Genomic DNA, 72,089 nt, shown 5'->3' on the forward strand with positions numbered 1-72,089 from the left:
TAAATGTCTAGGCATCTTCCTGCAACTTGGAAGAAACTAGAAATTGATTTGATGTGAATAGCTCTTTTTGGATAACAGCTTGTCTCTTTCTGGGTCATCACAAACTCTCCTCACAGGGAAATTCAATGAGCAATACTGGATCTCAAAATGTCATTTCAATTAATAAGATAAAGTATCTCAACCACAGCTCCACCATTCTATCCCATAATTTTAATTTTATGCTGTTTTTATTAGCAGAAATCAAGACTTCTTAGTTTATAACAATCTTTAAAAGATCAAATAGTAAAAGAGTACTTACACGTTTATCAAAAAATGAAGGATATCTGATATAAGTAGACTCGAAGTCCCATGGAAACAAAACCGAATGTGGTGCATCTATGGAATTCCAACATTTATTCCCTATCCGTGAATATAGTTTTGGTTATAGAACTACACCTTTCGAACTCCATCATCACTCACTCAAGTGTGACAGAAGATCTGAGGTCTTAACCTCTGTTTGAAAATTTGGTCCTAAAACCCGCTCTTTAGAAATAAAAGCTTGCTCATAAATTGTGTTATTTGCTTTATCTTTCTTATTAGGGAGTTTTATTTACACTAAAATCTATGTTGTTTCTATACTGATCATAGGGAAAGGAGGATTCCTTTAAGGTCGTCCATAAATAATTATTGCTTAAGCAATGTATTGTAAAATTAAACTACAGACCCTTTGATATATAATGTCCCAGTATCCACCCATCAAAGGAAGACTGACTACCTTGCCCCTGAACTTTGAGTTCAATCATTTAACTTGCTTTGATAAACAGAAAATTACAAGACTTTCCATAGAGATTTGAGATGGCTTCGATACTGGGGATGTATTGAGCTTGACTTGAACTGTTTACTACTGTAACTTTCCCACAATGATGATCTTTTTAAAATTACTTATTTTCCAATTTATGTCATTAAATATTTCAAAAACAAATCATTTCATGAGATAGATGAAGACATAGATGATGATGATAATAATGACGGCAGGTGAAAGGGAGAATGCTATTTGATAAATGTGATTTCACTCTTGTTTCTACGTACTGGAGTTCAGGGTGATGAGAGAACACTATTATTCCTCCTCATGGCCTCATGATTTTTCTATTACTCTCAGCATCAGGCCTAGACAAACACCCTCACATGGCATTTCATCAAGAATAATGTAAAACCAACATATTTTCATGATTTATTTGCTTTTTTTCCTTTTACTACATTTTAAAAATTAATAAGAAAAGTGACCTTTAACAATTAGGATTCTATTTTGGGGATTTTGCACATTTTTTAATACGAACATGGACACATACTCTATGTAATAATACAGTGTATCAACTTTATTTCATCTTTTAATAGCATCATTAGCAAGCCAAATTCTTGCAAATGCTTTTTCCCATTCTTAGTTTTGGTGACTAAATCTGGATTATTTTACTACAGCAGTCAAAGTAGCATTATATAAGCAAAGATATATGCTCAAAGATCATGCTAAATGTTTCATACCCTTACAAATTTGCCTTTCTATGATTTTTTTTTCTAATGCAGAGCCAAAAATTTTATAGTAACAAAATACTTTACCCAACACACCAGTGTACACAGGAATGGTATTGTGAAATTAGAATGCTAACAATATGAATATAAACATTTCATTTAGAGACACATTTTTTAATATATTTAATTTAATATATTTAATATCCATCATACAATAATTTATTGGAAATTCATGAATTTCTGACACTTTCAAATGTGGATCATAAGTTATTTAATTGTAAATAAGGAAAAAGCTGTCTATCAATCATAAATATTCAAACTTTGATGTTTCAAATTCAAATTAGCCTTAAGAAGGTGGATTTACAGTTCTTGCTTATCTCTTTTGTTTTAACTAATGTAATAAAAGTTTTGGGCCAGGTGTGGTGGCTTGCACCTGTAATCCCAGCATTTTGGGAGGCTGAGGCAGGAGGATTCCCTGAGCACAGGAGTTCAAGACCAGCCTGGGTAACATGGCAAAACACTGTCTCTAAAAATAATAGGAAAAAAATAGCAAGGTGTGGTGGTTCACGCCTGTTGTCCTAGCTACTCAGGAGTCTGAGATGGGAGAATCACTTGAGCCAAGGTGGCAGAGGTTGCATTGAGCTGAGAGTGTGCTTGTGCACTCCAGCCTGGGCTACAGAGTGAGACCCCGTCTCAAAATAAAAAAAGAAAAGTTTTAAATTTTAACTTGCATTTCTTAGTACCATAATGCTCTATTCTCCTTTATTCAGCATAAACTCTAATTACAATGGTATCTATGAGAAGATGTTATGTCACCCTAACTTTATACTTAGAAATGTACTTTATATTTCTGCTTTTTAAACATTTTTATTGTGGAGCATAACATACATACAGAGAGTAATAACACCTAATAAACAGAAAAAGAAAAAATTACAACATTAACATTGATGTTACCACACCTTTGTCAGAAAATTGAATTTGCCAGCCATCCAGATAATCCCAATATATGTCTTCTTGTTGGTATTTTCTGCTCTCCTGACTATCCCAATTGTTATGATGATCACTCATATTTCACTGTAGAGTTTTATCAACAGTGTAATAAATTACAATGTATTAAAAATAATGTTTTCCAAACTTTATGGAAATGAGATTATACTAAATGCATTTTTCCATCTTGGTAATTCCTCTCACATCTGTATTATTTTCTAGGTAGCTCAAATGTGTTCATTTTCCTTGTATTCTTCTGTTGTGAACATGCCAGTCTTGTTTATTAATTTTGTTCACTGTATAGTATTCAATTGTATAAGATATGCCACTACTACTTTATCCATTTGTAGGACTGATAGACATTTGGAGGACTTCTCAACTTTAGCTATTAAAACTCAGTGACATGCGTGTGTATGTATGTGTATTCTGATAAGAGTGAAAATACTGCGTCTTAGGATGTGACCCTTTATCTTAATCAGATAATGCCATACTCAGCTGAAATGAAGGCACAGATTTATAATTTTGGGAGTAGTGTATGAAAATTCTCATTTTTTCATATCCTTTCCAAAATAAGTAATGTCAGGCTAATATTTACACTTTTGTATTTGTATAAAATATTATTAAACAATAGTTTCCAAACCCTTTTCTATTCTTATTCAGAATGTATTTTTACTTCAAAAAATTACATTAATCTTTTTCATTCTATGACTGTTATTTCATATACACTTATTAATAATGCCTTATATATTACACATATTTATTTATATTTCATTACAAATTTGTCTAACCTTTTTTCTTCAAGTTTCAAATACTCTCTTGTTATAAGCAAGTGTAATTATACTGGAGATATTTCTGTTAATCAATCATTATGTCAAATGAATTTGAAAAAATATAATTAGTTAACAGCATACTGTAAGGGAAATTTCAGGATTGTTTAACAACTGTTAAAATGACTCAAAGAAAAAAAACATGTTGAAATATAAAAATAGTGTACAAGCTTAATGTAGGTGTCCATGGGAAAATACAAATATATTATTGTTGTTAGTAAAAAAATGATTGGTAATAAATTTATCATATCTGAATTTTTTTAAAGTCAGGCCTGATATCACTGGTCAAGATTCCCCTTAAAGTCCTGACCTTAACTTCTGTGTGTACCTGATTCCTGAATATGCAGTAATATTCTCGTTCCTTTTAAATTCTGTGACCAATGTCAAACAGGAAAACATCTCAATATGCTAATGGTTGAAATCAATGCTGTCTTTATGGAAAACATGATAATTTCCAAAACAGCTCAAATTAACTCTTATTCAAACACAATGTCCTTGCTGTAAGATAAAATTTTCCATATAGGTGTTGAAGTGAAAGGTGAATGCTCATCTACTAGCATGCCAAGGAAGAGTTTTTTAATTGTTCTGCAATTTTTTCCTTGTTTAACTTCTCCATAATTTGTGTTCAGCAACTTCAGTTGTTAGAGAAATTTTATAGCCCATTACATACATGACACATTGGTTGTATAACCCAGTAAAGGGAGCTTGGGAACAACTAGGATCATCACCAAAGTAGATTTAATTTTTCAATGCCAGTAATATGTTGAGTGAATCCCAACTTTTCCTAGCAAAAGCATTCAAGATTTTCTTAGGAACCTCTGAGAGGCCCATAATTCTTAAAGCCTGGTTGCTATGAATACTTTTGTATAATTTATTGTTAACAAGCTCGTTATCACAAACACACTCACACACATATACACCCCCTCATGGATAGAAGGAATTGTTGTTCTATAATTTCTAAAATGGAAAATTAATTTCAGGGAGATCAACCAGGTAGACATAGCCCTATTTTCCCATTTGGGCTTTTCAACCCATTTTCAATATTTATCAAACTTCTCTCTCATGTTGAAGCCTTTGAATAAGATTTTCTCTTGAGTCTACTTAATTTTTAAATACTAATTTTTTATTTAAAATACTCAGCAATTGTGTAACTATTGTGGGCTACTTGAAAAACACATGCTTCTTGCATGTTCAACTTTGTATTTTCAGTACAACTTTGTATTTTTCTCTTACTCTATGTTCTCTCCTCTAATCTTACAGAACTCCAGAAGTATGTTATATATTCTGACTGTAGCATGAATGTTACCCTCTAGTCTTATGTTTTCCATCTCTTTCTCTCTATTCTTCGTTCTTTGTAGCTATCTTCCAATTCACTAATTATCTCTTCTACTCCATCTAACTGATTAACTCTGTCTATAGATTCTTAATATGGATAATTCATTATTTTAGTCTTACTCTTTTAGTGTTCAGAATAATCTTTTATTCTCTTTCCATAAATTATTTTCTACAGGGAAACTGAACAAACTAATCTTAACACCGTGTTCTTTTTAAATATGTTTTTGATTTTTGGGTTTTTTTTTTTTTGTTTTAGTATGTTAGTAATGAAAATAGTAACAAATTTCTTCTTTTCCCAACACTTTGTTCAGAGAATAGAATAGAAGCTTCATCTTGGAATTTACCTTCAATTTGAAAGAAACTGGAAATTAAGTTGATGTTAGTAGGTTTTTTTGGGATAGTAGTTTGTCTGTTGTTTAATGTAGGTGTCTGTTGCTAGGTCCACACCACAAAATCTCCTCCCAAGGAAACTCAATGAGCAGCACTCGATCTGAAAATATCACTGCAATAGATAAATTATAGTTCATCAACCACAGCTACATCATTGTATTCCAGGAATTAATTTTCACTTTGCTTATGTTGTAAAAATGGGACTCTGTGCTTTTGAACTCCAGCATTACCTAGATGCAATAGAGAAGATGTGGACTTACATCTTTTATTTATTTAGCCCCAAAATCCTATCTTTAGAAACAAGAGCTTGATCATGAAATTGTTTATTTATTTTTCTTATTAAGCAATTTTATTTATACTAAAATCAAAATCTTTTTATACTGTTCCGGTGATTGGTTTAATATCATCTATAATTGTTTTCTTAAGCAATGTGTTTTAAACTACACTACACTTAACTTTCTAAATCTAAATGTATTCAGCTTGACTTGAACCTTGCTGTTTACTAATGTAACTTTCCCACAGTGATATCCCTTAGAAATTACATAGACTTTGCCCAAATTATATATGTAAACATTTCCAATATAAATCATTTAATAAGATAGATGTAACTGTAGATGATGATAATAATCATGATGATGTCAGCTAAAAGGGAGAATGTTGTTTAATAAATGTGTCTTTTCAAAGTACTAGAGTTAAGGGTGGTGGGAGAATACTATTATTCTTTCTCATGGATTTATGATTTATGATTTATTTTATTTTATTTTATTTTTAACATGGAGTTTCACTCATGTCACCCAGGCTGGAGTGCAATGGCGCGATCTCGGCTCATTGCAACTTCTACCTCTCGGGTTCAATCAATTTTCCTTCCTCAGCCCCCATATAGGTGGGATTACATTTGCCCACCACCATGCCCAGCTAATTTTTGTATTTTTAGTAGAGATGCAGTTGCACTATATTGGCCAGGCTGGTCTGGAACTCCTGACCTCAGGTGATCCACCAGCCTCGGCCTCCCAGAGTGCTGGGATTAGAGGCATGAGCCACCATGCCCTGCACAATTCTTATATTATTCTCAGCATCAGGCCTAGACAAATATCTTCACATAGTATTTCATCAGAAATAACATAAAACCAACATATTTCCAATGTTGTTCTTGCTATTATTTTTTCTTTTACCACATTCTAAAAATTATAGTAAAAGTGACCTCCAGCAAATAATACTATTTTTGGGGGGGCTGTTTAACTTTGTTCTAGTTTCATATTAACTTACACAAATACTCCGTGCAATTAGAGAGTGAATAAGCTTCATTTCATCTTTTAATAGCGTCATTAACAAGTGACATTCTCTCTACTGCTTATTTACATTCTCAGCTACTGTTACAAAATCTGGGTGATTTTATTATAGCAGTCAAAGTAGTTACACTACATACGTTTTATGCCTTAACAAAATTATCTTTCTACTAATTCTTTTCTAATATTCAAAAAATTTGTAGCATCAAAATATTTTTCCTTACACATGTGTACACATGCATGGTATTATAACATTTGAATGGTAAAAATATGTGTATAATTACTTCATTTAGGGATAAATTTAGAAAATTGTCCTTTATATTTAATATCTATATTACTAAAATGCATTGGAAATTCACTAATTTCTGCCACTTTGAAATGTTGTTATCATAAATATTTAAACTGAAAATAAGAAAAAAGGTATCTAGTAAAATACAGATGTGCAAAATCTAATGTTTCAAAGTAAGAATAACATTAAGAATGTGGAGGTAGACTTCCTTCTTATCTTTTCCTTTTTTAAATTAATTTAAAGAAAAGTTTAAAATTTTATCTTGGATTTATTACTATCATAATGCTCTATTCTTCTTTATTCAGCAAAAATTCTAATTACCATGGTATCTATAAGAATATGTTTCTTCAGCCTATTTTATATTCATTCATTTATTATATGTTTCTGCTTTTTAAGTGTTTTCATTACTGTCAAACATAACATATATATAAAGTAATAAAACCTAGATGTACAGCAAAGAAAAAAATTATAGCATTAAGAGTCATGTTACCACATCTTGGTCATGAAGTAGAGTTTGCCAGCAATCCAGACACTCCCCATATATGCTTCCTGTTGACATCATTTCCCTTTTGTTTCCTCCATCCCTATTGTCTCAATTGTTATGATAATCACTCATATGCCTCACTTTCGAACTTCGACAATGAAATAAATTGCAGTTCATTAAAAATATATCTTTGTAAACTTTATATAAATGGAATTATACTGAATCTTTTTTCCATCTTAATATCTCATATCTATGTAGTTCAAGTTTGTTCATTTTCCTTTTTATTAATATTCTTTGCAAATGTCTCTCTAGTTGATTCATTTTGATTGCTGTATCGTATTCTATTGTACAAGTATGCTGTAATTCATTTATCCATTTTATCACCGATGGACTTCTAAACTTTAGCTATTGGAACTCAGTGATATGCACATGTGTGTATATGTATTCTGATAAGAGTGCAATACTGAATATTCAGATGTGATCCACCATCTTAATCAGATAATGCCAAACTCAAAGTAATTACACTGATTTACAATTCTAGGATTACAATGCTAGAACTGTAATGTATGAAAATTCCCATTACTACATATGTTTCCAAAATAAGTAACATCAGACTGCATTTTACACTTTTATATTTATTTAAAATATTATTAAACCTAACATTTTATAAGCCTTTTTCTATTATAATTGAGAATGGATCCTTAATTTAAAAATTGTTACTCTTTTTATGACCATGATTTCATGCACATTTATTAATAATGAGTTATATATTTTACATATTCATTCATATTCCTTTATTCGTTTTTCTAATTTTTTTCTTAAATTTTTAAATACTCTTTTGTAATGAACGAGTGTAGTTATACTACACGTATTTCCTTTAACTAAACATTATGTCAAATGACTTTGAGAAATATGGTTAACAGCATACTGTAAGGTAAATTTCAGCATTGCTTAACAACTCCTTAAAAAGATTCAAAGAAAATAATATGTTGAAATATCAAAATAGTCTATAAGCCTAAAGAAGGTATCCAGGGGAAAATATGAATTTAACCATTACTGTTATGGAAAAAAATGAGTAGTAGTAAACATACCATGTCCAAATTTTTTAAGGCAGGCCTAATATCAATGGACAAGATTCCCTTTAAGGTCTTGACCTTAAACTCTGTGTGCACCTGATTTCTGATTGTGCAGTAATGTTCTTGTTCCTTTTAAATTCTCTGACTAATGTCAAGCAGGAAAGCGCCAGGGCATGCTGTTGAATGAGTTCAAGGCTGTCTTAATGGAAAACATGATAATTTCAAAAGCAGCTCAAATTAACTCCTACTCAAATACTATGTCCTTGTTATATGATAAAATTTTTCATACTGATGTTGATGTGAAAGCTGAATTCTCATTTGCCAGCATGCAAATCAAGTCATACACTTATTCATCATTTTGCAATTTTTTCCTTGTTTAATCTTTTCATAACTTGTGTTCAGTAATGTCAATTGTTGGGGAAATTTTCCAAACTAATACATAAATCATGCATTGGATTCCTACACTGTTACATGTACCTTGGTCAAAACTAGAATCATGACCACTGTTGATCCATTTTTTCAATGCCAGATTTATGGAGAGTGAATCCCAACTTTTCCTACAAAAAGCATGCAAGGTGTTCTTGGGAAACCCAAGAAGGCCAATATTCCTTAAAATCTAGTTGCTGCTAACTAATAATAATTGGATAACTTATTGTTAACATGCTCATTAACACCAACACATTCACACACACACATACATACTTCTCATGGCTTGGAAAAATTACTGTCCTGTAATTTGTAAAATGAAAAATTCATTTTCTTACTTGGGCTTTTCAGCCCATTTTCAATGTTTATCAAACTTAACCTCTCATAGTTAGGCCTCTGACTAAGTTATTCTCTTGAGCCTAATACTTACATATTAATTATTTAATTAAAATATTCAACAATTTTATAACTATTCCTTGAGCACTTAAAAAAGATGTTTTCCATAGAAGAGTCTACACTTCCCTATGTATGAATATTCAGTTTTATTTTTCTCTATTTAATTTATTTTTGATTACTTAATGGTCTACAATGAATAGATGTTAAAATCAGTCTCCCATCCTGGATTTTATTTCTTTTCAGTGTTTATAGTATAAAGGTTTCTAAGAGACTCCATTTTCCTACTAATCCTTGAGTCAGTATAATCACTTATAAAAAGCAGGCACGGTGGCTCATGCCTGTAATCCAAGCACTTTGGGATGCCGAGGCAGGTGGATTAGCTGAGGTCAGGATTTCGAGACCAGCATGGCCAACATGGTGAAATCTGCCTGTCTCCACTAAAAATACAAATATCAACCAGGTGTGGTGGCACCCGCCTATAATCCCGGCTACTCGGTGGCTGCAGCAAAAGAATTGTTTGAAACGAGAAGGCAGAGGGTATAGTTAGTCAAGATCATGCCACTGCACTCTAGCCTGAGAGAAAGAGTGAGACTCCATCTCAAAATAACAACAACAACAAAAAGGAGATGATAATAAAACTTTCTTTGGTTAGTTTTCCTTGGAGTTAATATACTATTTCTATACTACTTTCAATCTTACCTGTCTGCTATAGGCAGGAACCAAAGATTGTTAATTACTGATTTGATCCTGTTTTTCTTGATATTTAACATATCAGTGAGAATTTACACTTTTTTTTTTTCTTCTGAAACAGAGTCGCCCTCTGCTACCCAAACCGGAGTACAGTGGCAGGATCATAACCCACTGTAGCCTTGAACACCTGGGCTCAAGCAATCCTCCTGCCTCAGTTTCCCAAGTTTTTGGAGCTATAGACAAGCACCTCCATGCCTGCTAATTTTTTAATTTTTCATAGAGACGGAGTTTCCATATGCTGCACAGGGAATTCCTGCTCTCAAGGGATCCTCCCACCTTGGCCTCCCAAAGTACTAGGACTACAGGTATGAGCCATCACATCCAGGCCGCAGTAGGAGTTTTGAAGGTCAGATGCTACCTAGAGCTTCATTTGGCTCACGTCCATCCCAAGGTGGATCTAATCAGTTTGTAATAATAACTCTTCCTGAATGTGTAATTGAAATGGATATATATGGCAGCTGGCAGAACTATCACATTCTTCCTGAACTATAGAGTAAGGGACATTATTATAGCAGGACCAAGGGGAAGCCTCTGAAATTCTCTAACGGCAACACAGTGTATAAAGTATAATACCCGCATTCTGTAAGGAATGGAATTGGTCACTGCCATGACAAAAAGCTTGAAAGTAACAGGGGATGGTAGTCTCTTTAAATTCCTATTCAGTTAAGCAGTCTGGCCTCTACCAAAGCAAGGTGGGTTATAGAATGAATGCAGATTATGATAAACTTAAATCAGCACTTACAAAAGGTTTCCAGGATGTGCTATCCTCACTGAGCAGAGCAGAGCTACTGGTACTTCTTACGGGGCTCATGATTTGGTGAATGTTTCTTAATCTACACTCATTATGAGGGAAAATAAAAAAAGTTTGCCTTGTAAGAATAATAGCACTGCTTCCCTGTTTTATGTCAGGGCCATGTCTCTTCTGTTCTCAGTTCAATTTACATTTCTTTAAAACATCGTGCTAATTTAACATACGAATAATATAACAGACCAGGCCCTGTGGCACATAACTCTAATCCCAACAACTTAGGAGGCCAAAACGGGCAGATCACTTGAGCCCAGGATTTTGAGACAAGCCTGGGTAACACGGTGACATCCAGCCCAACAAAAAATACAAGAAATAGCCAGGCATGGTGTTGTGCCCCTACAGTCCCAGTTGCTAGGAATGCCGAAGCAGGAGAATCACTTGAGCCCAGAAGATTGAGGCTGCAATGAGCTGTGATCTTGTCACTGCACTCCAGCCTTGGGGACAGAATGTGACCCTGTCTCAAAATAATAGCAATAATAATAATAATATATTAGTTAGTACAATAATCAGGAAGTGGTAAGTTTCTTAAATATAGTAAAATACTATAACATTGAGCAGAAGTAAAATACCAGAAGGAAAGAGAGAAATTGGAGAAGATTCAGGGACATAAACACAGGTGATGTTTTAAGGTTTTCAGCGTCCCTAGTCCACAAGTTGAAACAACCTTTTTTAAAGAAAAAGGCATGTTGCTCTCTCCATATATTTCCTATCCTTACAAAAGAGGCACAATGTTTTGGGAGCCTATTGGGATTTTGGAGTCAACATATTCTACGTTTGAGAATATTGCTTTGACTCATGAACAAAGTTTCTAAAGGTTACTGGTCTCAGGTGGAGGCCAGAACTAAAGAGGGCTCTACAGCAGATATAGGCTCTGGTCCAAGCTGCTCCGGCTACTGGGCCAGATGATCCAGCAGAATTCAAAGCTGCTAGAGGCATGCAGAGTGGACATTATAGGACTCTGTGCATGTCTCTGACAAGCCTGTAGGAGAGGGGAGAGCAAATTCCTGTGGAATTAGAGCAAAACCATTCCCTCTTCAGCGGAGGAGTATCCTCTGCCTGACAAACAAAACAGTAAATGCAGAACATTAATCCAAGCATAGAGTTCATCTAAGCACAAGCCCCTCTAGGCACAAAACTCTGTGCAGCTCTGCAAGTCATGTGCTCCTAAAGCCAGCCATGACTGGAGGGCATGAGCACATCTGAGTGGCAAAAGGATCAGACTGCACTGGACACAGACATGTGCTTTCTTAGATTCCCTTCACTATCTCCTATTCCCCAGACCAGCACCTTGCCTGCTCCAGATCATCATTCCATTTGGAACTTGAATGCATGAGGTCTGACTTTCGTAACCTCCACCAAGGGACTAGATGATATAAGACAGAACAACAGAGCAGGTAGTTCGGCCTCAGGGGTACCATGGCCAATGGGAAATACAAGACTAATGACAGCTGAGCAGATACATTCTCCCTCCTCTTTCTCTTCCATGGACTAATGCTGGCTGTGGTTTCCCCTTGTAGCCCTTCTGGAAAAGTGCTGGGAGCCAAGTGCACGCATCTAATGACCACCGTGCTGTCTCTCTCACCTGACTATGAAGTGGCTGCCAGCAAAGTCACACCAGACATCACGACACATTGTTTCACGTTTGTTCCTGTCTCAATTTCCACATGTTCTTGCCATTTTTGTCTTGAACTTGCCTTCCAAATAAATATCATCACTTTAATATCAGGTATTACATTAAAAACACTTTAGTAAAGTAGCTGGTTACTAACTCAATTTTTAGAAAGGAAATGCCATTTTTATATGATAATCAACTATAAAATATCATACTACAAATATATAATTCACAATAGAAAAAATACATATGAAAATAGACCAAAGTACTTTATATGCTTTTTAAAAATATTGTAATAGGTGCCATCTAATTTTGATGTTCTACCTTTTCTCCTATTTAGACACCTGATACAGCTGCATCAAGACTATATTATTGTGATATTTCTCCTAAAATTGTGGAATAGCCAAACTTTTCCTCTGAGGAATCATTTTGCTGAATAAGCCTGCAACCTCAACCTGAGACCAGAACAGGGGAATTCATGCAACTGCTGATATTGTGATGAGTTTCCTTTTCTTTGGTTTACCACATCAACTCATCCACTTTATCCACCCATTTATTTGCTCATTAAAATATCATTTTTGACCACCTATTCTTTGTGCTGGGTTTTAGGTACTGGGAGTCAACAGAAAGCAAGACAGAAACAATTTCTTCTTTTTTGGCTCTTACATTGTTCTGAGGAAGACGCGTGATTTTAAAAAATACATAAATCAGGTGTGGGGATGATTTATCTTAAGGTTTAAAAAAACATCGTTAAAATATTATAATACCAAGAATTAATACACTCATGTAGAATTTATCTGTGAACGAGACTGCACATTTCCTTCTTATAACACAGCTTCCTGTTAGCAAATATGTCAACACACTTCCATTTCATCACTGACAACAAACTTACAATGTTAAGGAACATCCTATAATTAATACATAGATTTCATAGATGCTATTTTAACACTTACAAAAAGTTTCACTGAATTATTTTCTATAATTTCTATACTATTTTCACATTGATAATTTTTTTTAGAAAAGAGAAGATTGCAGTTCTCTTATCTGAAGTTTAGAAGGAATTTGATAAATTGAAGATAAGGATATCATTAGCAATTCAGGGGCTTAGAAGTGCTTTAGAAAAAATAGTAAAATAATTTACATCAGAGCTCAATTTCAAAAAAAGCTTTTCCTTAATTCAAAAGCTGGAAGAAATGACTTTTCTAACTGCATATGAAAGCTGATAATAGCAATCAAGATCATGATCATGATTTTTCATCCCTCTTATAGAAGACTTTTTTTTCCTAAGCTATTCACATACTTGTATTAAATCTTATATTCCTCAGTACTGTTTATGGTAGACATAGATGAAATTTACTCTACATATGCTTGTCACTCAAATTTTATTGTGTGCATTGTTTTCTAACAACAATTCTGTTTGCTTTTTACTAAACATAAAATAGGAATTCATAATGGAATAAAACCCCAAAGATACATCCTCATTATTGAGATAGAATTGAATGACATTATTATCCAAAAAGTTACAGGTTAAAACAACGAATTCTAAGCACACTGTGGTATATTTGTGTGGTTCAAATAACAATAAAAAGAGCAATATTTTTCCCGAGATAAGTTGTCAGTTCTTAGTAATTATAAATAGACATAAATTCTTCAAATGAAATAAAAACTACAGGCATAAAATAAACATGGCTTCATAATTCTGAGGAATTTTTGTCGTACTTTCTATAATTTGGCAGTTCTTTTGAAAAAACAATAAAAGCATGTTATTGTCAATGTTCTTCAGTTTTTCATACACACGTAAATACACACACACACACATATATGCTTTTCTAGACTAACATTAGGTAAAAGACTTTTCTAGGTATACATTTGGAAATTATTCATATACATACATTACAGAAAATCCAGTAAGAAATAGAAAATGTTTCATACACCACCAGTTTGTTTTCTGCTAGAAGACACACAATGCCCCTCTCGTGAATCTACAGAGATGAAGGCTTCTGTCCTTTCACCCAGTACCTCACATTCCACAAAGTTGAAAGAAAAATCTGCTTTAGCTTCTTGTTTCCCCAAATCACGATGAATGGGTGGGTGGAAGGATAGCTGATTACAGTAGCTTGGCAGAACATGAAGAGAGGTTTGTTTTCCAGCCTGTCAAAATTCCAAACTGATAGCATTATGGCCAGAAAGTAAATGGCACATAACAGGAGAAAGGAGGTCACAGTTTGCAAAGCTTTTATGTGGACCTTGGTGCTGGGATCTTGAGATCCTTTGCCATGGACCTGCATCTTCTTGAGATGTTTACACAGAGAACAGATTAACAGCAGAAAAGATATCAGGGTCAGAGTGATGGGTACAAAGTTTGCTAGTATGGTTACAGTCATATTTGAAAAGTACATTGCACTCCTCAATTTGATCTTCCATGTCATGTTTGCTTCATATACTTTTGTCTGTACAATCTGATTCATGTTTATGACAAAAAGATGACAANGTCCATAAATAATTATTTGCTTAGGCAATGTATTCTAAAATAAACTACACTTAATTTCTAAACCTAAATGTATTGAGCTCGACTTGAACTTTGCTGTTTACTATTGTAACCTTCTCACAATGATGATCTTTTTAAAATTCCTTATTTTCCATATTACGTATTTAAATATTTCAAAAACAAATCATTCCATGATATAGATGAAGATATACATGATGACGATGAGAATGATGATGGCAGGTGAAAGGGAGAATGCTATTTGATAAATGTGATTTCAGTCTTGTTTCTAAGTACTGGAGTTCAGGGTGATGAGAGAACACTATTATTCCTCCTCATGGCCTCATGATACTTCTGTAATTCTCAGCATCAGGCCTAGACAAATGTCCTCACATGGTATTTCATCAAGAATAATGTAAAACCAGCATATTTTCAATGATTTATTTGCTTCTTTTTTTTTTTTTTTTCTTTTACTACATTTTAAAAGTTGATAACAAAAGTGACCTCCAACAATTAGGATTCTATTTTGGGGATCTGGAGCATTTTTCTATGTGAACATGGATGAATACTCTATGCAATAATACAGTATATCAAGTTTATTTCATCTTTTAATGGCATCGTTAGCAAGTCAAATTCTTGCAAATGCTTTTTCACATTCTTAGCTATGGTGACTAAATCTGGATTATTTTACTATAGCAGTCAATGTGGCATTACAGATGCACAAATATACTCAAAGATCATGCTAAATATTTTTATACCTTAAGAAATTTGCCTTTCTATGATATTTTTTCTTTAATGCAGAGACAAAAAATGTATAGTAACAAAAAATTTTACCCAACGCAGGAATAGTATTGTGAAATTAGAATGCTAACAATATGAATATAAATATTTCATTTAGAGACACATTTTTGAAGATATTTATTTAATATCATCATATTATTATTTATGGTAAATTCATGAATTTCTGACACTTTCAAATGTGTATCACAAATAATTAAATTGGAAATAAGAGAAAAGGTGTCTATCAGTCATAAATATTCAAATTTTGTTGTTTCAAACTCATATTAACACTAAGATGGTGGATTTATAGTTCTTTCTTATCTCTTCTTTTGTTTTAATTAATTAAAGTAATGTTTTGGTACAGGTGTGGTGGTTCACACCTGTAATCCCAGCATTTTTGGTGGGTGAGCCAGGTGGACTGCCTGAGCACAGGAGTTCAAGACCTGCCTAGGCAACATGGCAAAACCATGTCTCTACAAAAAAAAAAACTAGAAAAAATTAGCAGGGCGTGGTGGTGAACGCCAGTTGCCCTAGCTACTCTGGAGGCTGAGATGGCAGAATGACTTGAGCCAAGGTGGCAGAGGTTGCATTTAGCTGAGATTGTACTTCTGCACTCCAGCCTGGACAACACGGCGAGATCCTGTCTCAAAATTAAAAAAGAAAAGTTTTAAATTTTAACTTGGATTTCTTAGTACCATAATGCTCTATGCTCCTTTATGGTATCTATGAGATACCATATCTGATTACAATGGTATCTATGAGAATTTACTGTATCACCCTAATTTTGTACTTAGAAATGTACTTTATGTTTCTGCATTTTTTAACTTTTTTTTAATATATACTTTAAGTTCTAGGGTACATGTGCACAATGTGCATGTTTGTTACATATGTATACATATGCCATGTTGGTGTGCTGCACTCATTAACTCATCATTTCCATTAGGTATATCTCCTAATGCTCTCCCTCCTGCTTCCCCCCACCCCACAATAGGCTCCAGTGTGTGATGTTCCCCTTCCTGTGTCCAAGTGATCTCATTGTTCAATTCCTACCTATCAGTGAGAACATGTGGTGTTTGGTTTTCTGTTCTTGCGATAGTTTGCTGAGAATGATGGCTTCCAGCTGCATCCATGTCCCTGCAAAGGACACGAACTCATCATTTTTTATGGCTGCATAGTATTCCATGGTGTATATGTGTCACATTTTCTTAATCCAGTCTGTCACTGATGGACATTTGAGTTGATTCCAAGTCTTTGCTATTGTGAATAGTGCTGCAATAAACATACGTGTTCATGTGCCTTTATAGCAGCATGATTTATAATCCTTTGGATATATACCCAGTAATGGGATGGCTGGGTCAAATGGTATTTCTAGTTCTAGATCCTTGAGGAATCACCACACTGTTTTCCACAATGGTTGAACTAGTTTACAGTCCCACCAACAGTGTAAAAGTGTTCCTATTTCTCCACATCATCTCCAGCACCTGTTGTTTCCTGATTTTTTCATGATTGCCATTCTAGCTGGAGTGAGATGGTATCTCATTGTAGTTTGAATTGCATTTCTCTGATGGTGAGTGATGATGAGCACTTTTTCATGCGTTTGTTGGCTGTATGAATGTCTTCTTTTGAGAAATGTCTGTTAATATCCTTTGCCCACTTTTTGATGGGGTTGTTTGTTTTTTTCTTGTAAATTTGTTTGAGTTCTTTGTAGGTTCTGGATATTAGCCCTTTGTTAGATGAGTAGATCCCATTCTGTAGGTTGACTGTTCACTCTGATGGTAGTTTCTTTTGCTGTGCAGAAGTTCTTTAGTTTAATTATATCCCATTTGTCAATTATGGCTTTTGTTGCCATTGCTTTTGGTGTTTTAGACATGAAGTTTTTAACATTTTTTATTGTGGAGTATAACATACATATACAGAGTAATAATATCTAATAAAAAGTAAGAAAAAATTATAAGGTTAACATCTATGTTACCACACCTTGGTAAGGAAATAGAATTTGCCATTGTATATTTAGAAAACCCCATTGTGTCAGCCCAAAATCTCCTTAGCTGATAAACAACTTCAGCAAAGTGTGAGCATACAAAATCAATGTGCAAAAATCACAAGCACTTCTACACACCAATAACAGACAAGCACAGAGCCAAATCATTAGTGCACTCCCATTCACAATTGCTTCAAAGAGAATAAAATACCTAGGAATCCAACTTTCAAGGGATGTGAAGGACCTCTTCAAGGAGAACTACAAACCACTGCTCAATGAAATAAAAGAGGACACAAACAAATGGAAAAACATTCCATGCTGATGGTTAGGAAGAATCAATATCATGAAAATGGCCATACTGCTCAAGGTAATTCATAGATTCAATGTCATCCCCATCAAGCTACCAATGACTTTCTTCACAGAATTGGAAAAAACTACTTTAAAGTTCAGATGGAACCAAAAAAGAGCCCGCATTGCAAAGACAAACCTAAGCAAAAAGAACAAAGCTGGAGGTGTCATGCTACCTTACTTCAAGCTATACTACAAGGCTATAGTAACCAAAACAGCATGGTACTTGTACCAAAACAGAAATATAGACCAGTGGAACAGAACAGAGCCCTCAGAAATAATAAAACACATCTACAACCATCTGATCTTTGACAACCCTGGCAAAAACTAGAAATGGGGAAAGGATTCTCTATTTAATAAATGGTGCTGGGGAAACTGACTAGTCATATGTAGAAAGCTTACACCTTATACAAAAATTAATTCAAATGGATTAAAGACTTAAATGTTAGACCTAAAACCATAGAAACCCTAGAGGTAAACCTAGGAAATACCATTCAGGACCTAGGCATGTGCAAGGACTTCATGACTAAAACACCGAAAGCAATGGCAACAAAAACTAAAATTGACAAATGGGATCTAATTAAACTAAAGAGGTTCTGCACAGCAAAAGAAACTAATATCAGAGTGAACAGGCAACCTACAGAATGGGAGAAAATTTTTGCAATCTACCCATCTGACAAAGGGCTGATATCCAGAATCTACAAATAACTTAAGCAAATTTACAAGAAAAAAAATCAAACAACCACATCAAAAAGTGGGCAACGGTGGTTGTTTATTGTATTTTAACGCCTAAAGGAATTCCTCAAACAAAATTGGTGGTAAGCTGTTGTGAGGTGCTTGAATATGTAATATTTTCTCTCTACAGTCCACTAAATTACTTTTTCTAGTAACCAGTTTCCTGGTTCTAATCATATAATCACATGTGTTTTGATGGGCTTGTGCAACCTAACTAGGCTACCCTATTGCTGTACCACCACCACCACCAGTCCCCATTCCAACTTTATTCAGTGCTTTTGATGTGGGCACTAGGATGTTCCAGATTCAGTTTATTTAGATATTTGATTCAATGATGACCAACACAGTCAAAGATACTTCACACAGATAAGATCCAAATAAAAGGGTGAAAAAAAATAGAATTTCCAGCAATCCAGATACTCCCGATATAAGTCTTCTTGTTGATATTTTACTCCCTCCTGACTATCCCAATTGTTTTAATGATCACTCATATGTTTCACTGTAGAGATTTATCACCAAGGTAAAAAATTACAATGTATTAAAAATAATGTTTTTCAACATTATGTAAATGAGATTATACTAAATGTATTTTCCATCTTGATAATTCCTCTCACATCTGCGAGTATTATTATCTATGTAGCTCCAATTTGTTCATTTTCTTTGTTGTATTATTCTGTTGTAAACATGTCAGTCTCGTTTGTTAATTTTGATTGCTGTATAGTATTCCTTTGTATAAGTATGCCACAATTTGTTTATCCATTGGGAGGATTTATAGACATTTGGAGGACTTCTCAACTTTAGCTATTGAAACTCAGTGATATGCATGTGTATGTATATGTATTCTGATAAGAGTGAAAATACTGGATCTTAGGATGTAATCCTTCATCTTAATCAGATAATACCATACTCGACTGAAATGATGGCACAGACTTATAATTTCAGGAGTAGTGTATGAAAATTCCCATTGTGTCATATCCTTTCCAAAATAAGTAATGTCAGGCTAATATATACCTTTTTGTATTTATAGAAAATATTGTTAAACAATATTTTCCAAGCCCTTTTCTATTCTTATTCAAAATATATTTTTACTTCAATAAATTACATTAATCTTTTTCCATTCTATGACTGTTATTTCATATACACCTATTAATAATGCTTTATGAATGTGAATATGTCAACACACTTCCATTTCATCACTGACAACAAGCTTACAACGTTAGGGCACATCCTATAATTAACACATATATTTCATAGATGCTATTTTAACACTTACAAAAAGTTTCACTGAATTATTTTCCATAATTTCTATACTATTTTCACATTGACAGTATTTTTTAGAAAAGGGAAGATTGGAGTTCTCTTATCTGAAGTTTAGAAGGAATTTGATAAATGGAAGATAAGGATATCATTAGCAATTCAGGGGCTTAGAAGCGCCTTAGAAAAAATGCTAAAATAATTTACATCAGAGCTGAATTCCAAAAAAAGCTTTTCTATAATTCAAAAGCTGGAAGAAATGACTTTTTTAACTGCATATGAAAGCCGATAATCACAAGATCATGATCATGATTTTTCATCCCTCTTATAGAAGACATTTTTTTTTCTAAGCTATTCACATACTTGTATTAAATCTTATATTCTTCAGTACTGTTTATGGTAGACATAGATGAAATTTACTTCACATATGCTTCTCACTCAAATTTTATTGTGTGCATTGTTTTCTAACAACAATTCTATTTGCATTTTACTAAACATAAAATAGGAATTCATATTGGAATAAAACCCCGAAGATACATCCTCATTATTGATTTAGAATTGAATGACATTATTTATCCAAAAAGTTATAGGTTAAAACAACAAATTCTAAGCATACTGTGGTATATTTGTGTGGTTCAAATAACAACAAAAAGAGAAATATTTTCCCTGAGATAAGCTGTTAGTTCTTAATAATTATAAATAGACATAAATTCTTCAAATGAAATAAAAAATACATGCATAAAATAAACATGGCTTCATAATTCTGAGGAATTATTTTCTATAGTTTGGCATTTTTTGTGAAAAAACAATAAAAAGCATGTTATTGTCAATGTTCTTCAGTGTTTCATACACACATAAATACACACACACACATATATACTTTTCCAGACTAACATTAGGTAAAAGACTTTTCTAGGTATATATTTGGAAATTATTTACATATATATATTACAGAAAACCCAGTGGCAAATATAAAATGTTTCATACACCTCCATTTAGTTTTCTGCTAGAAGACATACAATGCCCCTCTTGTGAATCTATGGAGATGAAGCCTTCTGTCCTTTCACCCAGTACTTTACATTCCTTAAAACTGAAAGAAAAGTCTGCTTTAGTGTCTTGTTTCCCCAAATCAGGATGAATAGGTGGGTTGAAGGATAGCTGAATTTAATAGCTTGGCAGAACATGAAGAAAGGTTTCTTTTCCAGCCTCCCAGAATTCCAAACTGATAGGATTATGGACAGAAAGTAAATGGCACATACCAGGAGAAAGGAGGTCACAATTTGCAAAGCTTTTGTGTGGACCTTGGTGCTGGGATCTTGAGATCCTTTGCCATGGACCCGCATCTTCTTGAGATGTTTACACAGAGAACAGATTAACAACAGAAAAGATATCAGGGTCAGAGTGAGGGGTACAAAGTTTGCTAGCATGGTTACAGTTGTATTTGAAAGGTACATTGCACTCTTCAATTTGATCTTCCAAGTCACGTTTCCTTCATATTCTTTTGTCTGTACAGTCTGATTCATGTTCATCACAAAAAGTTGACAAACCAAAAACAGCAAAGGCCCTAACAGTGTCACCAGAATGACACTCTTTACTCTCCTATTTAAGTGAAGAAAAATCAGGTTGGAGAAAGTGGCAATTCTGAGCAAATAAAACATGCTGAGGCTAGTAGCAAGCCAGTTGCTGAAATGGTTGGTCACTACCCAGACATGATAAGCAGTACTTCTTTTTTTTTTTTTTTTTTTTTTTTTTTTTTTTTTTTTTTTTTTTTTTTGTTTTTTTTTTTTTTTTTTTTTTTTTTTTTTTTTTTTTTTTTTTTTTTTGAGACGGAGTCTCGCTCTGTCGCCCAGGCTGGAGTGCAGTGGCGGGATCTCAGCTCACTGCAAGCTCCGCCTCCCGGGTTCACGCCATTCTCCTGCCTCAGCCTCCAGAGTAGCTGGGACTACAGGCGCCCGCCACCTCGCCCGGCTAGTTTTTTGTATTTTTTAGTAGAGACGGGGTTTCACCGGGTTAGCCAGGATGGTCTCGATCTCCTGACCTTGTGATCCGCCCGTCTCGGCCTCCCAAAGTGCTGGGATTACAGGCTTGAGCCACCGCGCCCGGCCGATAAGCAGTACTTCTTACTTCTACACTATGAAAAGCTAGATTAAACTCAGTTGCATACCAATGTAGTGATAATACCCAGAGAAAACCAACTCTGGAGACCGCCAGAGCAGTGAGAATTTGGTCAGCAAAGGAGATTTTTTGTCTTTTCACCCACTCAATGGAATGTACCAATGCTATGAAGCCATTAGCAAAATTTCCAATAACAAATATAACCCCTACTAGAATGGAAAAAGTGATGGACAGAAAAGTTATCATATCTGAACAGACAAAGAGAAATTTTTTAAATGCTAGTGTAATATCACTGGTTGTGATTGCTTGAATATCCTGACCTTAAATTCTATATACGCCTGATTTGTGTATGTGCTATGACATTCTTTTTACTTTTTATTGTTGTGACCAGTGTAAAGCCAGAAATCACCATAGCATGCTAATGGATGAGTTCGATGCTCTCTTTATGGAAAACATTCTTGTTTTCAAAACAACTCAAATTAACTCATTCATTCACTGTCTGTTCTTGTTATAAGCTGGAATTATTCATACTGAAGTTGACATGAAACCTGAATTCTCATGTACTAGTATGCAAACAAGGACATACTAACTTTCAGTGTTTGCAATTTTTCCTTCTGTAACCTCTCCATCATTTGTCTTTAACGACTTTAGTTGTTAGGGAAGTTTTATAACCCAATACAGAGATCCTATATTAAATGTCTAAATTCTTAAAGGGAGCTTGGTCATAACTAAGATCATCACCTATACAGTCTTTTTTAAACACCAGATTTAAATACACAGAATCCATCCTTCTTTTATCAAAAGCATCTAAGATTTACTTGAGAACCACAGGCAGGCCAGTACTCCATAAGATCTGGTTGCTGCTAATACTTTTGTGTGACTTCATTATTCTCAAGCTCATAAATACACACACAAACAAACACATGTGCCCTCCACCTATGAATGGAATGAATTATTGTCTCATAATTTCCAAAATAAAGAAATGAGTTTCCAAGAGGTTGTCCAGCTGAAATTAGTTCTATTTTCTCACTCAGGGTTTTCAGCCCATGAACAATATTTATTTATCAAACATATCTCTAATTCTTAGACCTTTGGTAAAGTTTCTTTCAAGTCTAATGTTTAAATATTTATTATTTAATTAAAATATTCAGCAATTTTATAAATATTCCTGACTACCAGACTCTTTGATATATAATCTTTCAGCATCCTCCCATCACAGGAAGACTGACTACCTTTCCCCTGAACTTGGAGTTCAACCATATAACTTACTTTGATGAACAGAAAATTACTACACTTTGCATAAAGATTTGAGATGGCTTCCGTACTGCGGATTATTCCTTTTTCCATTTACCATGAGACTATCACCTGGCTAGTACACTGTTCCCAGAAGGAGAATGAGAAGTTAATGAAGGCAGATTGTCCTCACCTGATCCAGATGAAATTGGCCAAACTCTAACGACCTCCAAGAGGCAGAATTTGGCCCACCACAAATCACCAGAGACATCCACCAAACCCGGCTAAGAAAAATGAAATCCAAAACTTGTGACATATAAATAGCTAATGTAGTTTTGGAGGTTTTCCTCATGCAGTAAAACATTAACTGATAAAAGAACTCTGTTAAACCAAGAGTGTGGGAAATATGAACAACCTTGTTGTGTCAGGAATTCGGGAGCCAATCGAAAAAATCGATGGTGAATGGCAAAGGTTTATTCCTGTGAGGTGGATAATTAAGGCTAGAAGAAATCCTTTGGAAAAATCTGGAGGTGACAGATAACATCATCTCAAATTTCCTCATGTTGCAACTAAATAAGAAAGTTCTTACTTCAACTCTCTTAGAGTTATTTAAGAATGTATACAAATAGTTTATTTTTTCCCTCAGTATGTAATGAGATGAGTAATAGTAAATTTCTATGAGATATTTCTCCTAATTAAAAATTTTTATATTAAAATTATAATACACACTTAGAAATGAACCAAAACAAAAATGGGAAATACTGCAGTGTATCATAAACACTCAAGTAACCATGATACAGGGCAAGACAAGGAACACCGAAAACAGCCTAGGTCCAACTCCATGCCACTTCCCAGGCCCGTAACCCCTTGTTCACGTCTCTGGAGATAATCAATATCCATAATTTATTATGATAGTTTTCTTGATTTTCGTTATACTTTACCAATTAGTTGTGCAACCCTAAACTGCATAGCTTGGTCTGGCCTGCTTTGAACTGTCTGTAGGTGCAGTCCTCATGCTCTTCTTGTTTGTGGCTTCTTGGACTCAACATTATGTTTCTGAAATTTAGTCACATAGTTGCATGTATATGTGATTTTTTTTCACTTCTCTATGTTGTTCTGTTGTATGGATTTACTGTAATGATTGATCTATCCTTAATATATATTTGGCCAGCTTTTTTTTTGAACAGTTATGAATAATTCTACTAGAGCATTCTCTCATATATCATTTGATACAATTTCTTTGTATATATACCTTTGGGTAGAATTACAGGGTCATTGTTCAAAATCTCCTCATAGACATAGAAAAGCTCAAAAAAGATTTTAAGTAAAGTTACTCCTGTCACCTCGACCTCCAGTCTATTTTTTGCCATTTGCATATACCTTGTCAATTACATAATTACCCCAAGAAGACATTATTATTTTTTACAGTAAACATTCATTTAGAATTATGCATATATTTACCACTTTCATTAATTTGCATTCCTTCACGTATGTTCAACTTAATATTTTCAATAAGTCCCTTTACTGGCCAGGCAGCGTCGCTCACACCCATAATCCCAATATTTTGTAAGGCTGGGGCAGGAGCACCCAGGAGTTCAAGACCAGTCTGTGCAACACAGCGAAACTCCCTCTACAATGAATGAAAGTTAGCCAGGCATCTTGAAGCTACTCACAAGGCTGAGGTGGGAGGATGGTTTGAGTCCAGGAGTTCCAGACTGCAGTAAGCCATGATCCTACCACTGAACTCCAGCCTGGACAACAGAGTAAGACTCCAACTCTACATACAATAATATTAAAAATAACAATTTTTCTATTATCTGAAAAAAATCATTTTAAGTTTCTGTTTATCAAGGTCTATTCTACTTTTGAAAAACACTGAAAACATGATTCCATTGAACTCTAGCTTGATTTTGGTCTGTTGAAAATCAGACTGTCATTTAGACAGTTATTTCCTTTAATGTAATCTATCTCTTCCTCTAGTTACTTTTCAGATTTTCTATTGGTATTTGATGTCCTGTCATTTTATGTTAATTTGGTTTTAGTTACCTTGTCTGAAGCTTGATGGTTCCTAAAATATATGAACTGATACTTTTTGTCACTTTTTAAAAAATCTCCACATTGCTTCTGCCCCATTTTCTCTCTTCTAATCTTCCAGAACTGCAGAAGTATGTTACACGTTCTGACTGAGCTCAATGTCTCTGACCCTCTAGCCTTATATTTTGTATCTCTTGGTCTCTTTGTGCTTCATTCTAGGAAGCTTTCTTCCAATTCACTCATTATTTCTTCTCTTACATTTAACTGGTTGTTAAATATCAATATTTAACAATTGAGAATTGGACTCCCAATATTGATTACTCTTTTTTTATCATTGTTTTAGCGGTAGAAATAAACTTTTGTTCTCCTTGTATAAATCATTTTTTAATGGAGAAACTAAACAAAGTATTCCTAACACAAATTCTCAAAAAAATAGTTTTATAAATTTTTAGTACACCGGACATGAAAATGGCAACGATTTTCTACTTTTTGTAATACTTAGGTCACAGAAGAGATTAAAATCATGGTCTGGGCATTCTCCTGCAACTTGGAAGAAACTCGAAATTGATTTCATGTTAGTAGTTTTTTGTTTTTTGGTTTTTTTTTTGGATAGTAGCTTGTCTGTTGCTGGGTCATCACCACAAACTCTCCTCCCAGGGAAATTTAATGAGCAGTACTTGATCTGAAAATGTCATTACAATTAATAAAATATAGTATCTCAACCACAGCTCCACCATTCTATTCTGTGATTTAAATTTTACTCTATTTCTATTAGCAGAAATCAAGACTTCTTCATTTAAAATAATCTTTAAAATATCAAAAATTAAAACAGTACTTACAAGTGTATCAAAGATTGAAGGACTTTAAGTTCCATGGAAACAAAACTGAACTGGTGCTTCTAAGGAATTCCACCATTTATTCCCCACCCGTAAATATAGTTTTCATTATAGAAATATAACCTCCAAACTCCATCATCACTCACTCAAATGTGACAGAAGATCTGAGATATTACCTCTGTTTGAAAATTTGGTCCTAAAATACTCTTTTTAGAAACAAAAGGTTACTCATAAATTGTGTTTCTATCGTGATCATAGTGAAACAAGGATTATTTTAAACCCAGCTTCATTGGAATGAGTTCATAAGCCAGTAGTTGATGAGGTTTCATAATTGATAAATACTTATAAACCAAGAACAAAACGGAGCTGAAAAGCTCATTCCTAAGGTCAGCCTTTGAAGTGGAAAATCAAAGAACCTCAACCAGTTGTCAGGACACAGCCAATTCCAAGAACAAGAATTCAATAATTGAAGGGAAGCTTAAGTCCCCTAAATAAAGGATGCTGAAAATTCACTACAAGGATATTCAGGGTGTATTCATATGGTGCTTCCTCAAAGACCTGTAGCCATTTCCCAGATAACAGTACCCAGGGAAAGGACGCACACCCACACCATCTGAGACTTTTAGGTATAGGACTGTTACAGTAGGTAGATAGTCAGGCATGAGCGGGGCAGAAGACGGTTCTCACCACCCACCAGGAATGTCAGGCGACCATCAGGTGATGGCCTGGCAGTTGTCACACTGCCTCTCTAAAAATAATAATTGGTCACAGGCACCAGGGAGAGACAATTTCACAATAAATAAAAGTGCTTAAAATTGGTAGTCAGCAGCTCAGGAACAGGGCGAGTAGGCTGAGGCATGCGTGTTGAGAGAGAAAATGGTGGAATATGACCTTCTGTGGGCATTCCACCAAAAACGGGAAGAATGCCTCAGGCAGGCATGCGTACAACTCCAGTAAACACACTGTGCACGCTCACCTCTCCAGTGTTAGCAGGCCACCACGCATGTGAGCAGCCCACCCTAAGAGGCTGAATCATGGAAAAAGGAACACAAGACCCTAAGGGAAGAATCATGGGAAAAGGAACACAAGACCCCAGAGGTATACCAACATATAAAACCCCAAGTCAAAAGGCCTAACACTGCACTTGACCTCGAAAGTGCCCACTGTGGTCTCCTCCAAGTGTGCTTTCCTTTCTTTCCTGCTCTCTTTTTAGTAAACTTCCATTCCTCCTCAGAAACTTCCTTCAGTCTCTTCTAACTTATGCCCCTCAGTTGAATTCCTTCTTCTGAGGAGGCAAGACTTGAGGTTGCTGCAGACTCATATGAAATTGCCACCAGTAAACCAGATATTGGCCCCCCCCAGCAGAGCCTGAACTAACACTAATGTCTGGGTACCCAAAAGACACTGTGGTCCATGAGATCGAGTGGGAGATTTTCTTTTTAATTTTCTTTTGTTTTTTTGTGTTATTTGCATCTGGGTTTTTTCAGAGACTCAGTCTCAATCCGTCACCCAGGCTGTATGTAGTACAGTGGCATGATCATTACTCAGTACAGCCTTGAGTAATGATTTTACTCAGTAAAGCCTGGGTTTGTAACAGATTGCCCCATTTTTTTCTAAGAAAAAGAGTATGAGTTACTATTTTTTATTATTATTTTATCTTCTCTTCTCTCCTCCTTCCCTTTGTTCCCTGTATCCTGCTTAGCCCTTTATAAATGCCAATGTAACCTTTCACCCCCACTCACTGGACATTCCCTGCAGGGCACATTTCTCTAACTATGTGCTGCAAGACAGATCTCCCCTGAGAATTGACAGTCAATTTGCAGACCAAAGCACACCCACCACAGAACTTTTACCTCCAGGAAGTGGAGCTGGAAATTCCAGGCTCTGCTCCACTCCAGGAATTGCCTGAGGACTTTCATCCAACAGGAAGGCATATGAAAACCATACCCACTTGGCCACTTTTGTAATGTATTTCTGCAAAAGAAGGCACCAATTCAACTCCCTGGTAGTGTAGGGGTTCAGTCAGAATGGTAGGGAAAATTATAAAATAAAACAAAAACCTTCTTGGAAGACCAAGAGGTTGTTACATAGCTTCAGATAGCTTGGCTGAAGGCAGCCAGAGTCTCTTTGCAGGAGCCAGAGAACTTAGGGCACAGATACAAAGGAATGTAGAGTAGTTTATCTAAAGAGCTTGTTTACTGAGATAGTCCTAAAACTAACCTTTCATCACTCACAGGCAATATTGCTCTCCTGCGAAAAGGTGACCAGGGTGATTACCCTCTAATTGTGTTGACTCAAAGCTTTTGTCATTTAATGTGTGCTAAACAAATGCCAAGAAAGGCCAGCAAGTCTGGACCAAGACTGACAGCACTCTCCTGAGAGTCTGTAAGTGGCCAGGAGGCTGGGCCGGGCTGACAAGCCAAATATATGTGTCAGTGTATGTTATTCCTCTGTCATTGAGTCAGGGTCTGCAGGACAGACCCCCCGCATGGTAGATAAGGCACCAAGCTTGCAGGAGGACCCTCTACCCTTGCTCAATATCCCCCCTTACCTTATAAAAGTGTCTGCTTTCTGCTCCAAAGGTGAAGTGGTACACTTAAAGGCAGGACTCCTCGTGCCCCTTCCCCAAGCTAGGTTTGGAATAAATTTATTACTTTTGTACCAGGCCTCACTCTTGTTAACTGGACTCTGGATGCAGCCAGCAACTGACTTGCATATTGGTTATAAGTTCAAGGGAGTCTCCTGCCTCAGCCTCCTGGGTAACTGGGACTACAGGTGAGCACCACCATGCCAAAATAAGTTTTGTTGTTGTTTTTTCTTTTTCTTTTCTTTCTTTCTTTTTTTTTTGTTTCAGTTTTTGTAGAGACAGGCTCTCACCATGTAGCCCAGGGTGGTCTGGAACTCCTGGCGTCAAGAGATATTCCCAACTGTGCCTCCCAAAGTGTGGGAATTGCAGGCATGAGTCATCATACCCACCCTGCACTGGGAGTTTTTGAAGGTCAGATGCTACTTAGAGTTTTGGCTCATGTCCATCCCAAGGGGGATCTAATCAGTTTTCCATTATTACCTCTTCCTGAAGGTGTAATTGAAATGGACACACGTGGCAGCTGGCAGGATTCTCACTTTCTTCCTGACCTGTACAGTAAGGGACATTATTAGAGCAAGACCAAGGGGAAACCTGTGAAATTCTCCACTGCAACAATGATTGAAAAGTAATAATCACATTCTCCAAGGTATGGAATTGATCACTACTGTGACAAAACACTTGAAAGTTTTGTCACAGGGGATGGTAGTCTTTTTATATCCCTATCCGCCTAACCTAACTGACCTCTACCAAAATCAGACACATTATAAAATGAGGTCAGAATTCCGTAAATTTAAATCACTATTTACAAATGCTCTCTAGGATGTGGTATCTTCCCTGAGCAGAGCAGAGCTTCTGGCAGTTTGCATGTGGCTCTTGATTTAGTGAATATTTCTTATTTTACACCCATGGGTGGGTCAGGAGATTATAACAATTGGCCTCTGTGTGTTAAGAATAAAAGCGCTGCTTCACTGTTTTATGTCAAGGCGATGTCACTTCTGCTCTCACTTTAATTTACATTTTGCAAAACATCATGTTATTCTATTAATAATGTTACGGTAATTGGTGCAATAACCAGGAAATGGAACGTTCCCTATAGTAAAATACTTGAACATTAAATAGAAATACAATACCAGAAGAGAGATACACCTGACAATATTTAGAGATCTGAAACACATATTTTTTTTAGGGGTCCCAAATTCCTGGTCCACATGCCAAAAAATCCATTTATTTATTTATTTATTTATTTATTTTTGAGACAGAGTCTCCCTCTGTTACCCAGGCTGGAATGCACTGGAGCAATCTTGGCTCACTGCAACCTTCGCCTCCTGGGTTCAATCAGTTCAAATCCTTCAACTTCCTGAGTAACTGTGTTTACAGGCTTTTGCTACCATGCCTGGCAATTTTTTTTTTTTAATTTAAGTAAAGATGGGGTTTCACCATGTTGTCCAGACTGATCTCAAACTCACGGCCCCAAGTGATCTGCCCACCTTGGTCTCCCAAAGTGCTGGGATTACAGGCATGAGCCACCATGACCAACAGAAACATCCTTTTTAAAGTAAGTGGTCTGTTGCCTTATATGTACTTCCTATGACTAAAAGAGAAGCACAGTGTTTATCGAGCCTCTTGGGGTTTTGGTGTCCACAAACACCACAGTAGAGGATATTGCTCCGACACGTTAATAAAGTCCTTTTTATATCCCTATTCACTTAACCTACCTAGCCTCTGACAAAAAGAGATGGGTTACAGAATGAATGTAAAGACTACTGGTTTCAAGTGAAATCCAGAACATGAGATATCTCTACAGCAGATAAAGGCTCTGGCCCAACCTGCTCTACCCATTGTGTCAGATGATCCAGCAGAATTCAAAGCTACTAGAGGCATGCATTGTGGGCATTACAGGATTCTGTGCATGTCTCCATCAAGCCCGTAGGAGAAGAGAAAGCAAATACCTAGGGAATTAGTGCAGAACTATTCCCTCTTCAGCAGAGGAGTATCCGCTGTCTGAAAAGCAAAAATGCAAGTACAGAGCATTAATCCAACCAAAAAGCCCCTCAAACACAAGATTCCATGCAACTGCACAAGTCATATGCTTGTAAATCCAGCCACAATTGGAGGGCGTCAGCACATCTGAGTGGCACAAGGAGGGGACTGTATTATACACAAACATGTGCTTTCTCAGATTTCCTTGAATGTCTCCTGAGGGAAAGATGTATGATAAACAAAATGTGTGTATATATATATATACACACACACACACACATACACACACATATCAGATGTGGATCTGATTTGTGCCGGCTTTTTGGTCCTGGGAGTCAAGAGAAAGCAAGACAGATATGACCTCTTTTTATGGTGATTATATTGTACTAGGGAAGATGTATGATAAACAAAATGTGTGTGTGTGTGTATATATATATAGATATATAGATATATATCTCAGATGTGGAGTTATTTTAAATTTTACATAATAATGTTAAAATGTCATGACACCAAGAATTAACAGTCACACAGAATTTAGTTGTTCAACAAGGCTGTATATTTCCTTCTTATAATAGTACTTAGTATCAATAGATATGTCAACACACTTTGTGTTATTTCACCATTTAAACAATTATAATAAAACAAATAATTAATACATTTCCTATAATCAATATATAGATTTCATATATTTTTAACATTTAGAGAAAGTTTAACATTTAACATTTGAAGAAAGTTTCATTCAATTATCATCTATAGTTTCTATACTCTCTTTTGGTTGGGACTTTATAAGACAGAGAATATTTGAGTTTTTTTGAGGAATATTAGGAATGGAGGATAAAGGAGAAAATTGGAAATTCAGGGGCTCAGAGGTGGCTAAGAAGAATAAACGGAAATACTTTACATCAGATGTCAACTTCAAAAAAGGTATCCTTTAATTCAAAAAGTGGAAGAAATGACTTTTCTAACTACACATAAAAAAATTATAACAGCACTGAAATGACCATCATCATGTTTCTTCACTCCTATTACAAAAATGATTTTTATTCTAGGCTATTCACATACTGGTATTAAATCTAGTATTCCTCTGTACTGTTTTTGGTATACTTGTACAAAACTTACTCTACATATGTTTCTTACTCAAATTTTGTTGTGTGCATCATTAGCTAACAATTTGCTTTCTACTAAACATAAAATAAGATTTCCTAATGAAATAAAACCTACCCCAAAGATACATTCTCATCATTGATTTAGAATTGCATGTCTTTACCATCCAAAAAATTAGGGGTTCACCAATGATAGTTAAGTACATATATGTGGTACAAACTGCAATGGAAAACAGCATTAATTTCCTCATAAAAGCTGTAAGTTCCTAATTATAAATAGAGATAATAATTTCTTCAAAGGAAATATTATACAATGAGCTATAATAAAATATACATACAATATATATGTGAAATATACTCAGCTTCATAATTTATGGTCAGTGTTGTTATTTAAACATGCACACATATACACCCTTATATATATATGTAAGACTTTTTTAGGTATTTTTTTTTTGAAATTACTCAAATACATACACTATGGAACAATCAATAGAAATATAAAATGTTCCACACACCGTCAGTTTGTTTACTGCTAGAAGACACATGATGCTCCCCTTGTGAATCTATGGAGTTGAGGGTTTCTGTCCTTTCACTCAGCATGTCACCTGCCACAAAACTGAAAGAAAAGTCTGTTTTAGTTTCCTATTTCCCATAATCAGGATGAAGGAGTGGAATGAAGGATACATGATTGCAAGAGTTTGGCAAAGCAGAAATACAAGTTTGCTCTGCTGTTTCCAAGGACTCCAGGTTAAACTGATTAGACACAGAAAGTAAATGGCAAACAACATGAGGAAGGAGATCACAGTTTGCAGAGATTTTATGTGGACCTTGGTGCTGAGATCTTGAGATCCTTTGCCATGGAGCTGCATCTTCTTGAGATGTTTACACAGAGAACAGATTAACAGCAGAAAACATATTAGGGTCAGAGTGAAGGGTATGAGGTTTGCTAGCGTGCTTATAGTCAAGTTTGAAAGGTGTATTGCATTCTTCAATTTGATCTTCCAAGTCACATTTCCTTCATATTCTTTTGTCCACACACCCTCATCCGTGGTTACCACAGCAAGATTACAAATCAAAAATACCAAGGGCCCCAACAGCATCACCCGAACAACACTCTTAATTCTCTTCTGTAGGTGGAGAAAAATAAGGTTGGAGAAATTGGCAATCTTGAGCAAATAAAATATGCTGAGGCTAGCAGCAAGCCAGATGCTGAAATGGTTGATTATTGCCGAGATATTAGAAGCAAAAATTCTTACTTCTGAACTACATAAAGCCGAATTAAACATAGTTACATACCAATATAATAATATGGCCCAGAGTAAACCAATTCTGTAGATCACGAGAGCAGTGAGAATTTGGTCAACTAAGGAAATCTTTCTTGTCTTAACCCAGTCAATGACATTTACTAGAGCTATGAAGCCATTGGCAAAATTTCCAAGAACAAATGCAAACACTAACAGAATTGATAAAATGATGAACAGAAAATACATCATGTTAGATGTTAGACCAAAAAAATTGCAGGCTTAATAACACTGGTTCTGATTCCTTTAATATCCAGACTTTAACTTCAATAAATACTTGATTACTAACTGTGCAATAACATTGGGCCTTTAAATTCTGTGACTAATGTCAACAGGAAAGCACCAGCATATACTAATGGATGAGTTCAAAGCTGTCTTTATAGAAATAGAAAATATTGTTATTCTCAAAACAGCTCAAATTCACTCCTCTTAATATACTATGTGTCCCTGCTACATGCTGAATTTTTTATACTGATGTTGAAGTGGAAAGTGAATTTTCATGTGTCAGTATGCAAATAAAGGCATATTCTTTTTCATTGTTTTGCAATTTTTTGCCTTGTTTAACCTCTCCATAATTTGTATGCAGCATCTTCAGTTGTTTCATAGGGAAATTTTAAAACCACATACATATATCATACAGTAAATGTCTAAATCATTAAAGGAGCTTGGTCATAACTAGGATCATACCAATATGGATTTATTTTTATGCCAGACTTAAATACCAGATTCTAAACCTTTTATCAAAATCATCTAAGGTTATCTTGGAAAGCCCTGGGAGGCCAATACAACTTCAAATCTGGTTTCTGATAACCAATAAATTTATATGACACCATTATTAATAAACTCATAAACATATAGATGCACATACACTCACACCCTTAGAGGATGGAAAGAATTATTTTCTTATAATTCCCCAAACGGAAAACGAGTTTCCAGGAGGTCATCCAGGTGGAATTAGTCCTATTTTCCCACTCACGGCTGTCAGACAATGAATAATATTTATCAAGCATGTTTCTCATGCTTAGGTCTTTGGTATAATTACACTCAACTCTGTTTTGTTTAAATATTAATTATTTAATTAAAATGTTCAGCAATTTTGTAAATATTTCAAAGTACCCTACACTTTGTCATATAACCTTGCACTACCCTCCCACCACAGGCAGGGTGACTACCTTGACCTTGGACTCCGCATTCCCTCCTGTAATTTGCTTCAGTCAACAGGAAATTAGTAGACTTTACACAGAGATTTAAGACGGCTTCCATACTGGAGTTTCTTGCTCTTTTCCGTTTACCATGAGGACATCATTTGGCTAGTACACTGTTCCCAGAAGAAGAATGAGAAACTAATGGAGTCAGAATGCCACTGCCTTTTCTAGCCTAAATCAGCTGAACTAGCTTCAAGATGCAGTACATGACCCATCTCCAGTAACCAGAGCCATCCACCAAACCTAGCTTAGAAAAATGAAATCCGGAGACGTGTGAGGTACAAACATTTAAAGCAATTTTGGAAGATTTTCTCTTGCAGAAAAACGTAACTGATATAGGCATTCTGCTAAACCAAGAGTGTGGGAAACATGTCCACACTTGTTGTGTCAGGAATTCAGGATTCAAGGGAAAAACAGACTGAGAATGTCAAAGTTTTGTCACATGAAGTGGATAATTAAGCCTAAAAGAAAAGCCTATTGAAAAATCTGCGGTTGGCAGGTAACATCATGTCAACTTTTAGAAAGTTGTAACTAAAATCAGAAAGTTTCTACTTAAAATCTCTTAGAGTTATACATAAATGTATACAAATAGTGAATTTTTTCCTTCAGTGTATAATGAGCAGAGTAATAATAATTTTCATGGAACATTTCTTCTAATTAATAATTTTTATATTATAACTAGACTGCACACTTAGAAATTAGCCAAAAGGAAAACATAGCAATGTGTCATAAACACTCATGTAACCATCATGTAGGGCTAAACATGGAACATTGCTAAGAGCCTAAGTTTACCTCAATGCCACTTTCCAACTCCCTACACCTTTCTTCACATCTCCTGTGATAAGCAACATCCATAATTTATGATGATCTTTTAAAATTTTTCTTTATACTTTACCAACAAGGAATATGACCCTAAACTCAATAGCTCGGTTTGTCCTGCTTTGAACTGTGTATAGGTGCTATCCTATATGTTCTTATTCATGGCTTCCTGGAATCAATATTATGTATCTGAAATTTAACTCCATAGTTGCATGTACATGTGATCCATTTCTTTTTGCTTCTGTATAATTTTTCATTTTATGATTTTACTGTAATTATTTATCCATCCTTATTTGATATATATTTGGGCAGCTTATTTCTGAGCTATTATGAATAATGCTACAGTGAGCATTCTTTCACATATCATTTGCTACAATTCTTTTGCATATAATATACCTGGGTGTGCAATTACAGGGTCCTTGATTATGATGTTCACATTCTCCTTACAGACATAAAAAAGCCCAAAACATAGTTTGACTAAATTTATTCCTGTCACTTTTATCTCCAGTCTCCTTATTCCTATTTGTGTATATCTTATTATACATTCAATCCAAGAAGACAGTATTGTTTTACTCAGTCAATATTTATTTAGAATTACACACATTTTTCATTGTCATTAATTTTTATTGCTCCTTGCCTGTTTAACTTTGTATTTTCAGTAATTTTATTTTATCTGAAAAATATTACTTTCAAATTCTGTTTTTGAAGGTCTACTATTCTTTGGAAATACACTGAAGACACGATTCCCATGATTCCATTGAATTCCTGCTTCCATATTTTCTGTTAAAATCAGGTGGTATTTAGAATGCAGTTCTTTTCAATATTATCTTCTACCTCTAGCTACTTTTCAGATTTTCTATTGGTCTTTGCTGTCCTGTATTATTTTATGTTAAGTTGATTTTAGTTATCAAGCCTGACATTTGAGATTACAAAAAATAAATGGAGGCATACATTTTATCACTTTTAGAAAAATGCTTGCAACATTTCTCTTGCTCTATTTTCTCTCCTCTTATCTTACAGAACTCCAGAAGTATGTTAGGTGTTCTGACTGTAGCATCAATGTGTTACCCTCTAGCTTTGTATATTGCCATCTCACTCTCTGTGCTTCATTCTGTGTAGCTATCTTCCAATTCACTTATTATCTCTTCTACTGCATCTAACTGGTTAACTCTGTCTATTGGATTCTCAATATTGATAATTGATTTTTTTCAGTCTTATTCTTTTAGTGTTCGGAATAATCTTTTATTCTCCTTCCATAAATCATTTTCTATGGGGAAACTGAACAAACTACTGTTAACAGCATGTTCTTTTTAAAAGTGTTTTTGACTTTTGGGGCTTTTTGTGTTTTGTTTTAGTATGTTAGAAATGAAAATGGTAACAATTTTCTTTGTTTCCCAACACTTTGGTCAGAGAATAGAATAGAAATGTTGTTCTGGAATTTACTTTCAATTTGAAAGAAATTGGAAATTAAGTTGATGTGAGTAGCTGGTTTTGGATACTAGCTTGTCTGTTGCTGGGTCCTCACCACAAATTCTGCTCACAGGCAAACTCAATGAGCAGCAATCAATCTCAAAATATCATTGCAATAGATAAAATATATTTCACCAACCACAGCTACATTGTTGTAGTCAGTGAATTAATTTTCACTTTGCTTATGTTGTAGAAATGGGGCTCTCTGCCTTTGAACTCCATCATTACCTAATGAAATAGAGAAGATGTGGGGGAGGGATTACTTCTCTTTGATTTATTTAGCCCTAAAATCCTCTCTTTATAAATTAGAGCTTGATTGTGAAATGGTTTATTTATTTTTCATATTAAGCAATTTTATTTATACTAAAATAAAAATCTTTTTGTAATGTTACTTGGATTAGTTTAATATAATCTGTAATTGTTTCCTTAAGCAATGTATTTTAAACTACACTAAACTTAACTTTCTAAATCTAAATGTATTCGGCCTGACTTGAACTTTGTTGTTTACTAATATAACTTTCTTAAAATGATATCTCTTAGAAATTACATAGACTTTACCCAAATTATGTGTGTAAATATTTCAGAAATAAATCATTTAATAAGATAGATGTAAATATAGATGATGATACTAATGATGATGATGTCAGCTAAAAGGTAGAATGTTACATAATAAATGTGATTTTGGTCTTCTTTTCAAAGCACTACAGTTAACGGTGGTGGGAGAACACTATTATTCTTCCTCATAGATTCACATTTTTTTTTTTTTAGACAGAATTTCTCTCTTGTCACCCAGGTTGGAGTGCAATGGCACAATTTCGGCCCGCTGCAACCTCTGCCTCCCTGGTTCAAACAATTCTCCTGCCTCAGCCTCCAAGTAGCTGGGATTACAGGTGGCTGCCACCACACCCAGCAATGTTTTTTAAATTTTTTGTAGAGATGGAATTTCACTATGATGGCAAGGCTGGTCTGGAACTCCTGACCTCAGGTGATCCACCAGCCTTGGCCTCCTAGAGTGCTGGGATTACAGGCATGAGCCACTTTGCCTGGCATGATTCATATATTATTCCCAGAATCAGACCTAGACAAATACCCTCACATAGCATTTCATCAGGAATAACATAGAAACAACATATTTCCAATGATTTACTTGCTATTTCTTTTCTTTTACCACATTCTAAAAATTATGCCAAAAGTGACTTCTAGTAAAGAATACTCTCTTTTTGGCTGTTTAATTTTGTTCTACTTTCATATGAACTGACACAAATACTCTGTGCAATTATAGAGTGTATAAGCTTCATTTCACCTTTTAATAGCATCACTAACAAGTTAAATTCTCAAAACTCCTTATTTACATTGTCAGTTATAGTCACAAAATCTGGGTGATTTTATTAAAGCAGTCAAAGTAGTTACACTACATACGTTATAAGCCTTAACAAAATTATCTTTCTATGAATTTTTCTCTAATATTCAAAAAATGTGTAGTATCAAAATATTTTTTCACACGTGTACACATGCATGGTATTAAAATATTTTAATAGCATCATTAGCAACCCAAATTCTTCCAAATGCTTTTTCGGATTCTTAGCTATGGTGACTAAATCTGGATTATTTTACTATAGCAGTCAAAGTAGCATTATACATGCACAAACATACTCAAAGATCACGCTAATATGTTTGATTCCTTAACAAATTTGCCTTTCTATGATTTTTTTCTCAACGTAGAGCCAAAAAATTTATAGTAACAAGATATTTTACCCAACACGCAGGTGTACACATGAATAGTATTGTGAAATTAGAATGCTAACAATATGAATATACATATTTCATTTAGAGACACATTTTGGATATATTTAATTTAATATATTTAATATCCATCTTACGATAATTAATTGGAAATTCATGAATTTCTGACACTTTCAAATGTGTATCCTAAGTAATTTAATTGTAAATAAGAAAAAAGTCTCTATCAATAATAAATATTCAAATTTTGACGTTTCAAATTCATATTAGCATTAAGAAGGTGGATTTACAGTTCTTGCTTATGTCTCCTTTTTTTTAAATTAACTTAAGAAAAGTTTTGGGCCAGGTGTGGTGGCTCACATCTGTAATCCCAGCAGTTTGGGAGGCTGAGGCAGGAGGATTGCCTGAGCACAAGATTTCAAGCCCAGCCTGGGCAACATGGCAAAACCCTGTCTCTGCAAAAAATAGAAAATATTAGCAGGGTGTTATTGAGGGATCTGGCCAGCAGCCCGCAATGCAACGGGGCTCTCTCTCTGTTCCCAGGTGGATCGTCAAGTCGAGAAATAATAGACACACACAAGATAGTGAAAGATGGGTCCAGAGGGGTCACCGCCTTCTGGTCCCGCAGTGCCAACAATGCTCTGGATATGCTAGCATTTATTATTAAGTTTAGTGAGGGCGGAGGTAGGTTAGTGAGGGATTCAGTGTCATTTGATTATGAGGTGAGAAGGTCACATGGGGATGAAGTAATTCTTTAACATAACATCTGTATGCAGAAGTACCGTATACAGTGATAAGAATTTACAACATAGTGTGTGCATCAGTAATTTCTTTTTTTTTTTTTTTTTTTAGACGGAGTCTCGCTCTGTAGCCCAGGCTGGAGTGCAGTGGCCGGATCTCAGCTCACTGCAAGCTCCGCCCCCCGGGTTCACGCCATTCTCCGGCCTCAGCCTCCCGAGTAGCTGGGACTACAGGCGCCCGCCACCTCGCCCGGCTAGTTTTTTTTTTTTTTTAATTTCTTAGTAGAGACAGGGTTTCACCGTGTTAGCCAGGATGGTCTTGATCTCCTGACCTCGTGATCCACCCGTCTCGGCCTCCCAAAGTGCTGGGATTACAGGCTTGAGCCACCGCGAGCGTTAAAACAGGAACAGCAATAACAGTTACAGCAAAAGTTGGTTACAAACAATTCATAGAAACAGGACGTGAAGTTTAATTTCTAACAGAGTCTTAAAACAGGAATACAGTCTTTCCATAACCTATGATAGCAAGCTATTAATCAGCAGTAACAGTTGCAGCAAAAGCTGGTGAGAAACAATTCATAGAAATAGGATGTGAAGTCAGACAACTGGTTAGACCAGAAATTCTCAGAAGGGAGAATGCCTTAACCCTAAAGAGAACTAGAAGAGCCGCGCAAGATGAAGGGGTTTATAGCCGTATCTTATTCAAATGGACAGGCGCCCCCCATGCATCCGTTTATAAGCTTTCCACAAGGGTTGCATTCCATTCCCAGAGCTATGAGCATCTGCTTTTCTGGGATAGGAATCTTGGTGATGTGAAACCTCCCCGACTGTACGCCCATTCGTAGGCTCTCTGCAGGGGGACGCACATCACATGCCGTTAGCTCCTTCTGGCAGTCCAACCTGGCATTGCCTTTACACAATCCTGCATGAAGTTTGTATTTACAATAATCAGGAGCATTTCATCTTTTATTCCATAGCAATAGTTTCAGGGGTCTCCCTACAGGGTGTAGTAGTGCACACCTGTTGTCCTTGCTACTCTGGAGGCTGAGGTGGGAGAATCACTTGAGCCCAGGTGGCGAAGGTTGCATTGAGCCAAGATTTTGCTTGTGCACTCCAGCCTGGGCGACAGAGTGAGACCCTGTCTCAAAATAAAAAAGGAAAAGTTTTAAATTTTAACTTGGATTTCTTAGTACCATAATGCTCTATTCTCCTTTATTCAGCAAAACTCTAATTACAATGGTAACTATGAGAATATGCTGTATCACCCTAATTTTACACTTAGAAATGTACTTTATGTTTCTGCTTTTTTTAACATTTTTTATTGTGGAGCATAACATACATATGGAGAGTAATACTACCCAATAAACAGAAAGAGAAAAAATTATAACGTTAACATCGATGTTACCACACCTTTGTCAGAAAATAGAATTTGCCAGCAATCTAGATAATCCTAATATATGTCTTCTTGCTGATAATTTCCTCCCTCCTGACTATTCCAATTGTTATGATGATCACTCATATGTTTCACTGTGGAGTTTTATCACCAATGTAATAAATTACAATTATTAAAATTAATGTTTTTCAAACTTTATGTAAATTAGATTATACTAAATGTATTTTTCCATCTTGATAATTCCTCACATCTGTATTATTATCTATGTAGCTCAAATTTGTTCATTTCCTTTGTTGTATTATTCTGTTGTAAACTGTGAGTCTTGTTTGTTAATTTTGATCACTGTATAGTATTCCATTGTATAAGTATGATGCAATTTGTTTATCCATTTGGAGGAATGATAGACATTCCAAGGACTTCTCAACTTTAGCTATTGAAACTCAGTGATATGTGTGTGTATGGATATGAATTCTGATAAGAGTGTAAATACTGGGTCTTAGGATGTTATCCTTAATCTTAATCAGATAATGCCATACTCGGTCGAAATGATGGCACAGATTTATAATTCTAGGATTAGCGTATGAAAATTCCCATTTTTTCATATCCTTTCCAAAATAAGTAATGTCAGGCTAATATTTACACTTTCATATTTGTATAAAATATTATTAACCAATAGTTTCCAAGTCCTTTTCTATTCTTATTCAGAATGTATTTTTACTTCAAAAAATTACATTAATATTTTTTCATTCTATGACTGTTATTTCATATATACTTATTAATGCCTTATATATTATACATATTTATTTATATTTCATTATAAATTTGTCTAACCTTTTTTCTTCTAGTTTCAAATACTCTTTTGTTATAAGCAAGTGTAATTATACTGGAGATGCTTCCTTTAATCAATCATTATGTCAAATGACTTTGAAAAAATATAATTAGTTAATAGCATACTGTCAGGGAAATTTCAGGATTGTTTAACAACTCTTAAAAGGACTCAAAGAAAAAAATGTTGAAATATAAAAATAGTCTACAAGTTTAAAGTAGGCATCTATAGTAAAATATAAATATATTATTATTGTTAAAAAATGATTGGTAGTAAGTTTATTATATCTGAATTTTTTTAAAGGCAGGACAGATATCATTGGTCAAGATTCTCTTTAAGGTCCTGACCTTAACTTCTCTGTGTACCTGATTCCTGAATGTGCAGTAACGTTCTTGTTCCTTTTAAATTCTGTGATCAATGTCAAACAGGAAAGCATCTCAATATGTTAATGGATGAAATCAATGCTGCCTTTATGGAAAACATGATAATTTCCAAGACAGCTCAAATTAACTCCTATTCAAACAGAATGTCCTTGCTGTAAATTAAAATTTTCCATATAGGTGTTAAAGTGAAAGGTGAATTCTCATCTACTAGCATGCCAAGGAAGAGTTTTTTAATTGTTCTGCAATTTTTTCCTTGTTTAACCTCTCCATAATTTGTGTTCAGCAACTTCAGTTGCTAGAGAAATTTTACAACCCAGTACGTAAGTGAAACATTGGTTGCATAACCCGGTAAAGGGAGCTTGGGCATAACTAGGATCATCACCAAAGTAGACTTAATTTTTCAACACCAGTAACATGTAGAGTGAATCCCAACTTTTCCTACCAAAAGGATTCAAGGTTTTCTTGGGAACCTCAGAAAAGACAATAATTCTTAAAACTTGGTTGCTACTAATACTTTTGTATAACTTATTGTTAACAAGCTCATTAATGCAAACATACTCACACACATACACACATACACATGCCCTCATGGATAGAAGGAATTGTTGTCCTATAATTTCTAAAATGGAAAATTAATTTCAGGGAGATCATCCAGATAGAAGTAGCCCAATTTTCCCATTTGGGCTTTTCAACCCATTTTCAATATTTATCAAACTTATCTCTCATGCTGAGGGCTTTGACTAAATTTTTCTCTTTAGTTAATTTTTAAATGTTAATTTTTTAGTTAAAATTCTCAACAATTGTATAAATATTGTGGGGTACTTTTAAAACATGTTTTTCATTGAACAGTCTGTATTTCTTTGCATATGAATATTTGGTTATATTTTTCTCTAATTTATTTTTGATCATTTAATGGTTTAAGAGGAATAGATGTTAAACTCAGTCTCCAATCTTAGATTTTATTTCTTTTCCATTTTTTAGTATAATTGTTCTAAGGGAGGATTTTGGAGTCAGACTGCCAAGACAGGAAACCAGATTTTCTGCTTCATATAGTTATGGTCAGAGACTTCATTTCACAACTACTCTCTGCCTCAGTATAATTATCTGTAAAACTCAGATGATAATAATATTCTCTTTTGGTAGTCTTTATTAGGAGTTAGTATACTATTTGTATAACTGCTTTCAATTTGACCTGTCTAGTACTAGCAGAAACCAAGAAGTATTAGTTTTTCATACGATCATGTGTTACTTGATACATAAAAGATACCAGCGAGAACTTCCTCTTTTATGGGTGAAGGCAAGGAAGACAGGGTCTTGCTCTGACACCCTGGCTGGAGTGCAGTGGCTTGATCACAGCTCACTGCAGCCTCAAACTTTTGGGCTCAAGTGGTCCTCACACCTTAGCTTCTGGAGTAGCTGGGTCTACAGGCATGCACCACAACACCCAGATAATTTTGTAAATTTTTTTGTAGAGACAGAGTCTCCCTATGTTGCCCAGTCTGGCTTTCAACTCCTGTTCTCATGTGGTCTCCTCATCTTGATCTCCCAATGTGCTTGGATACAGGCATGAACAACAGCACCTGACTGAGAACTTCCATTTTTGAGTAGAAGACAGAAGTCTCAGAAAAGCATGATATCCTTCTGCTACAACTAAGATAAGAGAAATAAAAGGCCAAAATTATATTTTCTTTTCTTTTCTTTCTTTCTTTTTTTTTTTTTTGGATGGAGTCTCGCTCTGTCACCCAGGCTGGAGTGCAGTGGCACAATCTCAGCTCACTGCAAACTTTGCCTCCTGGGTTCATGCCATTCTCCTGCCTTAGCCTCCCAAGTAGCTGGGACTACAGGCTCCTGCCACCATGCCTGGCTAATTTTTTGTATTTTTAGTAGAGACGGGGTTTCACCACGTTAGCCAGGATGATCTCAGTCTCCTGATCTCATGATCCACCTGCCTCAGCCTCCCAAGTAGCTGGGATTACAGGTGTCGACCACCATGCCCGGCTAATTTTTGTATTTTTAGTAGACAGTAGGTTTCACTATGTTGGCCAGGCTGGTCTGGAACTCCTGACCTCAGGTGATCCACCAGCCTCAACTTCCAAAGTGCTGGGATTACAGGCATGAGCCACTGCGCCCATCATGATTCTTATATTCTTCTCAGAATCAGGCCTAGACAAATACCCTCACATAGTATTTCATCAAGAGTAACATAAAACCAACATATTTCTAATGATTTATGAGATACTTTTTTCTTTTACCACATTCTAAAAATTGTGCCAAAAGTGACCTCTAGCAAATAATACTCTCTTTTTGGCTGTTTAATTTTGTTCCACTTTCATATGAACTTACACAAATACTGTGTGCAAAGATAGAGTGTAAAAGCTTCATTTCATCTTTTAATAGCATTATTAACAAGTTAAATTCTCTCTACTGCTTACTTTCATTCTCAGCTAATGTCACAAAATCTGGGTGATTTTATTATAGCAGTCAAAGTACTTACACTAAATATGCTTTATGCCTTAACAAAATTATCTTTCTACTAATTCTTCTCTAATATTCCAAAAATTTGTAGTATCAAAATATTTTTCCTCACACATATGTACACGTGTGGTATAATCTTTGGTAAAAATATGTGCATAATTATTTCATTTAGAGATAAATTTAGAAAAATTGTCCTGTATATTTAATATCTATATTACTATAATTTATTGGAAATTCACTAATTTCTGCCACTTTGAAATGTTGTTATCATAAATAATTAAATTGGAAATAAGAAAAAATGGTGTCTAGTATAATACAGATGCTCAAAATCTGATGTTTCATAGTAAGAATAACATTAAGAATGTGGAGGTAGACTTCCTGCTTATCCCTTTCCTTTTTAAATGAAAGAAAAGTTTAAAATTTTATCTTGTATTTCTTACTATCATAATGCTCTATTCTTTATTCAGCAAAACTCTAATTATCATGATATGTATGAAAATATGTTTTTTCAGCCTATTTTATATTCATTATTGTTTTTGCTTTATAAATATTTTCATGATTGTGAAACATATTTATAAAGTAATAATACCTAAATGTATAGTAAATAAAAAAATTATAGCATTAAGAGTCATGTTACCACATCTTAGTCCTAAAGTGGAATTTGCCAGCAATCCAGACACTCTTCATATATGCCTTCCTATTGATAGCATTTCCCTTTTGTTTCCTCTGTCCCTACTATCTCAATTGCTATTATAATCACTCTTATGTCTCACTTTAGAATTTTGCCACCAATGTAATAAATTGCTATTTATTAAAAATATATTTTCGTAAACTTTATATAAATGGAATTATACTGAATCTTTTTTCAATTTTCATAATTCCTCTCGTATCCTTATTGTTCAAATATGTTCATTTTCCTATTTATTTATATTCTTTGTAAACACGTCTCTCTAGTTGGTTCATTTTGATTGCTGTATAGTATTCTATTGTGCACGTATGCCATAATTGATTTATACATTTTATCACTTATGGAAATTTGAGAGACTGCTCACCTGTAGCTATCAAAACTCAGTGATATGAAAGTTCAAGACATAGGCACAGGCAAGGCCTTCATGACTAAAACACCAAAAGCAATGGCAACAAAATCCAAAATTGATGAATTGGGTCTAATTAAACTAAAAAACTTCTGCACGGCATAAGAAACTACCATCAGAGTGAACAGGCAACCTACAGAATGGGAGAAAATTTTTGTAATCTACACATCTGACAAAGGGCTAATGTCCAGAATCTACAAAGAACTTAAACAAATGTACAAGAAAAAAACAGACAACCCCATCAAAAAGTGGGCAAAAGATATGAACAGATACTTCTCAAAAGAAGACGTTTATGCAGCCAACAGACACACGAAAAAATGCTGTCATCACTGGTGATCAGAGAAATGCAAATGAAAACCATGATGAGATACCATCTCATGCCAGTTAGAATGGCAATCATTAAAAAGTCAGGAAACAACAGATGCTGGAGAGGATGTGGAGACATAGGAACTCTTTTATACTGCTGGTGGGAGTGTAAATTAGTTCAACCATTGTGGAAGACAGTGTGGTGATTCCTCAAGGATCTAGAACCAGAAATACCATTTAACCCAGTGATTCCAATACTGGCTACATATGCAAAGGATTATAAATCATGCTACTACAAAGACACATGCACACGTATGTTTATTGCAGCACTATTCACAATAGCAAAGACTTGCAACCAACCCAAATGTTCATTGATAATAGATTGGATAAAGAAAACGTGGTACTATTTCTTGGACACATAAAAAACATGTTTTCCATTGAAGAATCTACACTTCTTTGTGTAAGAATATTCAGTTTTATTTTCCTCTATTTAATTCATTTTTATTTACTTAATGGCTTAGATGAATAGATGTTAAAATCAGTCTCCAATGTTGGATTTTATTTCTTTACAGTTTTATAGTATAATGGTTTCTAAGAGGGAATCTTGGAGTCAGACTGCCAAGACAGGCAACCAGATTCCCAGCTTGGTATAGCTATGATGTGAGACTCCATTTTCCAACTACTCTCTATCTCAGTATAATCACCTATAAAAAGCAGATGATCGGCCAGCTGCAGTGACTCACACCTGTTATCCCAGCAATTTGGGAGACTGAGGCAGGTGGATCACCTGAGGTTAGGAGTTCAAGACCAGCATGGCCAACATGGTGAAACCCTGTATCCACTAAAAATGCAAAAATTAGCCAGGTGTGGTAGTGTATGCCTATAATCCCAGCTACTCAGGTGGCTGCAGCAAGAGAATCATGTGAACCCAGGGGGTGGAAGTTGTAGTTAGTCGAGACCACTGCACTCCAGCCTGAGAGACAGAGCTAGACTCCGTCTCAAATAAACAACAAACAAAGGAGATGATAATAAAACTGTCTTTGGCTAGTTTTCTTAGGAGTTAATATACTATTTGTGTAACTACTTTCAATTATACCTGTTTGCTATAGGCAGGAATCAAAGATTGTTAATTACTGATTCGAACCTGTTTTACTTGATATTTAAGACACAAGTAAGAACTTTCACTTCTTCTTTTTATTTCTTCATAGACAGAGGCTCCTTCTTTTACCCAAGCTGGATTATAGTGACAGGATCATAGCCCACTGCAGCCTTGAATGCCTGGGCTGAAGCAATCCTTCTGCCTCAGCTTCCCAAGTATTTGGAACTATAGGCATGCACCACCACATCAGCTAATTTTTTAATTTTTGTAGAGATGGAGTTTCCCTATGTTTTAAAGAGAACTCCTGCTCTCAAGGGATCCTCCCAATTGGCCTCCTACCTTTGCCTCCCAAAGTACTAGGACTACAGGCAGGAGCCATCACATCCAGCCTGCAGTGGGAATGCTTGAAGGTCAGATGCTACCTAGAGCTTCGGTTCATGTCCATCCCCAGATGGATCTAATCAGTTTGTAGTTATTACCTCTATTAATACCTATTAGAAGAAAAAACATTTCTTCTAATTAATAATTTTTACATTATAACTACACAGCACACTTACAAATAGGCCAAAACAAAAATGAATAATGTAGCAATGTGTCATAAACACTCATGCAACCATCATGTGAGGCAAGACATGGAGCATTGCTAAGAGCCTAGGTTTACCTCAATGCCAATTTCCAGTCCCCTACGCCCTTCTTCACACCTCTTGTGATAGGCAACACCCATAATTTATGATTATCTTTTTTTAATTTTCTTTATACTTTACCAACTAGGTATGTGACCCTAAACTCAATAGCTTGATTTGGCCTGCTTTGAACTGTGTATTGGTGCAATCCTATATGTACGTATTCACGGCTTCCTGGATCAACATTGTGTATCTGAAATTTAATCCCATAGTTGCATGTACATGTGATTCATTTCTTTTCACTTCTCTAGATTTTTCCATTTTATGATTACATTTCTAACATACTAAAACAAAAAACAAAAAGTCAAAAACATCAAAAACATTTTTAAAAAGAACATGATGTTGGCCAGGCACGGTGACTCATGCCTGTAATCCCAGCACTTTGGGAGGCCAACGTGGGTGGATCACGAGGTCAAGAGATCGAGATCATCCTGGCTAACACAATGAAATCCCATCTCTACTAAAAATACAAAAAAATTACCAGGGCATGGTGGTGGGCACCTGTAGTCTCAGCTACTTGGGAGGCTGAGGCAGGAAAATGGCATGAACCCAAGAGGCGGAGCTGGCAGTGAGCGGAGACTGCACCATTGCACACCATCCTGCGTGACAGAACGAAACTCGGTCTAAAAAAAAAAAAGATCATAGTGTTAAGAGTAGTTTGTTCAGTTTCCCTGTAGAAAATGATTTATGGAAAGAGAATAAAAGATTTTTCTGAACACTAAAACAATAAGACTGAAAAAATGAATTATCAGTATTGAGAATCCAACAGACAGAGTTAGCCAGTTAGATGCAGTAGAATAGAGAATTAGTGAAATGGAATATAGCTCACAGAATGAAGCGTAGTGTGAAACAGATGGAAATATACAAAGCTAGAGGGTAACACATTGATGCTACAGTAAGAACACCTAACATACTTCTGGAGTTCTGTAAGATTAGAAGAGAGAAAATAGAGCAAGAGAAATGTTACAAGGATTTTTCCAAAAGTGATAAAATGTATCCCTCCATATATTTTTAGTAATCTCAAACTTCAAGCATGATAACTTAAACCAAATTAACATAAAATAATGCAGGACACCAAAGACCAATAGCAAATATGAAAAGTAGCTAGAGGTAGAAGATAGAGTATGTCAAAAAGAACTGCATTCTAAATACCACCTGATTTTAACAGAAAATATGGCAGCAGGAATTCAATGGAATCATGTCTTCAGTGCATTTCCAAAGAGTAATAGACCTTCATAAACAGAAACTGAAAATGATATTTTTTGAACATGCAAGGAGAAATAAAAATTAATGACAATGAAAAATAAGTGTGTAATTCTAAATAAATGCTGACTGTGTGAAACAATATTGTCTTATTGGATTAAATTTATAATTGATAAGATATATGCAAATATCTATAAAGAGACTGGAGATAAAGATGACAGGAATAAATTTAGTCAAACTATGTATTGGGCTTTTTTATGTCTGTGAAGAGAATTTGAACATCATAATCAAGGACCCCGTAATTCTATGCCGAGGTATATGTATGCAAAAGTACTGTAGCAAATGATGTGAAAGAAAGCTCATTGAAGCATTATTCATAGTAGCTCAAAAAATAAGTTGCCCATATGTATATCAAATAATGATAAATATTTGCAATAGATAAAATGTAGTTCATAAACCACAACTACATTGTTGTATTCCACGAATTAATTTTCACTTTGCTTGTGTTGTAGAAATGGGGCTCTGTGCCTTTGAACTCCATCATTACCTAAATGAAATAGAGAAGATTTTGGGGAGGGATTACTTCTCTTTGATTTATTTAGCCCTAAAATCCTTTCTTTATAAATAAGGGCTTGATCATGAAATGGTTTATTTATTTTTGTTATTAAGCAATTCTATTTATACTCAAATCAAAATCTTTTTATAGTGTTCCTTGGATTAGTTTAATACCATCAATAATTGTTTGTTAAGCAGTGTACTTTAAACTACACTACACTTAACTTTCTAAATCTAAATGTATTCAGCTTGACAAGAACTTTGCTGTTTACTAATATAACTTTCCCAGAATATCTCTTAGAAATTACACAGATGTTGCCCAAATTATGTATGTAAACATTTCAGAAATAAATCATTTAATAAGACAGATGTAAATGTAGATGATGATAATAATGATGATGATGTCAGCTAGAAGAGAGAATGTTATTTAATAAATGTGATTAGGGTTGTCTTTTCAAAGTACTGGAGTTAAGGGTGCTGGGAGAACACTCTTATTCTTCCTCTTGGATTTATGATTTTTTTTTTTTTTTTTTTGAGACGGAATTTCTCTCGTTACCCAGGCTGTAGTGCAAGGGTGCAGTCTCGGCTCACTGCAACCTCTGCCTCCCTGGTTCAATCAATTATCCTGCCTCAACCTCCCAGGTAGCTGGGATTACAGGTGCCCCCCACCTCACCCAGTTAATTTTTGTGTTTTTAGTAGAGACAGGGTTTCACTATGTTGGCCAGGCTAATCTGGAACTCTTGACCTCAGGTGATCCACTGCCTTGGCCTCCTAGATTGCTGTGATTTTATGCATGAGCCACTGTGCTTGGCATCATTCTTATATTATTCTCAGAATCAAGCCTAGACAAATACCCTCACATAGTATTTCATCAAGAATAACATAAAGCCAACATATTTCAATGATTTACTTGCTATTTTTTTCTCTCAGCACATTCTAAAAATTATGGCAAAAATAACCTCCAGCAAAGAATACTCTCTTTTTGGCTGTTTTGTTTTGTTCCATTTTCATATGAACTTACACAAATACTCTGTGCAATTATAGAGTGTACAAGCTTCATTTCATCTTTTAATAGCATCATTAACAAGTTAAATTCTCTCGACTGCTTATTTACATTCTCAGCTTTTGTCACAAAATCTGGGTGATTTTATTATAGCAGTCAAAGTAGTTACATTACTTGTTATATGTCTTAATAAAATTATCTTTCTACTAATTTTTCTCTAATATTAAAAAAATTTGTAGCATCAAAATATTTTTCCTCACATGTGTGTACACATGCACACACATGCACAGTATTATAATCTTTGAATTTCAAAAATATATGTATAATTATTTCATTTAGGGATAAATTTTTTAAAAATTGTTGTATATATTTAATATTTACACTACTATAATTTATTGGAAATTCACTAATTTCTGCCACATTGCAATGTTGTTATCATAAATAATTAAATTGTAAATAAGCAAAAAAGGTGTCTAGTAAAATACGCTCAAAATCTGATGTTTCAAAGTAAGAATAACATTGAGAATGTGGAGGTAATTTTCCTGCCTATCTCTTCTTTATTAAATTAATTTAAAGAAAAGTTAAAAACTTTATCTGGGATTTCTTACTATCATAATGCTCTATTCTTCTTTATTCAGAAAAAAACTCTAATTGCAATGATGTCTATAAGAATATGTTTTTTCAGTCTATTTTATATTCATTTATTTAGTATGTTTCTACTTTTTAAACATTTTCATTATTGTGAAACATAACATATATATATAAAGTAATAAGGCTTAAAGGTACAGTAAAGAAAAAATATATAGCTTTAAGAGTCATGTTACGGCATCTTGGTCATACAGCAGAATTCACCAGCAATCCAGGCACTCCTCACACATGCCTTCTTGTTGATATCATTTCCCTTTTGTTTCCTCCATCCCTACTATCCCAATGTTATGATAATCACTCATATGTCTCACTTTAGAATTTTGCCACCAATGTAATAAATTGCAATTTATTAAAAATATATTTTTGTGAACTTTATATAAATGGAATTATACTGAACCCTTTTTCAAACTTAATTCCTCTCATATCTATGTAGCTCAAATTTATTCATTTTTGCTTTTATTTATATTCTTTATTTATTTATATTTATATTCTTTGTAAATATGTCACTCTAGTTAGTTCTATTGGGACAACTAAGTTCCTCTTCAAAGACTCAGCTTTCCAGCCATAAGTTGTAAATGTAAATGAATCCTACCTCTTACCCCTCCTTCTTTTTGAAAATCATGCATTTACCCTATTTGGAAAAGTTTAAGCCATTCAGGATCAGCTTAGACTGTGCAGTCCAACTCCAACCAATAGACGAAGGACACAGAAACAGGAACTGTGTTAGGATTAAAAACTCTTTCCCTCCTTTGTTAGGTGTTCTCTTGGGATTGTAACAGGTGCAAGCAGTACCCCTCCGCCAATGTAAAGGTGCCTTGCTGAGAAATTTTCTGTCCAAGTGCTGATTGCTTTTGGCTACTCCAAGCACATATTTCCGACAGTTCATTTTGATTGTTGTATAGTATTATATTGCAAAGGTATGCCATAATTTATTTATTCATTTTATCACTGATGGACATTCAATAGACTTCTCAACTTTAGCTATTAAAACACAGTGATATGCATGTGTATGTATATGTATTCTGATAAGAGTGCAAATACTGGGTCTTCGGATGTGATCCATCATCTTAACCAGATAAAGCCATACTCATACAAAGTAATTGCTGTGATTTACCATTCTAGGAGCAGTGTATGAAAATTCCCATTAGTTCATACGCTTTCCAAAATAAGTAACAACAGGCTAATTTTTACACTTTTATATTTATGTGAAACATTATTAAACCTAACATTTTTGAAGTCTTTTTCTATTATAATTCAGAATGTATCCTTAATTCAAAAATTGTTTCTATTTTTAAATTCTATGACCATGATTTTCACACACATTTATTAATAATGAATTATATATTTCATGTATTTATTTATTTATATTCCTTTAATAGTTTTTCTAATATTTTTCTTAAAGTGTTAAATACTCTTTTGTTATGAAAAGGTATAATTATGCTAGACATATTTCCTTTAATGAAACATTATGTCAAATGACTTTAAGAAATATGGTTAGTTAACAGCATACTGTAAGGCAAATTTCAACATTGTTTAACAACTCCTTAAAAGGATTCAAAGAAAGTAATAGGCTAAAATATCAAAATAGTCTATAAATATAATGAAGGTGCCCATGGGAAAATACGAATTCGACCATTACTGTTTTGGAAAAAAAAAATGATTAATGGTAAACATACCATGTCCGAAATTTTTTAAGGCAGGCCTAATGTCAATGGGCAAGATTCTCTTTAAGGTCCTGTCCTTAATTTCTATGTGCACCTGATTTCTGGTTGTGCAGTAATGTTCTTGTTCCTTTTAAATTCTCTGACTAATATCAAGCAGGAAAGCACCAGGGCATGCTACTGAATGAGTTCAAGTCTGTCTTAATGGAAAATATGATAATTTCCAAAACAGTTCAAATTAACTTCTATTCAAATACTAGGTCCTTGTTATAAGATAAAATTTTTCATACTGATGTTGAAGTGAAAGCTGAATTCTCATTTGCTAGCATGCAAATCAGGTCATATTCTTATTCATCAATTTGCAATGTATTTCCTTGATTTACCTCTCCATCATTTCTGTTCAGCAATGTCAGTTGTGAGGGAAATTTTCCAACCTAATACATAAATCATACATCGGATGCCTACACTGTTACATGCAGTTTGGTCAAAACTAGAATCATGACCACTGTTGATTCACTTTTTTGATCCCAGATTTTATGGAGAGTGAATCCCAACTTTTCCTACCAAAAGCATCCAAGGTCTTCTTGGGAAGCCCAGAAATGCCAATATTCCTTAAAATCTGGTTGCTGCTAATTAATAATTTTGTATAACTTATTGTTAACAAGCTCATTAACATAAACACATTCACACGCACACAAACATACACATCCTTCACGGTTGGGAAAAATTATTGTCCTATAATTTCTAAAATGAAAAATTAATTAATTTTCTTACTCGGGCTTTCAGCGCATTTTCAATGTTAAACAAGCTCTCTTAATTCTCTTGAGTCTAATACTTAAATTTTAGTTATTTAATTAAAATACTCAGAAATTTTATAACTATTCCTTGTACTCTTAAAAAACATGTTTTCCATTGAAGAATCTGCACTTCTCTGTGTATGAATATTCAGCTTTGTTTTTCCCTATTTAATTTATTTTTGCTTACTAAATGATTTAAGATGAGTAGATGTTAAAAAGCAGTCTCCAATCTTGGATTTTATTTCTTTTCAGTTCTTACAGTATAATGGTTTCTAAGAGGAGATCTTCTAGTCAGACTGTGAAGACAGGAAACCAGATACCCTGCTGGTTAGCGTATAGCTATGATGTGAGACTGCATTTTACAACTACTGCCTGCCTCAATATAATTACCTAAAAAAGCAGATGATAGATTTGGGCATGGTGGCCCAGGCCTGTAATTCCAGCATTTGAGGAGGCCAAGGCAGGTGGATCACCTGAGGTCAGGAGTTTGAAACCGGCATGGCCAACACGGTGAAACCCTGTCCCCACTAAAAATACGAAAATTAGTCAGGTGTGGTCACACACGCCTATAATCCCAGCTACTCAGTTGGCTGTGGCAGGAGAATCATTTGAACCCAGGAGATGGCAGTTGTAATTGGTCAAGATCACGCCACTGCACTCCAGCAGGGAGACAGAACAACACCCTGTCTCAAAAAAAATAAAAAAATAAAAAAAAAATAAAGAAAGGAGATGAAAATAAAATTGTCTTTGGTTAATTTTGTTAGGAGTTAATATACTCTTTGTATAACTACTTTCAATTTTACCTGTTTGCTATAGGCAGGAACCAAAGATTGTTAATTATTTATTTGATCCCATTTTACTTGATATTTAAGATACTAGTGAGAACTTACACTTCTTTTTTTTTTCTTCTGAGACAGTCTCCCTCTGTTACCCAAGTTGGAGTACAGTGGCAGGATTACAGCCCACTGCAGCCTCGAACGCCTGGGCTCAAGCAATCCTCCTGCCTCAGCTTCCCAAGTATTTGGAACATGCACAACCACGCCAGCTAATTTTTCAATTTTTTGTAGAGATAGAGAGATAGAGTCTCCATAGACTGCACAGGGAACTACTGCTCTCAAGGAATCCTCCTATCTTGGCCTCCCAAAGTACCAGGACTATAGGCAGGAGCCATCACATCCAGCCTGCAGTGGGAGTTTTGAAGGTCAGATGCTATCCAGAGCTTCGGCTCATGTCCATCCCAAAGTGGATCTAATCAGTTTGTAGTATTACTTCTTCCTGAATGTGTAATTGAAATGGATATGTATGGCAGCTGTCAGAACTGTCACATTCTTCCTGAACTGTAGAGTAAGGGACATTATTATAGCAGGACCAAGGGGAAGCCTCTGAAATTCTCCTCTACTGGCAACACAATGTATAAAATATAATACTGCATTCCCTAAAGAATGGAATTGGTCACTGCCATGACAAAGTACTTTAAAGTTACAGGGAATGGTAGTCTCTTTATATCTCTATTCACTTAACCTATCTGGCCTCTACCAAAACCAGATGGGTTATAGAATGAATGCAGACTACTATAAACTTAAATCAGCACTTACAAAAGCTTTCCAGGATGTGCTGTCTTCACTGAGCAGAGCAGAGCTTCTGGTACTTTTTACGGGGCTTATGATTTGGTGAATGTTTCTTAATCTACACCCATTATGAGGGGAAATCAAAACAATTTGCCTTGTAAAAATAATAGCACTGCTTCACTGTTTTATGTCAGGGTTATGTCACTTCTGTTCTCAGTTTAATTTACATTTTTAAAAAAATATTCTACTAAGTTAATATATTAATAATGTTACAGACCAGGCCCTGTGGCACATGTCTGCAATCCCAACACTTTTAGGAAGCCGATACAGGCAGATCACCCGAGCCCAGAAGTTTGAGACCAGCCTGGGTAACACGGTGACATCCCAGCCCAACAAAAAATATCAAAATTAGCCAGGCGTGGTGGTGCACCCCTGCAGTCCCCGCGGCTAGCAATGCAGAGGCGGGAGAATCACTTGAGCCCAGAAGGTTGAGGCTGTAATGAGCTGTGATCCTGCCACTGCACCCCAGCCTCAGGGACAGAATGAGACTCTGTCTCAAAATAATAGCAATAATAATAATATATAACTTGGTACAATAATCAGGAAGTGGCAAGTTTCTTAAATATAATAAAATACTATAACACTGAGCGGAAGTAAAATACCAGAAGGAAAGAGAGAAATAGGAGAAGATTCAGGAACATAAACATAAGTGATGTTTTAAGGCGTTCGAGTGTCCCCTGTCTACATGTCAAAACAATGTTTTTTTTAAAGAAAGTGGCATGTTGCTCTCTCTATATATTTCCTATCACTACAAAAGAGGCACAATGTTTTGGAAGCCTATTGGGATTTTGGAGCTAACATATTCCACATTTGAGAATATTGCTCTGACTCATGAATGAAGTTTCTAAAGGCTACTGCTCTCAAGTGGAACCCAGAACAAAAGAGGGCTCTACCGCAGATACAGGCTCCGGTCCAAGCTGCTGTGGTCCAAGCTGCTCTGGTCACTGTGCCAGATGATCCAGCGGAATTCAAAGCTGCTAGCGGCATGCATAGTGGGCATTATAGGACACTATGCATGTCACTGAGAAGCCTATAGGAGACGGGAGAGCAAATCCTTACAGAATTAGTGCAAGAACATTCCCTCTTCAGCAGATAAGTATCCTCTGTCTGAAAAACAAAACAGCAAGTGCAGAACATTAATCCAAGCATAGAGTTCGTATAAGCACACACCCCTCTAGGCACAAAACCCTGTGCAACTCTGCAAGTCATATGCTCTGAAAGCCAGCCATGACTGGAGGGCATGAGCACGTCTGAGTGGCAAAAGGATCGGACCGCACTGGACACAGACATGTGCTTTCCTAGATTCCCTTCACTATCTCCCATTTCCCTCATCAACGTCTTGCCTGATGCAGATTGTCCTTCCATTTAGAACTTGAATGCATCACCACACTGTGGGCATGAGGTCTGACTTCCATAACCTCCACCAAGGGACTGGATGATGTAAGACAGAACAACAGAGATGGTTGTTCTGCCTCAGGAATACCACGGCCAATGGGAAATACAACACTAATGACAGCTGAGCAGATACATTCTCCTTCCTCTCTCTCTTCCATGGACTAATGCCGGCTGCGGTTTGCCCTTGTAGCCCGTCTGGAAAAGTGCTAGGAGCCAAGTGCATGCATCTGATGACCACCGTGCTGTCTCTCTCACCTCACTGTGAAGTGGCTGCCAGCAGAGTCACACCAGACATCACCACACATTGTTTCACATTTGTTCTTGTGTCGATTTCCATATTTCCCTGCCATTTTTGTCTTGAACTTGCCTTCCAAATAAATGTCATCGCTTTAATATAAGGTATTACATTAAAAATATTTTAGTAAAGTAGCTGGTTACCAACTCAATTTTTTGAGAGGAAATGAATTTTTTATATGATAACCAACAAGAAAATATCATAATGCAAATATATAATTCACAGTAAAAAAATACATATGCAAATAGATCAAAGTATTTTATATGCTTCTTAAAAATATTGTAACAGGTGCCATCTAATTTTGATGTTCTACCTTATCTCCAATTCAGACACCTGATACAGCTGCATCAAGACTCTATTATTGTGATATTTCCCCTAAAATTGTGGAATAGCCAAACTTTTCCTCTGAGGAATGATTCTTCTTGGATAAGCCTGTAACCTCAACCTGAGACCAGAACAGAGGAATTCATGCAACTGCAGATTTTGTGATGAGTTTCCTTTTCATTGGTTTACCACATCAACTTATGTGTTTTATCCACCCATTTATTTGTTTACTAAAACATCATTTTTGACCATCTATTCTTGCTGCTGGGTTCTAGGTCCTGGGATTCAACAGAAAGCCAGGCAGATATGATTTCTTCTTTTAGCGTACTTACATTGTACAGAGGATGATACATGATTTTAAAAAGTACATAAATCAGGTGTGGGGATGATTTATCGTAAGGTTGAAACAACACTGTTAAAATTTCATAGCACCAAGAATTAATACTGTCATATAGAATTTAGCTGTGAACAAGACTGTACATTTCCTTCTTATAATGGAACTTCCTATTAATGAATATGTCAACACACTTCCATTTCACCACTGACAACAAAATTACAACACTAGGGTACATCCTATAATTAATACATAGATTTCGTAGATACTATTTTAACATTTACAAAAAGTTTCACTGAATTATTTTCCATAATTTCTGTAGTAGTTTCACATTGATAGTTTTTTTTTAGAAAAGGGAAGATTGGAGTTCTCTTATCTGAAGTTTAGAAGGAATTTGACAAATGGAAGATAAGGATATCATTAGAATTCAGGAGCTTAGAAGGGCTTTAGAAAAAATACTAAAATAATTTACATCAGAGCTCAATTTCAAAACAAGCATTTCTTTAATTCAAACCTGGAAGAAATGACTTTTCTAACTGCATATGGAAGCTGATAACAGCAATCAAGATCATGATCATGATTTTTCATCCCTCTTATAGAAGAGATTTTTCTCTAAGCTATTCACATACTTACATTAAATCTAACATTCATCAGTAGTTTATGGTAGACACAGACAAAATTTACTCAACGTATGCTTGTCACTCGAATTGTTTTGTGTACATTGTTTTCTAACAATAATTCTGATTGCTTTTTACTAAGCATAAAATAGAAATCCATCATGAATAAAACCCTGAAGATACATCCTCATTATTGATTTAGAATTGAACGACTTTATTATCCAGAAAGTTGTAGGTTAAAACAACGAATTCTAAGCACACTGTGGCACATTTGTGTAGTTCAAATAACAAAAGAAAAAAGCAATATTTTCCTGAGATAAGCTGTTAGTTCTTAATAATTATAAATAGACAAATTCTTCAAATGAAATATGAAATACATATATAAAATAAAACTGCTTCATAATTCTAAGGAATTATTTTCTATAGTTTGGCAGTTTTTGTGAAAAAACAATAAAAAGCATGTTATTGTCAATGTTCTTCAGTTTTTCATACAAACACACACATACACATACTTTTCTAGACTAACATTAGGTAAAAGACTTTTCTAGATATAGGTTTGGAAATTATTCATATACATACATTACAGAAAACCCAGTAAGAAATAGAAAATGTTTCATACACCACCAGTTTGTTTTCTGCTAGAAGACACACAATGGCCCTCTCGTGAATCTATGGAGATGAAGGCTTCTGTCCTTTCACCCAGTACCTCACGTTCCACAAAACTGAAAGAAAAATCTGCTTTAGCTTCTTGTTTCCCCAAATCAGGATGAATGGGTGGGTTGAAGGATAGCTGAATATGATAGCTTGGCAGAACATGAAGACAGGTTTGTTTTCCAGCTCAAAATTCCAAACTGATAGGACCATGGACAGAAAGTAAATGGCACATAATAGGAGAAAGGAGGTCACAATTTGCAAAGCTTTTGTGTGGACCTTGGTGCTGGGATCTTGAGATCCTTTGCCATGGAGCTGCATCTTCTTGAGATGTTTACACAGAGAACAGATTAACAGCAGAAAGGATATCAGGGTCAGAGTGAGGGGTATAAGGTTTGCTAGCATGCCTATAGTCACATTTGAAAGGTACGTTGCACTCCTCAATTTGATCCTCCAAGTCATGTTTCCTTCATATTCTTTTCTCCACACAATCTGATTCATGTTCATCACAAAAAGATGACAAACCAAAAATAGCAAAGGCCCCCACAGTGTCACCAGAATGACACTCTTAACTTTCCTCTTTAAGTGAAGAAAAATCAGGTTGGAGAAAGTGGCAATCTTGAGCAAATAAAACATGCTGAGGCTAGTAGAAAGCCAGTTGCTGAAATGGTTGGTTACTGCCCAGACATTATAAACAGTGATTCTTACTTCTTCACTATAAAAAGCTAGATTAAACTCACTTGCATACCAATTTAGTAATAATACCCAGAGCAAAGCAACTCTGGAGACAGCCAGACCAGTGAGAATTTGGTCAGCAAAGGAGATTTTTTGTCTTTTCACCCACTCAATGGAATGTACCAATGCTATGAAGCCATTAGCAAAATTTCCAATAACAAATATAACCCCTACTAGAATGGAAAAAGTGATGGACAGAAAAGTTATCATATCCAAACAGACAAAGAGAAATTTTTTAAATGCTAGTGTAATATCACTGGTTGTGATTGCTTGAATATCCTGACCTTAAATTCTATACGCACCTGATTTGTGTATGTGCTGTGACATTCTTTTTACTTTTTATTGTTGTGACCAGTGTAAAGCCAGAAACCACCATAGCATGCTAATGGATGAGTTCAATGCTCTCTTTATGGAAAACATTCTTGTTTTCAAAACAACTCAAATTAACTCATTCATTCACTGTCTGTTCTTGTTATAAGCTGGAATTATTCATACTGAAGTTGACATGAAACCTGAATTCTCATGTACTAGTATGCAAACAAGGACATATTCACTTTCAGTGTTTGCAATTTTTCCTTATGTAACCTCTCCATCATTTGTCTTTAACGACTTTAGTTGTTAGGGAAGTTTTATAACCCAATACAGAGATCATATATTAAATGTCTAAATTCTTAAAGGGAGCTTGGTCATAACTAAGATCATCACCTATACAGTCTTTTTTAAACACCAGATTTAAATACACAGAATCCATCCTTCTTTTATCAAAAGCATCTAAGATTTACTTGAGAACCACAGGCAGGCCAGTACTCCATAAGATCTGGTTGCTGCTAATACTTTTGTGTGACTTCATTATTCTCAAGCTCATAAATACACACACAAACAAACACATGTGCCCTCCACCTATGAATGGAATGAATTATTTTCTCATAATTTCCAAAATAAAGAAATGAGTTTCCAAGAGGTTGTCCAGCTGAAATTAGTCCTGTTTTCCCACTCAGGGTTTTCAGCCCATGAATATTATTTATTTATCAAACATATCTCTAACTCTTAGGTCTTTGGTAAAGTTTCTCTGAAGCCTAATGTTTAAATATTTATTATTTAATTAAAATATTCAGCAATTTTATAAGTATTCCTGACTACCAGACCCTTTCATATATCATCTTGCAGCATCCTCCCATCACAGGAAGACTGCCTTTCCCCTGAACTTGGAGTTCAATCATTTACTTACTTTCATGAACAGAAAATGACTACACTTTGCATAGAGATTTGAGATGGCTTCCATACTGGGGATTCTTCCTCTTTCCATTCACAATGAGAATATCGCCTGGCTAGTACACTGTTCCCAGAGGAGAATCAGAAACTAATGAAGGCAGATTGTCCCCACCTGATCCAGACTAAATTGGCCAAACTCTAAGGACCTCCAAGATGCAGAATCTGGCCCATCTGAAATCACCACAGTCATCCACCAAACCCATTTAGAAAAATGAAATACAAAACATGTCATATATAAATGTCTAATGTAGTTTTGGAGGGTTTCTCTTGCAGAGAAACATAACTGATAAACGAACTCTGCTAAACAAGAGTGTGGGAAATACATACAACCTTGTTGTGTCAGGAATTCAGGAGCCAAAATAAAAAATGGGTGGGGAATGGCAAATATTTGTTCCTGTGAGGTAGAAAACTATGGCTAGAAGAAATCCTTTGGAAAAATCTGGGGGTAGCAGATAACACCGTCTCAAATTTCCTCCCGTTGCAACTAAATAAGAAAGTTCTCACTTCAACTCTCTTAGAGTTGTATAAGAATGTATACAAGTAGTTTATTTTCCCCTCAGTATATAATGAGGTGAGTAATGATAATTTCTATGAGACATTTCTCTTAATTAAAAATTTTTATATTAAAATTATAATGCACACTTAGAAATGAACCAAAACAAAAATGGGAAATACCGCAGTGTGTCATAAACACTCAAGTAACCATGATGCAGAGCAAGACAAGGAACACTGAAAACAGCCCAGGTCCACCTCCATGCCACTTTCCAAACAACTAAACCCTTCTTCACACCTCCTGAGATAAGCGATATCCATAATTTATAATGATTATTTCCTTAATTTTCTTCATATTTACCACCTGGGTATGCAACCCTAAACTGCATAGCTTGGTCTGGCCTGCTTTGCACTGTGTGTAGATGAAATCCTACATGTTTTTCTTGTTTGTGGCTTCTTGGACTCAACATTATGTTTCTGAAATTTAGTCACATAGTTGCAAGTACATGTGATTTTTTTTCACTTCTCTATATTGTTCCATTGTATGGACTTACTGTAATGATTCATCCATCCTTAATATGTATTTGGCCAGCTTCTTTTTTGAACAGTTATTAATAATTCTACTATAGCATTCTTTCATATATCATTGATTCAATTTCTTTGTATATGTGCTTTTGGATAGAAATACAGGGTCATTGTTCAAAGTCTCCTCATAGACATAGAAAAGTTCAAAAACTACTTTAACTAAATTTATTCCTGTCACCTTTACCTCCAGTCTATTTTTTGCCATTTGCATATGCCTTGTCAATTACATAATTACCCCAACAAGACATTATTATTTTTTACAGTAAACATTCATTTAGAATTATGCACATATTTACCACTTTCATTAATTTGCATTCCTTCTCATATGTTCAACTTAATATTTTCAATAAGTCCCTTTACTGGCCAGGCGGGGTCGCTCACACCCATAATCCCAACATTTTGTAAGGCTGGGGCAGGAGCACCCAGGAGTTCAAGACCAGTCTGTGCAACACAACAAAACTCCCTTTACAATGAATGAAAAAGTTAGCCAGGCATCGTGAAGCTACTCACAAGGCTGAGGTGGGAGGATGCTTTGAGCCCAGGAGTTCCAGACTGCAGTAAGCCATGATCCTACCACTGAACTCCAGCCTGGACAATAGAGTGAGACTCTTACTCTACCAACAAAAATAATAATAATTTTTCTTTTATCTGAAAAAATATCATTTTAAGTTTCTGTTTATCAAGGTGTATACTACTTTTGAAATACACTGAAGACATGATTCCACTGAACTCTAGCTTCATTTTTGTCTGTTGAAAATCAGGCTGTCATTTAGACTGCTATTCCCTTTAATGTAATCTATCTTTTCCTCTTGTTACTTTTCAGGTTTTCTATTGGTCTTTGATGTCCTATCATTTTATGTTAATTTGATTCTAGTTATCTTGTCTGAAGTTTGATGGTTTCTAAAAATATATGAACTGATACACTTTAACACTTTTGGAAAAACATCCACATTTCTTCTGCCCCATTTTCTCTCTTCTAATCTTCCAGAACTCCAGAAGTATGTTAGTTGTTCTGATTGTAGCTTAAATATCTCTGACCCTCTAGCCTTATATTTTGTATCCCTTGGTCTCTTTATGCTTCATTCTGGGTAGTTATCTTCCAATTCACTAATTCTTTCTTCTTATGTTTAACTGGTTGTTATCTCTGTCTATTGGATTCTCAATGTTGATTACCCATTTTTATCTTATTGTTTTAGGGGTAGAAATGAACTTTAAGTTTTCCTTCTATAAATCATTTTTTAATGGAGAAACTAAACAACGTATTCCTAACGCGAAGTTCTTAAAAAAGGAGTTGTTATAAATTTTTAGTATACCTGAAATGAAAATGGTAGTGATTTTCTTCTTTTTGTAATACTCAGGTCACAGAAGAGATTAAAATCATGGTCTAGGCCTTCTCATGCAACTTGGAAGAAACTGGAAATTGATTTGCTGTGACAGCTTTTTTTTGGATAGTAGCTTGTCTATTGTTGGGTCATCACCACAAACTCTCCTCACAGGGAAATTCAGTGAGCAGCACTGGATCTCAAATGTCATACAATTAGTAAAATATAGTATCTCAACCTCAGCTCCACCATTCTATTCCATGATTTAAATTTTACTCTGTTTTTATTAGCAGGAATCAAGTCTTCTTCGTTTATAACATCTTTAAAAGATCAAATCGTAAAACAGTACTTACGAGTTTATGAAAGATTGAAGGACTTTTAGTCCCATGGAAACAAAACTGAATCTGGTGCTTCTATGGAATTCCACCATTTAATCCATATCCTTGAATATAGTTTTGGTTATAGACCTACAACCTTCGAACTCCATCATCACTCACTCAAGTGTGACAGAAGATCTGAGGTCTTACTTCTGTTTGACAATTTGGTCCTAAAACCCGCTCTTTAGAAAAGAAAAGCTTGCTCATAAAATGTGTTATTTGCTTTGTCTTTCTTATTAGGGAGTTTTAGCTACACTAAAATCTAAATTATTTCTATCGTGATCATAGTGAAAAGAGGATTACTTTAAGCTCATCCATAAATAATTATTTGCTTAAGCAATGTATTGTAAAATAAACTACACTTAATTTCTAAATCTAAATGTATTGAGCTTGACTTAAACTTTGCTGTTTACTCCTGTAACTTTCCAACAATTATGATCTTTCTAAAATTACTTATTTTCCAAATTATGTGCTTAAATATTTCAAAAATAAATCATTTAATGAGATAGATGTGGATATACATAATGATGATAATGATGATGGCAGTGAAAGGAAGAATGCTTTTTGATAAATACGATTTCAGGCTTGTTTCTAAGTACTGGAGTTCAGGGTGATGAGAGAACACTTATTCTTCCTCATGGCCTCATGATACTTCTGTGATTCTCAGCATCAGGCCTAGGCAAATACCCTCACATGGTATTTCATCAAGAATAAAGTAAAAGCAACATATTTTCAATGATTTATTTGCCTTTATAATTTTATTACACTTTAAAAATTCATAGCAAAAGTGATCTCCAACAATTAGGATTCTATTTTGGTTTTCTTTTGTGCAGTTTTCAATATGAACATAGACAAATACTGTATGTAATAGACAGCATATCAACTTTATTTCATCTTTTAAAAGCATCATTAGCAAGCCGAGTTCTTGTAAATGCTTTTTTACATTCTTAGGTGTAGTGACTAAATCTGTATTATTTTACTATAGCAGTCAAAGTAGCATTATATATGCACAAACATACACAAAGATCATGCTAAATATGTTTTATACCTTAACAAATTTGCCTTTCTATGATTTTTTTTCTCTAATGCAGAACCAAAAAAATTATAGTAACAAAATATTTAACCCAACACACAGGTGTACACATGAATAGTATTGTGAAATTAGAATGCTAACAATATGAATATACATATTTCATTTAGAGACACATTTTGGGATAATAGGTCTATATATTTAATATCTATCTTACTATAATTTATTGGAAATTCATGACTTTCTGACACTATGAAATGTGAATTATAAATAATTAAATTAGAAATAAGAAAAAAGGTGTCTAGCAATCATAAATATTCAAATTTTGATGTTTCAAATTCATATTAGCATTAAGTAGGTGGATTTACAGTTCTTGTTTATCTTTTTTTAAAAATTATTTTAAGAAAAGATTTGGGCTAGGTGTGGTGGCTCATAACTGTATTCCCAGCATTTTGGGAGGCTGAGGCAGGTGGATTGCCTGAGCACGGGAGTTCAAGACCAGCCTGGACAACATGGAAAAACCCTGTCTCTACCAAAACCAGAAAAATTTAGCAGGGAGTGGTTGTGCACACCTGTTGTCCTAGCTACTCTGGAGGCTGAGTTGAGAGAATCACTTCAGCCCAGGTGGCAGAGGTTGCACTAAGCCGAGATTGTGCTTGTGCACTCCAGCCTGGACAACAGAGTGAGACCTTGTCTCAAAATAAAAAAAAGAAATGTTTTAAATTTTAAATTGGATTTCTTAGTACCATAATGCTCTATTCTCCTTTATTCAGCAAAAACTCTAATTACAATGGTATCTGTGAGAATATGCTGTATCACCCTAATTTTATACATAGAAGTGAACTTTATGTTTCTGCTTTTTTAATGTTTTTTTTATTGGGGAGCATAACATACAGAGAGTAATAAAACCTAATAAAGAGTAAGAGAAAAAATTATAACATTAACATCGATGTTACCACACCTTGGTCAGAAAATAGAATTTGCCAGCAATTCAGATACTCCCAGTATATGTCTTCTTGTTGATATTTCCCTTTTATCTCCTCCCTCCTGACTATCCCAATTGTTATGATGATCACTCATATATTTCACTGTAGAGTTTTATCACCAATGTAACAAATTACAATGTATTAAAAACATGTTTTTTCAAACTTTATGTAAATGAGATTATTCTAAATACATTTTTCCATCTTAATAATTCCTTTCACATCTGCCAGTATTATTATCTATGTAGCTCAAATTTGTTCATTTTCTTTGTTGTATTATCCTGTTGTAAACATGTCAGTCTTGTTTGTTAATTTTGATCACTGTATAGTATTCCATTGTATAAGTATGCCAAATTTGTTTATCCATTTGGAGAACTGATAGACATTCTAAGGACTTCTCAACTTAGCTATTGAAATTCACTGATATGCATGTGTATGTATAGGTATTCACATAAGAGTGTAAATACTGGGTCTTAGGATGTTATCCTTCATCTTAATCAGATAATGCTATACTCAGCCAAAATGACTGTACAGATTTATGATCCTAGGAGTAGCATATGAAAATTCCCATTGTGTCATATCCTTTCCAATATAAGTAACATCAGAGTAATATTTACAGTTTTATATTTATGCAACATATTATTTAAAAACATTTTCTAAGCCCTTTTCTATTCTAATTTAGAATGTATTTTTACTTCAATAAATTATATTAATATTTTTTCATTCTATGATGGTTATTCATATACATTTATTAATAATGCCTTGTATAGTATACATATTTATTTATATTTCATTATAAATTTGTCTAACCTTTTTGCTTCAAGTTTCGAATACTTTTTTGTTATAAGCAAGTGTAATTATACTGGAGATACTTCCTTTAATCAATCATTATGCCAAAGGACTTTGAAAAAATATAATTAGTTAACAGCATACTGTAAAGGAAATTTCAGGATTGTTTAACAACTTTTAAAAGGACTCAAAGAAAAAAATGTTGAAATATAAAAATAGTCTACAAGCTTAATGTAGGTGTCCATGGGAAAAATAAATATATCATTGCTGTTATTGAAAAAATGATTGGTAGTAAATTTATCATGTCTGAATGTTTTAAAAAGTAGGCCTAATATCACTGGACAAGATTCCCTTTAAGGTCCTGACCTTAACTTTTATGTGTACCTGGTTCCTGAATGTGTAGCAATGTTCTTGTTCCTTTTAAATTCTGTGACCAATGTCAAATGGGAAAGCATCTCAATATGGCAATGGATGAAATCAATGCTGTCTTTATGGAAAACATGATAATTTCCAAAACAGCTCAAATTAACTCCTGTTCAAACACAATGTCCTCGCTGTAAGATAAAATTTTCCATATTGATGTTGAAGTGAAAGCTGAATTCCCACCTACTAGCATGTCAAGGAAGAGTTTTTTTAATTGTTCTGCAATTTTTCCTTGTTTAATGTCTCCATAATTTGTGCTCAGCAACTTCAGTTGTTAGAGGTATTTTACAACTCAATACATATATGACACATTGGTTGTATAGCCTGGTGAACGGAGCTTGAGGACACCTAGGATCATCACCAAAGTAGATTTATTTTTTTTCAACACCAGTAATACATAGAGTGAAGCCCAACTTTTCCTACCGAAAGCATTCAAGGTTTTCTTAGGAACCTCAAAAAGGCCAATAGTCCTTAAAACCTGGTTGCTACTAAGTAATATTTTTGTATAAACTATTATATGTACACACACATACACACATACTCACCCCTCATAAATAGGAGGAATTATTGTCCTATAATTTCCAAAATGGAAAATTAATTTCAGGGAGATCATCCAGGTGGAAATAGACCTATTTTCCCATTTGGGCTTTTTGGCCCATTTTCAATATTTATAAAACTTACCGCTCATGCTTAGTCCTTTCACTAAGTTATTCTCTTGAGTCTAGTTAATACTTACATATTTATTGTTTAAATAAAATATGCAGTAATTATGTAACTATTGTGGGTCACTTGAAAAACACGTTTTTCATTGAAGAGTCTAGACTCCTTTGTATATGAATATTTGGTTTTATTTTTCTCTGTTTAATTTATTTTTGATTGTTTAATGGTTTACTTAATGGTTTAAGATGAATAGATGTTAAAAATCAGTCTCCAATCTTGGATTTTATTTATTTTCCATTCTCATAGTATAACTGTTTCTAAGAGAGGATTTTGGAGTCAGACTGCCAAGACAAGAAACCAGATTTTCTGCTTCATATAGGTGTGGTCTGAGATCTCATTTAACAACTACTCTCTGCCTTGGTATAATCATCTGTAAAATACAGATGATAATAATATTCTCTTTGGGAAGTCTTTAAGAGGAGTTAATATACTATTTGTATAACTGCTTTCAATTTTACCTGTCTGGTACAGGCAGGAATCAAGGATTATTAATTTTTCATATGATCACGTGTTACTTGATACGTAAAAGACACCAGTGAGAACCTCCTTGTTACGGGTGGAGGGAGGGAGACAGGTTCTTCCTCTGTCACCCAGGCTGGAGTGCACTGGCTACATCACAGCTCACTGCAGCCTCAAACTTTTGGGCTCAAGTGGTCCTCCCACCTCACCTTGTGAGTAGCTGGGACTACAGGCATGCACGAAAACACCCAGATAATTTTTTTTTTATTTTTTTGTAGAGACAGAGTCTCCCTATGTTGCCCAGTCAGGTCTTCAACTCCTGTGCTCAAGTGGTCCCCTCATCTTGGCCTCCCAAACTGCTTGGATACAGGTATGAACAACCACACCTGGCTGAGAACTTCCATTTTTGAGCAGAACACACAAGGTTCAGAAAGGCATGACATCCTTCTGAAACAACTAGGATAAGAAAAATAAAAGGCTGAAATTATATTTTCAATTCATCACAGAGTTGAACAAGCAAGGATGACCAGCTGAACTGAAATCCAGCACAAGAAGAGTGTTTATAGGTGAAGAGTCAACTTATATATATTCAGTGCAATCCCTATTAAATCCCAGAAGACTTTTTTTTCACAGAAAGTGGAAAACTACTCCTAAAATATATCTGGAAATGCCAAGTGAACAGATCACAGAAAGAAATTGTTAAAAAATAAGAAATTTGGAGGATTACACTTTCTGATGTCAAAGCTTACTTCAAAGCTGCACTAATTAGGATTCTATGGTACTCGCATTACAGTAGACAGAAAAAAACAATGAAACACAACTGAGAGTCCAGAAACTAACACCAATATTCATGGTCAATTGATTTCAAAAAAAGGTACTATTGCAATTCGAAAGGAATTAATCGTTTTTCTCAACAAACAATGCTGGGAAAACTGAAGAAGACTACCTCAAAGAATTTAATAATCAATTTCCCTAAGGTCAAGGATAAAGAAAGGATTATAAAGCAGCAAAAGAAAAGAAACAAATAATGTACAATGGAGCTCCACTACATCTAGCAGCAGTCAACTTTTCAGTGGAAAAAGGGCAGGAGACAGTGGTATGACATATTAGAAGTGTTGAAGGAAAAAACTTTTAGCCCAGAATAGTGTTACTGGAGAAAATATTCTTCAAACATGAAAGAGAAATAAAGACTTTTCCAAACCAACAAAAGCTAAGGGATTTCATCAACACCAGATCTGTCCCATAAGAAACGTTAAAAGGATTACTTCAATACAAAAGAAAAGGGCATTAATGAGCAATATGGAATCACCTGAAGCTATGAAACTCACTGGTAATAGTAAGGAGACAGAAAAACACAGACTAGTATAACCCTGTAAATCTGGTGCATAAACCTCGCTAAAGTAAAAAAATTAAATCATGAACCGATAAAAAAAAAAATAGTTCCCACAACCTTTGAAGATATAGACAGCACAATGAGATATAAATAGTGACAGCAAAAAGTTAAAAACTGAGAAGATGGTGTTAAGGTGTAGAGTCTTCATCTGTTTAGTTTTTGTGCTAGTTTGTTTGCTTATGCAAACAGTGCTAAGTTGTAATCAGCTTGAAATAATGGGTTACAAGATAGTATTTGCAAGCCTCATAGTAATCACATCAAAAAACATAATACAATGGATACACAAAAAAATAAAAAGCAAGAAGCTATATCATATCACCAGAGAAAATAGCCTTCACTAAGAAAGATAGGAAGGAAAGAAAGAAGAGCAGACCACAACATAACCAGAAAACAAATAACAAAATATCAGAAGTAAGTCTTTACTACCAATAATAACATTGAATGTAAATGGACTAAACTCTCCAAGCAAAAGGTATATGCTAGCTAATTGGAAAAAAAAAAATCACTAATCAGTTACCTATAAGAAACACAATTCACCTATACAGACATGCAAAGATAGAAAATAAAGGGATGGAAAAGATATTCCATGGCAATGGAAACCAAAGAAAGAGGAGTAGCTATACTAATATTAGACAAAATAGATTTCAAGAAAAAACCTATGAAGAGACAAAGAAGGTCAACATACAATGATAAACGGGTCAATTCATCAAAAGGATATAACAATTGTAAAGATATATTCACTCAACACTGGAGCTCCCAGGTATATAAATCAAATATGATTAGAGCAAATACTATAATAGATGGAGACATTAACATTCCATTTTCAGCATTGGACAGATCCTCCAGACAGAAAATCAACAAAGAAACATTAGACTCAATCTGTACTATAGAACAAATTGACTTTTATATATTTACTTAACATTTCATCCAACAGTTGCAGAATAAACAATTTTTTCCTCAGCACATGGATTATTCTCAAGGATAGACCATATGTTAGATAACAAAACAAGTCTTAAACAATCCAAAAAATTGAAATAATACCAAGCATCTACACTAACCACAATGGAATAAAACAAGAAATCATTAACAAGAGGAATTTTGGAAACTACACAAACATGGAAATGAAATAAAATACTCCTGAATGACCAGTAGGTCAACAAAGAAATTTAAAAGGAAATGGCAAAAATGCTAGAAACAAGTGATAGTGGAAACACAATATACCAAAATCTATGGGATACAGCAAAAGCAATACTAAGAAGGAAGTTTATAGCTATAAGGGCCTACATCAGAAAAGAAGAAAAACTTCAAATAAATGACCTAAATGTGTATCTTAAAGATCTAGAAAAACAAGAGTAACCCAAACCCAATATTAGTAGAAGCAATTACAAATTACTGATCTTTATTACAAAAGTAGAAATAAATGGAATTGAAATGAAGAAAACAATAGAAAAGATCAATGAAACAAACCTTGTTTTTTTGAAAAGTTAGACAACATTGACAAACACTTAGGCAGACTAAGAAAAAAAGATACAAATTAATAAAATCAGAGATGAAAAAGGAGATATTACAACTGATACCACAGAAATTCAAAAAACTATTAGTGACTACTATGAGCAACTATATGCCAATAAACTGGAATCTCTAGAAAAAAGTGGACAAATTCCTAGGCACATACAACCTACCAGGATTGAACCATAAAGAAATCTAAAACTTGATAAGACCAAAAACAGGTAATGAGATTGAATCTGCAATTTAAATCTCCCAGTTTACTAAAAAAAAAAAAAAAAAAAAACAGCCTGGCAGCAGATGACTTTAGAGCTGAATTCTACCAAACATTTAAAGAAGAACTGATACCAATCCTACTCAAACTATTCTGAAAAACAGAGGAAGAGGGAATACATCCAGGCTCATTCTTGAAACTCTTATTACCCTGATACCAAAACCAGACTAAGACACATCTGAAAAGAAAAACAACAAGCAAATATCTCTGATGAATATTGATGAAAAAGTCTCAACAATATACTAGCAAACCAAATGTAATAATACATTAAAAAGATAATTCCCTATGGCCAAGTGGGATTTATCCCTGGGATGCAAGGATGGTTCAACATATACAAATCAATCAATGTGATACATCGTATCAACAGAATGAAGGACAAGAACCATATGATCATTTACATTAATGCTGAAAAAGCATTTGATAAAATTCAACATTCCTTCATGATAAAAGCACTCAAAAAAACTGGATATAGAAGGAACATCTCAACATAATAAAAACCATATAAAGAGACCCACGACTAGTTTCATACTGAATGGGAAACACTAAAAGGCTTTCCTCTAAGATCTGGAACATGACAAGAATGCTCACTTTCACTACTGTTATTCAACATAATAATACAAGTTCTAGCTAGAGCAATCAGACAAGAAAAATAAATAAAGAGCATCCAAATAGGAAAGGAATAAGTCAAATTATCCTTGTTTGCAAACAATATGATCTTATATCTGTAAAACTTGAAGGCTGTACCAAAAAACCATTAGAACTGATGAACAAATTCAGTAAATTTGCAGGATACAAAATCAAAATACAAAAATTAGTATATTTCTATATGCCAATAGTGAACAATCTGAACACAAAATCAAAAAAGTAATCACACTTACAAATGCCACACACTAAATTAAATACCTGGGATTTAACTTAACCAAAGAAATGAAAGATCTCTATAATAAAACCTATAAAACGCTAATGAAAGAAATTGAAAAGGACACCCAACAAAAGAGAAAATACTCCAAGTTCATGGATTAGAAGAATCAACATTGTTAAACTGGTACACACAAAGAATCTACAGATTCAATGCCATTCCTATCAAAATACCAAAAACATTCTTCACAGAAATAGAGAAAGCAATCCTAAAATTTATATGGAGCCACAACAGACCAAAAATAGCCAAAACCATCCTAAGCAAAAAGAACAAAACTGGAGGAATCAAGTTACCTGACTTCAAATTATACTACAGATGCTATAGTAACCAAAACAGCATGGTACTGACATTAAAACAGACACATAGACCAATGGAACAGAATAGACAACTTAGAAACAAATCCACACACCTATAGTGAACTCATTTTTGACAAAGCTGCTAAGAACATAAACTGGGGGAAAGACAGTCTCTTCAATAAATGGTGCTGGGACAACTGAATATCCATATGTAGAAGAATGAAA

The 72,089-nt window shown here is 34.7% G+C and overlaps 3 protein-coding genes across 3 annotated transcripts; all 3 read right to left on the minus strand.

Annotated features, from left to right (window-relative positions):
- Nucleotides 1-20,792: 20,792 nt before the first annotated feature.
- LOC112634615 (taste receptor type 2 member 46) lies at nucleotides 20,793-22,510 on the minus strand. The gene is made up of 2 exons (XM_025402240.1): nucleotides 21,860-22,510; nucleotides 20,793-21,477 (listed from the first exon to the last, which is right to left on the minus strand). The coding sequence occupies exons 1-2, from the start codon at nucleotides 22,114-22,116 to the stop codon at nucleotides 20,793-20,795; spliced, it is 942 nt and encodes a 313-aa protein (XP_025258025.1). The 5' UTR covers nucleotides 22,117-22,510.
- Nucleotides 22,511-31,669: 9,159 nt separating this feature from the next.
- Nucleotides 31,670-34,052, minus strand: LOC112635340 (taste receptor type 2 member 64-like). Its single transcript, XM_025403444.1, has one exon. It carries the CDS (start codon nucleotides 33,134-33,136, stop codon nucleotides 32,237-32,239), a length of 900 nt encoding a protein of 299 aa, XP_025259229.1. The 5' UTR covers nucleotides 33,137-34,052; the 3' UTR covers nucleotides 31,670-32,236.
- Nucleotides 34,053-57,981: 23,929 nt separating this feature from the next.
- LOC112634883 (taste receptor type 2 member 46) lies at nucleotides 57,982-59,628 on the minus strand. The gene has a single exon (XM_025402757.1). It carries the CDS (start codon nucleotides 59,232-59,234, stop codon nucleotides 58,308-58,310), a length of 927 nt encoding a protein of 308 aa, XP_025258542.1. The 5' UTR covers nucleotides 59,235-59,628; the 3' UTR covers nucleotides 57,982-58,307.
- Between the last annotated feature and the right edge of the window lie 12,461 nt (nucleotides 59,629-72,089).

The sequence above is a fragment of the Theropithecus gelada genome, chromosome 11, assembly GCF_003255815.1.
Source record: "Theropithecus gelada isolate Dixy chromosome 11, Tgel_1.0, whole genome shotgun sequence".
Classification (NCBI taxonomy): domain Eukaryota; kingdom Metazoa; phylum Chordata; class Mammalia; order Primates; family Cercopithecidae; genus Theropithecus; species Theropithecus gelada.

Excerpts from the sequence above, each read along its gene's own strand:
- LOC112634615 (XM_025402240.1), bottom strand. The coding sequence starts at position 22,116 with ATGATAACTTTTCTGTCCATCACTTTTTCCATTCTAGTAGGGGTTATA. Across the intron at positions 21,478-21,859 it reads GTAAGAAGTACTGCTTATCG|TACTGCTTATCATGTCTGGG; the intron begins GCCGGGCGCGGT and ends AAAAAAAAGAAG.
- LOC112635340 (XM_025403444.1), bottom strand. The coding sequence starts at position 33,136 with ATGATGTATTTTCTGTTCATCATTTTATCAATTCTGTTAGTGTTTGCA.
- LOC112634883 (XM_025402757.1), bottom strand. The coding sequence starts at position 59,234 with ATGATAACTTTTCTGTCCATCACTTTTTCCATTCTAGTAGGGGTTATA.